The sequence below is a fragment of the Cryptomeria japonica genome, chromosome 8 (assembly GCF_030272615.1).
Source record: "Cryptomeria japonica chromosome 8, Sugi_1.0, whole genome shotgun sequence".
NCBI classification, from domain to species: Eukaryota; Viridiplantae; Streptophyta; class Pinopsida; order Cupressales; family Cupressaceae; genus Cryptomeria; species Cryptomeria japonica.
The window spans coordinates 201541819-201613907 of record NC_081412.1 but is presented as its reverse complement, the minus strand read 5'-3'; positions in this window follow the sequence as shown (position 1 = coordinate 201613907).

The following is a 72089-nucleotide window of genomic DNA, read 5'->3' as shown; positions in this document are numbered from 1 at the left end:
TGATCACACACGATGACATGTTTGGTACATGTTATAGTACCATTTTGTAGTCAATATAATTCACTTATTTAGATTACTTTGCAAACTGATCTTTTTGCTCTGTGATCTTTTGCACCAACTTTTCAATTCAAAAATTTCCTTCTCAACATGACTCACAGTAAGCATAAGGCTTACTAGCCTAACATAGTCATGCTCTCTTTTCTCTTCACATGTTACTTCTTTTATCTTGATATTAGATTGATAAGATTACAAAGTCCTTGGGGGCTTGGTGTGTCTTGCCTCTTTAATATCTTGATGAATTCTGTTAAATGCTACTTTGTACTTTACCTAGATTATGAATGTAGGCTCATATTCCCACTAAAGTGGGGGCTAAATGTGGCAGCAAAAATTGCATCCCTATAGAATTTCATCCTCACCTAGGCCTCACTTTTATGTTTCGACCTTTCATGCCTTGACTTCACTTTGATTCTATTCACACAAATCCAAAATCAGCATCTTCAACACCTTTGTGGAGCTTTGTCCAAATTTTTGTCTTTCTTGGCAAGATCAGGATGTTGTAGGTGCCATGGTCCTTCCAAAAGGGAACCAAATTTGGACCTCACAATGGTCATATTTTGGAGGTAGGAAAACATTCTCTGTGTTGGCTTGCTTCAAAATTTCAAATATTTTTTGTGTGGTTAGGTATGAAACTAGGCCTAACCCCCTCATTTGGAGATCTCTCAAGTTGGAATTCAATTGCACTCTAACAAATTCAAGTGAGCAAGAAATCAAGCATCATCAAGGCAGTGAATGGGAGGTAAAGTTTAGATTTCAAGCATTCATGATGGCATCTGTGATCAAGTCATTATGAAGACATTCTACATGACATTATCAACCTTTGCATGAAGACTTCAAAGCAAGATTCATCGAGGTATCAAGTTCCAATTCAAGCATTTCAACTCATATTTAGTCTTTCCCTAAAAAAGAAAGCTTTCCAATTTAGTCAATTCCATTTCAAGTTGAATTTCAATTTCAATTCAAAGGTTAGTTCCAAACCCAAGGTTTGACCTAGCCAAGCTCCTATCAACAACACCATTTCCCTTCTTTATGTGTGCAAGTGACAAATTTAGGAGCTATGGATGAAGATTTTGATAGAGAATTCGACAATGATTAGATCCAATTTTTGCTAGAGTGAAAAGTGGAGTGCCAGGTCGCCCATAGCCACATGGTCTAGCAAATTTTGACGAACTTCTGGGAATAGATTTTGAGTGACATTATGATTTGAAAGTTTATTATTTTGTCCACACTTGATAGTTGGAGGATCAAGACTTCCAGATCCACTCAATCCTGTACTTTTAGGCTGAATTTATTGATATAGGTGCCTCTCTATTCCTTCTAATCATATTTAGCTCCATGTCTGGATATTGTCTCTATAGCTTGTTGTTTATGTTATTTAATGTCAAATTCTCATAAATCACCCTAGATCTAGCCTTCAAATTACATATCAATTGCATCTTCAACTCAATAAAAAAGGAGTACAATCCAATTGGTATTCAACCCTCTTCTTGATGGAATTGAGGTTAGATCTGTTGAATTAAAATCTTCTTTAAATGTTTTTGGTGCAAATAAGTGGATCTCCTAGTTTACACATCTTAACTTGTGAAACCCTATTTTCTCATCCAACACAATTTTATTTATTGTAGCAACAACCCCAATTCTTTTCCTTTATTTCTTGATCAATATCTTTTTGACTTATCCTACTAGTGACAATTATTTTAATTATCAATCATGAACAATGACCATGACCATTAGTAGATAACATCGTGAGTGAAATACTTTGCTACATGAATGTAGGAACTCTTGTGATTAAATCTATTGCATTGTTATGCTTTTATACATGTAAAAGGTGCTAGTCAAATTTTAACAAAGATTAACAACCCAAAAAATGTGGGTAATAACAATCTAGCCCCTTGAATGCACAAAACATCTATTACAATGTATTTATAATGTATAAAGGATAATGATGTCCTGGTGCATTCAAGGGGTTGGATAGTCATTTCTAAAAATGCGACCCATATTGACAAGCTAGAGATATAAATGTATTGTTCTAGTTAAAAAGACGATCGCATATGCCCTTTAGGGTCAATGTCACCATGATTCATCCCTTCGAACTATCCTTTATGGTTAATGTCATCATGATTCACTCCTTCACCCCTTTCAACTACCATTTCACTTTTCTTTTGAAGCTATCCTAGAAGATGTTGAAGACATAGTGTTATTAAAGTGATACATGTTTCTATAAAAGTATAAAATGTTATTGCTAAAGTGACAATGCTATATGAAATAGGCTACTACTAAACTGGACTAAAGTACTATTGAGGTAATAGAGTATTTTTGAAGTGAATAGGCTACTACTAATGTTGAAATAGGTTGTTAATGAATTGAAAGGTTACTATTGAAGTAAACAAGTTGTTAGCAAAGAAAACTAGACTATATTAAAGTTGAAATAAGCTACTACGAATTATGTAAATGTGTTTATTATTGCACTATTAAATTTGGTTGCGGTGATATTTTGATCTCTTTGACTCATCCATTTGTGTCATTACTTGAAATAGATACTCTTGAAACTAATATAATCTTAGCCATCTTTTATTTATTTTCAATGTTATAAATTTTTTTATACTTGGATGTTTCAACATCATATTTGTTAGAATGATTTTTTATGATTATAATGATCATGAAATTAACATGAATAGTAGAGCCACTCTCTTAAAAATATGTATAGACCTTAACATATTCCTTAATTAAATTGAAGTGTATTGGACGAGACATCTTTCACATCTTAAAACTTTTGGTTAGGTCATATCATATCCTCCTCTACCAAGTTTGGTTTTTCACTTGCATCTCTCTTGTGGATCTTTGTCTACTAAAATAAAATCTCCTCCTCCAACTTCTGTTTTCCCGTTGTTTCTCTCTCTCTCTCTCTTCTCTTATGAATTTTGATCCACCTCCTACCCCACTCTACGAAAATTCTCTCATTGCTTCGCTTACTACTTCCACTTAGGTAGCTCCCTAGGCACTCTTTTCTTCCACCTCACTTGTTGGTAATATACTCTTTCCTTTTGGCTTAACAACTCACTAGTTCCTATTTAGTCATGAATATCATCTTTCATCATTCACTTGTAGTAAGTTTTCCACATATACCTACCTAATCCCATTGATTATCTTCCTTCTCTTTTGCATCCTACATACCAACAATCTCATTGCACCTTTAGACTTGTAAATTGCTTATCAATGGTCCCATCTTGATGAACTTATTGTATATTAATCTTTTTTGTTGTAATTCTTTTACTATCCTCAAATGCAAAAACCTTTACATATAAAACTCCGATCTATATATAAATCATGGACACCAGCCATATCATCTTCTTTAAGGGTGCACCCATCATCTTCTTATTCATGTATGACAAGCTTCATACTTGTTTTCTCATTGACTCACCTATACACAAATTGATATAAAATAACATTATGGAAATCAAGAATTCCCAGAGATATCTTTGATGAATTCTTTTCCCTTTAGTCCACTACATTGTTATTCTAGTTCAACTCATATCTTGGTCATTCATATAATCTTTCCTTTGGTTTTAACAATTCAATAGTTCCTTTTCTACTTCTTCATGGCTACTATTGATGTGGTTTGTAGTTATACACAACACAAAAAAATTCTCTACAATCAAAATCCTATCTCTATTGAAAGACTTCGATGAATATAATTTATAATCCCAAGTTTTTGATTGTTGGGTCTTGATATACTAGGGTTACTTAGAGTTCGTTGTAGACTATATTAGACTTGGACTAATATAATTTATAATCTTAAGGCTTTGATCATTTTTCTTGAAACTATTTGCTTATTTTTAGGAATTTACAAGTTTACAAGATTTATGAACAAAGATATAAATATTTGTAAAGGTTAGGGATAACTTTATTTATTTATTTTGAAACTACTCTAAAGAAATAAAAAAATATTAAGGGGAAGAGGGAGAAAGGGTAAAAAAATTATATTGTCAGTTGTTGAGCACAAATATCTTTCAAGATCTACAAATTGAGACTTAAATTGCTTTGAATTTCAGTAGTAATGTTTATAACTATGTACAAAATAACGCAAATCTTCAAAAGAAAACTTATCATTGAAAGAAATGACTCAAATGTACCCAAAATTCATGAAAAAATGAGAAGTTATAATCATGTATAACTTGCAATTTAAAATAACCTTCAACTAACCTCAAATTTACAAAGCTTTATACCAATGATCTCAAGTAGATAGAAGTTAACTATTCTAGCAATTGTCAACAATTTTTGGTCTCCTAAAAAGAATAACTTTGGACCTTTTATATCAGATGGATTTGGTAGAGGTATGAGTAGGCCAACTATCACTGGAGGTATATCCTTTTTTCTTTGTGCCATTTGCCAAAAGCTATAAAAAATATATTCTCGGCTAAATTCTAGGGAAACATTTCATTGATATTTATACCTCTTGTATATTTTTGTTACTACTACTATTTTTGTATTTCTATCTTTGGTTATCCTATGGTAATATTTTTACCAATTTTGTTTTCTTCATTACCCTATGCAACACCTCTTTATTCAGGTTGTGAATGTGATCATTTAATGCATTGGAAAAAACTTCTTAAAATTTACCTATGATAAGACCATCATCTTCCATGTTGTCCATATTTGATGCAGCCATAAGTAGTAAACCCTCGAAAGAGAACTAATCGACTTATGCAGCAAGAGTAACACAACGAATGCAACAAGAAAACATAGCAAGATTACAAAAACATCATATTATTGTCTTAGAACCTCTAGCAACCAAACGGTTATCAACATACAATCATCATAGAACATCCGGTAGTCAACCGGTTACATGCAGGCTACAAGCCAGATATAATCCATCTGGGACTCTCAGAATCAACCGGATCACTAATCACTAATCTCAATCCTTATTCTAATTTCTACTTCCTCTGTCTTCCAAATGATTACATAATACCCTATATATACCCTCCGGAACATATCCGGGTTAGCCACAAAAGATTACATTTACCAATGCAAGAAAATGAAATGTGTAACTAGGTCGACCCTAAGAATGAAAGAAAATCTTTCAGAAAATAACAACCAAGAAGTGCGGATCAACAGGAAGGTCGGCCACACACCAAAGAACATCGGACAAGACCCCAAATAGATCCACACGCCAAGAAACCGCTTTGGAAATGAAGGAAGACCAATCGATAAGCACAAGAACTATCTGGGAACCCAGAAACAGTCAACTGGGAGCGATAACTAGCCGGAAAAGAATCCAAATGGACTGAAAATCTGGAATTAAGCACATGAACCAACTTGGAAACCAAAAATATGATTTGCAATGAAAAGCAAGCAACTACTAACACCTACCGACAGGAACACATAAAATTGCACACTAAATTGAACAAGAACTAAACTGAATGGAAATATTTTTGGTTGATGCAAGATTGCTCATAGACCGGGGATGCTCCTGCATCAATATTATTGCCTTGACATATTACCTTAGTGTAAAAAAGGATGTTGAACACCTACATCATCACCTCTTCACTAAGGTCAGCATATACCCTCTCCTTCACATTGACTTTTCAGGATTCTTGATTGAAATTCATCATCTCCAAGTCAAGGTGAATAATTTGTTTACTAAGGATTTGGCCTAAGAAACCTAAAAAGTCAAGGTCAAGGTGAATTCTATCAACATGCAAGAATTAATTAATGAACTAGATAAAAAATGTTCTTTGAGTTTGGGTTCAAATGGGACTTACTTGCTTGCAACATGAATATTCATCTCATAATTTACATGAAGGGAGCTTCATGTGAACTAATTGTGATAGCCTTAAAGATCTAGTTCATATACAAAACTTCAACGGTGACAATATCAAAAGGAAGATGATTTTAATATAACATTCAAGGGTGTTGCATTAGGGTTTGAGAAGAATAACACCAACAAGACAAAGTGATGATGCCATCATTGTGCAATTGCAAGCATTCCATCTTGAACTTACTAGGATATTTAGATCTTGTCAGAGAATTGAATTTAGTATTCTTGTCCTTTTTCTTATCTTTTTCTTTTGATCTTTTGCGAATAAAAAGGGCCTTTGTATCCATCTCAAAATATTTCCTTTGCATCTCTTCAAATAGAAATGATGGAACAACCTCATCCATATTAAACTTGTTACTACTTCCTGTAGACACTTAAAATTAATATTTAATTAATTTTATCCCATCAACATAATTAATTAACTTAATTGTGTTTTCCTTATTCCTTTTAAAATTAAATAAATCCAATTTAATTAATTCTAGATCACTATTGTCCAATAATTAATTTATCAAATAAATTAATTATTCCCCTATTCTTCTAAAGTCCCCTCCAATAGTTATTTCCTCTAAACCCACTCAGTTATTAATTTTAATTAATTAACCTAGTCATGTGATTCCTACAAATCACTTTTTCTAATCCCACTCAACCTAATTAATCCTTCTAGAATCTCTCATAATCATGCTTATCATTATCCCTCAATTTTTAATTTTCACTCATGTCACATCAACATTGAGTCTCTCAAAGAAATTCAAATTTCTTTGAATCCCTCAATGCATCCTTATTTTGGAAATTTTAATTCCTCATGTTTGAAATTCAAATTTCTCCCCCTTTCCCCAAGGAATTTTATATTCTTGTTTATTTTCCCAAGGCACCCTTGATCCATGCCTTCTATCTCAAATCAATCTCAACCCTCCATAAGTAAATAAATCTTGGCCCTTCATTGGCCTCCTCCAATCCATAAGTTGGATGGTCATTTCCTCATAAGGGATCCACTTCTTCTCATAGCATCCTCATGTTGTCCATTTCTCCTCTCTCTTCCTCCTTTAATCTTCCAATTCAAATTCATCCCAAAATCATATCAAAATCCTACCAAAATCCTATCAAATCCAATCTATCTTGTTGAGCACTTGGAGAGCATTCCACATATCCATTAAGGACCACTCCACTCAAGTGAGGAAGGGGCACATTCTTCACTTCACCGAAGGTTCAATCCGAGGAACAAGAGAGCTCTCTTGCAAAGGTATAAAAATGTTATTTTTCATGCATTTTATTGAGTGTTTTATGTTTATTTGGATTTGAACTAACATCCTAACCTTGCAAAGAATTTCCCTTGCTTCACTTCCAATAACCATCACCAACTGATCCCACGAATCCAAGAAAGAACACAAAAAAAACATGCAATGGTTCTTCTCATCATTCTTTTTGTATATACTTAAGTTTTAGCTTAGAATTTAACCTACAACTCATTAGTCCATCATGCAAATATATGAAAGCTACATGAAATCAAGCTTCAACCAATGAAACGACATGAAATAAAGCAAATAAAATGATTATACCTTCATGGATTATGTCTCATTGTGTCCTAACCCCATTGTTCTTGGTGATAACTCAATGATGAACGAATAGTACCAAACCGGTACTGAGAGGGGGGGGGGTGAATCAGTACAGACAAAAACACACTCTTGAACCGGTTTGTCAGTAGACACTGTGCAATGACAGACAAACAGTAACACCGGTCCTAAAACAGAGTACAACTGGCAAAGCCCAGAATAACTGAGACAAGCATAAACCAGTTGACACTTATCTTCTCATACAATCTAACACTTCACTTCCATTTCACCCTAATGCATGAACAAGTAATCTACCATCAAAGATATACATATAAGCAACTAGATCAACATGATTTACCGCTTGACAGAAAACAACATAACATCACGTGAAGAAGACATCACACATGACACACTTATTTTTCACGTGGAAACCCAACTGGGAAAAACCACGGTGGGGATGAATACCCACAAGCTTGTTTTTGAACTCTTTAGAAGTCCACTCTGTTAGGAGCCTTGTCCGGTTAAAGACTGATACAATAGGTTCTGTTAGGAACCGATCCTGTTAGGGATCACCCGGTTAAGGGATGGCTAGAATACCCAGTTAAGGGTTAAACCCTGTTAAAGGTTACCTTGTTAGAGGATTTCAAGAACTCAATGGTTTTGAGTCATCCTGTTAAAGGATTTACAACAAGCCGGTGAAAGCTACCCTGTTAAGGGATTTCTCAACTGTTGAAGTGGTTAGAGATCAATAGGTATTACAATGACCTGGTAACAACACTCAATGCCAATGCAGATCCGCTTAAGCTCCTCTTCACCTTTTGCACTAACACTCTGCAGGTATCACTTCTCTCCTCTGGTCTGGCAAGAGTCACGTATCTCTTCTCTTGGATACACACACAACTTTTGCCAATAACCCTAGAAAGAATCACAACCTCGACCTTATAGGAAAACAGATAGGTCAGTAGCATAAACCCTAAACCCTAAACCTGTTAAGTTAAGGAATTCAAATGGTTCAATCCTGACCGTTGAACACACTGCATTAAATGCAACAGTTTGATCCAATCTCAAGACATTCTCCATCATCCATTTTCCACTGATTTCATGGCGGTTGATAACCCATCACACGTTATCACAGTTTATAGACTTTGCACGTTCCCGAGGTAGATAGGAACAATCTCCTTCTTGCAAGATCCTTCACACGCACAAGGCTTACGTGGAAACACGATCTATTCTTCATTACCATGCTAACTCATCACACAAAGTCATCGATTGAGCCACACAGTCTTGAAGCATTTCAACTGGAAACCCTGAAGTTGAGACTACCAACCGGTAGTCATACAATGCTTCCATGTGCCGATTCCCATAACCATATGCTAGTTCACCTTGAACAAACACACCGCTTCACTTTGGCACAAATGTCGGTTCACAATGTTATACAGGTTCTCTTTTCATCATATTGATATCAATGACAACACATAATGTCATTATGTCCTCATACCGGTTCACATAATGCCAACAATCTCCCCCTTTGGCATTGATGGTAATATACAAAGATATCTCTCTGCTTCACATCTTCTCCCCCAATTTCTGCAGATATCTTCTTCCCTTCACATCTTCTCCCCCTTTGACAACAATGCCAAAGTGGAGGCACAAGCATCCATGTTCCATTATGCTGCTCCCCCTGAGGAGTAGCATCCTTCAACACATCAATCCTAAAGAAAAATTTGACTATGCAATACTTGACTGATGTGGAGCATATACCTTTAGTTTACCTCCTGAAGGGGCAACACCCCTTATTCACCTCTTAAGTACATAAATGTAGCCTTTGGGAGAGGCTTGGTGAATATGTCTGCTAACTACTCCTGACTGGAAACATGTTCCAGTGCAATCTCTTTGTTATGAACCTTTTCCCTCAAGAAATGATACTTAAGCTCAAGTGCTTGGTCCGAGAATGTAAAATCGGATTCTTGGAGATATTAATTGCACTAGTATTGTCACAAAATGTACTTACCGGTTCAGATACAGGAACTTTGGAGCTATTTAATACATGCTTCATCCAAATTGTCTGAGTGCAGTTCATGAAAGCTACAACATACTCTGCTTCTGTTGTAGACTGAGAGACCCAACTCTGCTTCTTACTCATCCATGAGACCAGTCTACCAACGAGGTAGAATGCACCACCGGTTGTGCTTTTCTGGTCATCTACATTACCTGCCCAATCGACATCTGTGTATACTTTTAAGTTGAAATCCTTGCTATATGGATACCACAATCCATAATCAACAGTTCCCTTTAGATACCTAAGAATCCACTTGACTGCAACCAAGTGGGATTGTCTTGGGCTCTTCTAGAATTTTGATTAGTATTCCTTCTCATCAACCAATGTTGAGTCATCTTCTTTGGATAGTTTACAACCGGTCACCATCGGTGTACCAACCGGTTTGCTATCTTCCATGCCAAAGGTCTTCAACACCTCTTTGACATACTTGGACTGAGTGATAAAGATTCCATCTTTCATCTGTTGGATCTGCAGTCCAATGAAGAACTTAATCTCCCCTATGTGTGACATCTCAAATTCTTTCTTCATCTCATCTGCAAACTCATGACTCATCTTCTCATCTCCACCAAAGATAATGTCATCAACAAATACCTCATAGATCAAGATCTGATCTCCTTCAAACTTCAAGTAGATATTGCTATCTTCACTTGTTCTCTCAAATCCAATCTTCACAAGATGGGAATGCAGACGTTCATACCATGCTCTAGGTGCCTGCTTTAGACCATATAAGGCTTTATGTAGCCTACATACCATGTCACTATCTTTAGATAGGGCAAACCCATCTGGTTGCTCTATATACACCTCCTCTTCAAGTACACCATTTAGGAATGCAGATTTTACATCCATTTGATATACTTTGAAACCTTTAAAAGCTGCATATGCAAGAAGCATACAAACTCCTTCCAATCTGGCTACAGGAGCAAAGGTTTCTCCATAGTCTTCTCCTTCTTCTTGAGCATATCCTTTGCACACCAATCTAGATTTGTTCCTAATCACTGTGCCATCCTCATTCAGCTTATTTATGAAAACCCATTTGGTACCAATGACATTTTTATGCTCCGGTCTGGGTACCAAAGACCATTCACCATTTTTCTCTATCTGGTCAAGTTCCTCTTCCATTGCCTTGATCCAGTCTTCATCTTTATGTTCCTCTTTGAATGATTTAGGCTCAAATTTAGAGGTCATACATGAGTTTTCTTTGACCTTTCTTCTTGTAAGGATTCCTGCATCCTTATCTCCTATGATCTACTTAGGATCATGATTCAACTTGACATACCGAGGAATGGTCTTGATGGATTCCTTTTGCTTTTCTTCTTCATCCTCATCTCTATCAGTATCAACATCTACATCTGCCGATGTAGGAACACTGTTACTGGTACTTGGTTGACTGACAACCGATTCCAAGAAGATTGCAACTGGTTCATTTACCGCTTGCTCACTGCCGGTTTCCTTAGTTTTCTCAGAGGTTTCATCAACTCTTACATTGATGCTTTCCATAATTCTCCGAGTCCTATTTTTTGAAACACTTGAGAGCTTTGCTCTTGGTGGAATATCCTAAGAATATTCCCTCATCACATTTCACATCAAATTTTCTCTGGTGTTCACTCCTCTTGATGTAATATTTGCTACCAAACACTCTAAAGTAGCTAACCACAAGTGTCTTACCAGTCCAATACTCATAAGGAGTTTTATCCTTACCTTTCTTGATGAGTACCCGATTCATTGTGTAGACTGCAGTGCTCACCGCTTCTCTCCAGAAGGTGTGAGCTACCTTTCCTTGAATCAACATGGTTCTAGCTACTTCAACCACAATCCAGTTATTCCTCTTTGCTAGGCCATTTTGCTGTGGAGTCCGGGGGGTAGACAGTTGCCTCTTAATGCCATGTTCTTCACAGTACTTGTTGAATTCACCGGAAGTGAATTCCCCTCCTTGATCAGTTCTCAGGCACTTGATCCTTTTACCGCTTTCCTTCTCCACTAATGCTCTGAAAGCTTTTAACTTTACAAAGGCTTTAGACTTGTCTTTCAAGAATGTGACCCACATCATTATTGAGCAGTCATTAGTGAGAATCATGAAGTACCTATCACCCTGCACACTTCTAGTTTTCATAGGACCACACAAATCAGTATGCACAAGATCAAGCAAGTTGTCAGTAGTGAAAGATTTACCTTTAAAGGTTGAGGAAGACATTTTCCCCAATTGACACTCTCTGCACAAGGTGTTATCCGGTTTGCTTAGCACTGGCAACCCTCTAACTGACTTGATCTTACTAGCCTTCACAATGTTATCAAAGTTTACATGGCAGAGTCTCCTATGCCATATCCAGCTATCATCAAATTTAGCCATAAGACATGTACTTATATTTGCATTCAGCTCAAATAGGTTACCTTTGGTTTGCATGCTGGTGGCTACCAATTCACCATTCTTTCCTTTCATTCTGCACACTCCATTCTTGAATTATAGAGTGAGACCACTATCATTCAGTTGGGCAACACTCAGAAGATTGTGTCTAAGACCATCAACCCAATACACATTGCCAGCACTACACTTTCCATTCAGAGAGATGGACCCTTTGCCTTTGACCATGCATGGTGCATCATTGCCAAAGCGAACCACACCACCATCATACTCTTCCAAGGATAGAAACTTGCTCCGGTCACCAGTCATATGGTGAGAACAACCACTATCAATGATCCACTCATTGGAATTATCAAACTGGGAGACAAGAGCCTTCTTGTCTGACACATCTTCCTTGACAACAACAAACACAATATCTTCATTTTCTTCATCCTCTAATTCCTCATCTGTGACACCTTCATCAACTACCACAAAATAGTTTCTCTGGTTTCCTCCTTTGAGTTTCTTGAACCTTTCTAGTTTGTCCTTGTTGTCACCATTTGGACAGTTTACAACAATATGTCCTATTCGGTTACAAGAAATACATTTCAAAGGTAGCTTACCTTTGTATTTGCTTGTTCCTTTAGGAAGTTTCCTGGCAAGGAGAACTTCAAATGCCATCAGAATCTCCTCATCATCCATTTCTCTGCTCTGTCTTGGTTCACCACTAGTGCTAGCTTATTTTCCTTTTTTGAATGGTACAACAGAAGCTTTAAAAGCTGATTCAGTCTTTTGAACACTGCCATCAAAACTATTTAGCTCATAGGCTGTCAACTTTGCAATGATGGAGTCTAGGGATACCTTAGTCTTGTCTATTGATCTCAGCTCCTGAATAACAACAACCCTTATTGCATAGACCAACAATAGGGATCTCAGGACTTTGCTTACTATAGTGGAATCTTCCATTTTACCACCTACATTCTTGATATCACCAACAACGGTTTTGATTCTTATTCCATACTATTGAATGGTCTCACCTTCAACCATCTGCATGTCTTCAAACTTCCCTCTAAGGCTTTCTTCCTTAGCCTATTTTACATGCTCATCACCACCATAGATATTTTCAAGAGTATCCCATACTTCTTTGGGATTTACCTTATCTTGGACATCAATAAACTCAATGTCAGGTAAACTACTAATTAGGGCTTCAACGACTTGCCCATTCTCCTGCATCTCTCTCTTTTGGTCATTGGTGAGAGTACCGGTAAGGGCAACATAGGCATTCTCAACATAGCTCCAATGTTGAGCACCCATGCTTCTGATGTATATCTTCATTCTGTCTTTCCATATACTGAAAATTTCCTTGTTAAACTTTGGACCTTCCCTCTTCATCATTAGACTGAGATCTTTACCTCAAGCGGTTAAGCTTATAACACAAAGGACCTGGAGGACGCTCTGATACCAATTGATAACTCAATGATGAACGAATAGTACCAAACTAGTACTGAGATGAGAAGGGAGTGAATCAGTAAGACAAAAACACACTCTTGAACCGGTTTGTCAGCAGACACCATGCATTGACAAACAAACAGTAACACCGGTCCTAAAACATAGTACAACCGGCAAAGCCCAGAATAACTGAGACAAGCATAAACCGGTTGACACTTTTCTTCTCATACAATCTAACACTTCACTTCCATTTCACCCTAATACATGAACAAGTAATCTACCATCAAAGATATACATATAAGCAACTAGATCAACATGATTCACCGCTTGACAGAAAACAACATAACATCACATGAAGAAGACATCACACATGACACACTTATTTTTCACGTGGAAACCCAACTGGGAAAAACCACGGTGGGGATGAATACCCACAAGCTTGTTTTTGAACTCTTTAGAAGTTCGCTCTATTAGGAGCCTTGTCTGGTAAAAGACTGATACAATAGGTTTTGTTAGGAACCGATCCTGTTAGGGATCACCCATTTAAGGGATGGCTAGAATACCCGGTTAAGGGTTAAACCCTGTTAAAGGTTACCTTGTTAGAGGATTTCAAGAACTCAATGGTTTTGAGTCACCCTGTTAAAGGATTTACAACAAGTCGGTTAAAGCTACCCTGTTAAGGGATTTCTCAACTGTTGAAGTGGTTAGAGAACAACCCTAGAAAGAATCACAACATCGACCTTATAGGAAAACAAATAGGTCGATAGCATAAACCCTAAACCCTAAACCTGTTAGGTTAAGGAATTCAAACGGTTCAATTCTAACCGTTGAACACATTGCATTAAATGCAACAGTCTTGATCCAATCTCAAGACATTCTCCATCATCCATTTTCCATCGATTTCATGGCATTTGATAACCCATCACACGTTATCACCGTTTATAGACTTTGCACATTCCCGAGGTAGATAGGAACAATCTCCTTCATGCAAGATCCTTCACGCGCACAAGGCTTACGTGGCAACATGATCTATTCTTTGTGACCATGCTAACTCATCACACAAAGTCACCAGTTGAGCCACACATGCTTGAAGCACTTCAACCGAAAACCCTGAAGTTGAGACTACCAACCGATAGTCATACAATGCTTCCATGTGCCGGTTCCCATAACCATATGTCGGTTCACCTTGAACAAACACATCGCTTCACTTTGGCACAAATGCCGGTTCATAGTGTTATACCGGTTCTCTTCTCTTCATCATATTGACATCAATGACAACACATAATGTCATTATGTCCTCATACCGGTTCACATAATGCCAACACTTGGTTGCATAAAATTTTCTCTCAGACAAGCACTGGTAGCTTCCAAGATGGCAAGTGTGGAATTGACTGATAGATGATATGATATGCAAAAGCTATGCTATGAAAATGATTTATGCTAATTCGCTCAAAAACTCTAAAAATTCTTAGACAAATAAACTCACGGATGCAAAGATTAAGACTCCTAGTTACTATAAGATTAGCTATTAGTTTAAAAAATGGCTTAGGATACCTCTATTTATATATTTTTGAGTGAATAAGCTAGGTGGCAGAGATCAACGGTCCTGATTAAATTTGGCAATTTGGATGACTATGAGCAAGAGATTGAGATGTGAGAGATAAAGGTGGAAGATGTTCCTCCTACACCTATAGGATGGAGGAAGAAGTGGAAGGAGAAGTCAAGTGTCAGAAGGCTCACCTTGACTAAGGATGAAGACTGAGTGAATCTAGGATAGTTGGAGAAGGTTTAGTAATAAGAGGACAAGTGACCTCAACTCCCTCCAAAGATGTAGGAAGGTTGGAGAAAATATAGGGAAGTTGAGAAATGTGTGTACGTACACATTATTTGATTTATGATTTGGAAGTTGAAGATAAATGATGTATTAATATTTAAAAATATTATTATCTTTAGCCACATGATGGATGAGTTGGAAAAGGAGAAGATGATGTGAAGATGAGATGAATTGGAAAAGGAGAAGATGATGTGAAGATGAGATGAGTTGGAAAGGAGATTAAATAATTAAGAAATTATTTAATTGATGAGGCTATAGTATAGTAGATAGGAGATAACTTAAATATTAGATATTTAATTAATTGGTTTAGAAGAAAGGGATATAAATGAATGAATTAATTAAAAATGTTTTAATTTAATTAATTAATAGAAGAATATCAAATGAATAATATATATATATATTTTAAATTAACTATTTAATAGAAGAATAATCATTAAATAAATATAAAATATTTATTTAATTGCTCATAGTCAATTTTGTGTGTATACACTTGTCACAAACAAAATCCAACTATGCTACAAGAATGTTAAATAAATTCACGTGATCTACAAAAGATTCTACATATTTCATCTTCAAAGAATAAATTTTCTTTTATAGGAATAACTTGTTTACCAAGTATTTAGCCTGAGAAACATCTCCAAGTTTCTTCCATAAATTTTTAGCACTCTACTCTTTATGGACATTCAGGAGCATTGAATCAACTAAATAGAGTATTATTATACCCTTAGTCTTTCCATCCATTAGATCCTAGTCTTCTTGGGTCATGTTGGTTGGTTTTGATCTAGATATTGTAGCCTAAAAATCTTTATCCATAGGCATATATTCCATTGGTTTCCATAACTTGAAACTGTTGCCATTAAAATTTTCCAATTTGATGCTTCCGGATGTACTTTCCATATTTTTCTTGCATTAAGGTTACTTAATCTCCTTCTTCAAAAAACAAAATGAGTTTAACACAAAAAACCATTCAACCCACCAAAGGAAGAAAATATAGCCAGACTCTAATACCAACTAAAAGGAAGATGGGTAAGTAGAAATAACTCCCTTTGCTTATCTACAAAGGAGATGGTTGCCAAAAAATATTCTAAACCCTTAAACTAATATAGAAACAAACAAATATGTTGTCCTTATTTTCATTTTATGTGAAAATAGGACAACCCCTACAATTTTTTCATAATTCGCCCTCTTTTCCTTCATAGTCAAGAAAATGAGACATTTTGGTCGTCTCACTGGTCATCAAATATGTATTATTCGGTGTTGAAATTCCCTCATTGAGTTAAAATTTTGAAATTTTAACTTAAAATGTGAATTTCCCTGTTTTTATGCAAAATTGGGTTTTAACTCCGATTTTGCATCCATTTTGATTGTTTAGTGTGAAATCAGATTCTAATTCTGACTCTACACTTAGGAATCAATTTGAGCGCAAATCGGACCCATAAGTCTGATTTGCACTTTAAATATGCACACTTTCTAATTAATGTTTTAGAGTTTGTTTTAAATTGGGTTTCTCCACCCATTTATTTTCTAATTTGGCCTTAATCTTCTTATTATTTCTTTCTTGGTGGATTGGGGAGCTTGATTTCTCAAGCTTCTTTCATTATTCGTGGTATGTATCAATTTCTCAAGCTTTTTAATCATGCCCTAGTTTTTATGTGAAATCGAATTTGAAACCCGATACATATCGCAATATGCATAGAGTTACAAACCCGATTTCATGATTCATGATTAGTATTATGGTAAGCAACAAGACTGTATGTTTGTCACACACCATGATACATATTATGGTGTGTGGCGAGCACACACCCCCGCCGTTTTTTCCTTCCCCTTGTTTATTTCTTATTGCAGTGATGGTTGGGTGGGGATATTACCCCAACCCACACCACAGTCAATAACTATGGTGATGATCGAGGTCGTATCCCTGACCACCTCTTTTTTACTTCCTTTCTCTATAGTCGTGGTGGGCGTGTTTGCACCCTTGACACCCACCCACTTTGTGCAGTGATGGTGGTCAGGGTTACAAACCCCAACCACCATATGTTTTAGCCGGTGCTTTTTTGAAGTGTCATGTAGGGTTTAAACCCTGCCCGACACTGATTGTCCTTCCTTTTAGAAGTGTCTAGTGGGGTTTAAACCCCGCCCGACACCTTTTTGACTTGAATATTGTTTGTTGAATGTCAATCGGGGTTTAAATCCCTCTCGACACTCCTTTTAGTATTTCCTTTAAACAAAGTGCAAATCGGAGTTATAACTCTCTGATGTGCACTTTGCTCATTTTGGTTTTATAATGCATATCAGACTGACAACTCTGATTTTCACTATAATATGAGTTCTTCTTCAATGCATTTCAGAATTATAACTCCGATATACATTATCTTTTGACATTGCTTTTTATATCAAATGCAAATCAGAATTATAAGTCCGATATGCATTTGATCTTGATTTCACTTGTTTAAGTGCAAATCGGACTTTAATTCCGATTTGTATCCAAAAGACACACATACAAATTGATGATTTTTTGATCAATTTGTGATCAATCGATGAACTTTTCCTACCAAATGGAGATTTTTATGAAGGCTAATCATTTAAAATGATGATCTTTCTATGATGCAGTGCATCCATTTTAAATGTGAGGACCCTCATCGAGTAAGAAATCAATGAAGTTCAAAAAGCAAGAAATACATCAAGTGTTTCCTTCTTCTTCAGTGACATCAAACATTGACAATATCAGGGATATTGAGATCGGTCATGTAGATCTCGATGAATTCTTGAAGAGGGTGAAATCGCCACTAGTGTCCTATAGGATGGAGCTCACCATTAACAATGAAATTCATCTAGTGGCTGCTTTCCCCATGTTGGCTCAAAATATAGAGTTTGTATTGGCTCTTGCCAATATATATGATTCTACCACCAGATCAGTGAAGGATACAGATGGGAAGACACTCATCAAACTTGATGAGGATTTCTTTGATAAAATTTTTAAATGTTTTCTTATTGATCAATATGCAGATGTTGATATGCAATCCACGGTGGCATATTTTGATAAAAAATCAGAGAAATGTAAGAAGAATATGAATGAGAATTGGCTAAAAACACTTAGGCCTACAATTTCTAGATGGCCAGATGCTCTTCCACGCAGTGACTTCATTGAAGAAGTCAATGATCTCATTAATCTTCTCATTAGAGTAAAAGGCCTTCCAACTTTAAATAGATATCATAAATGGATGTATCAATACATTCATATCATCAAGAAAAATAAGAAGAAGATCTTTTGGGGCAAAAAAATTGCAAATGCCCTATGTGAATAGCTATGCATGGTGCCTACCACCTTGAAATTATATATGACTTCTTATCTTGTCTATGTGGTTGCCTCGATGAGGCATTTTCTAGGTCTATCAACTATAGGTGAAAGGACTCAAATTTCTGTTTACAAGTACTTCTCTCAGTTAACTCTTTGAAATTCCTGTTTACAAATTATTTCCAAATGAGGAAATGGGCTGATTTTATTCAATGGAGCATAACTCTCACCCATGATGTCAAATTTTGGACTTCTTATACTCGTTGGAAAGTTGATTATGAGAACTAAATTTTAGTATTGTTTTGGTCTCATGGTTTTCTAGTTTGATCAGTTTTTTGGGAGTTGGAAGCGTGATGTTCTCCTTTTCATAGTTTTGGTCATAACGTTTGCATACGAAATCAGATTTTGGATTTCGAATAGGCGTTGGAGAGCATGTTCAGTTGGCTACTTATTGGTGCTATTATTTTATCAGTTTGATGGGTATGGGGAGTTTTTTACTTGTTTGATCACTTGTAGGTTCTTGATATTCAGGATGTAAGTGTGAGTGCATTCGAACGAATCATGAGGCGAAACCTTGAGGGAGTAGATGTTTATATGAGATATTTATGATTCTACAACTGATTATAAGATTTGGTGCTCCTTGGTATAGGTTTACAAGTGTTTTTCAGAGTTGGAATTTGATGGTGACAGGTACACAAGTTGTTCTCAGTTTGAGGACATTGTTGGACATGGTTTGAGACTTGGTGTTTCATGTGGGTGATAGTTGAGTGCAGATGCAGTGATGGTTATGATTATGGTGTCATGGGTATGTAGGAAAATGTTTTGCATTGACACAACATAGTCATGTTTGTGGTGATTTGGTTTAATGTTAGGAGGTTGTTGTTTATCTCCTTGATGCTTATTTGGTTCCTTGACCATGGTACTTGGTTGTGGACATATTTGGAATATCAGATTGGATGTTGATTTGGTGTTTGAGTCATTGTGGTATACATGATTATTCTCTTTGATATCTCAATTTGCAGTTTACTAATGTGATAATGAGTTTACATATTTCAATGTTTCACCTACGAGTTATGTAATTGTGTGGGCTAGTCACCTATTTAGTTGCAGTGGGATGGATAGGATGTGGACTGTCTATATCCACCAAGTTTGATTCATTATGGTGCATACTTGTTAGTTGGCCTTATCTATGGTCATTAGTGCATTTATATGTTTGTTTTGAGATGAGAGGATGGATGATGTTTTTGGTACCTGGATAGTTGGATTTGAGACTTGTAGCATGTGGTTTATCACGGTGTCATGATAGCTTGGTTATTCAATAATAAAACAAAATACTCTTTATTCTTAAATAAACTCATAAGTCCTTTAATAAGTCTATTTACTTCCACTATTTCATCCTTAGCTCTAAATGATCATCCCAATGATATCATGTTAAACAACAAATTTCTATAAAGAGGTAAAGATTATATATTCAATAAGAATATGCAAGTAGTTTCTCAATCATATCTACATACAATACTTAGGCCTTTCCAATGCCTTAAGTTTAAAATACAAGAAAAATATAAAGGATGAGACGCGTCCATTGATCTACAATCCAAAGTTATCTTGAATGCAATCTTTAGAATGAAGAAGAAAACAAGATTCAGGTGTTTTTTCCACCCAATCTTGAAGCTTACACTTTCCCAGAATTCTTGGTCAATCAATAATACCCGACTTTGGACAAATTGTTTAGAAAAAAGAATTCGATAGACAAGATGGAATCTAGTGCGTGCCTAGAGTGATGCATGCATTTTCAATTTTCTAATTCCATTAGAAACAAGTAAGATCAATCAAGGATATGGTAGAGAGCGTAAATATATCCATCTATTTCAACGGTAAAAAAGTTACTCGACCGAGTATAATGTCATGCATAGCAATAAAATATAGTTTGGAAAAGCAAACTATTCTCCCTATAAGTCCACATTCAACACCCATCGCGAAAGGTAACTTTCCAAACACACAACCATATCTAGCTTTTCTAATATTCATATGAAATCAGAATAAATATATAGAAGACAATCTTTCTTTTCTCAACTCTAGCTTCCTATTTCTCGCATGTTAAAATTACAATATTTAAAGAAGACATTCTTTTTTTAAAAAGATATAGGAGAAACAATCTTTCGTTAAAAATATATAGAAGAAACAATCTTTCATTTACACCTAATTATATCTAATAAGAAAACAATCTTTCGCTTCTATCTTTTCATGTAAATCAAGGACAAGAGTTAAAAATAAGAAGGTGTAGCAATGTATGCATATTAGCATATAGACAAAAATAAAATTCAGAAACAAAAAATATGAGTACACATTCTTTTATCTATTTCTCATAAAATCCAAATAGCGTAATCATACATTAACTTGTATTCTCTTTTCTATGGTTTCAAATTTCCAAGTTTAGAATGCATAAGTTCTCTATCTTTCCACATGTTTTTGATTATCTACTTCCTTTCTTGAATAACATATTTAGTTCGATACAAGCATGTGTTTTCCATGATTTATGAATTCAACTAACTGAATTTAGTAATTTTCCATTAATGCATTAGATAATTATAATTCAAAATGCACATACCTATATGGCTTTTTCAAACGAAATTTCAAATAATCATCATGACTTCTATTGCATGGATCTAATTCAAAAGTTTATTTATTTTCTTCTCTAATGATGTAAAAACAAACAAATCTCAAGATGATTATGTTCTTATACTCTTAATTATATAATAAATTATTGCTTGTTAAAGATCCTACCTCTGAAATTTAAGCAAAGTCTAATATGATCAATCTAATTTTCTTCCAATTCTGTCTCCAATACTCTTAGATTTCCAATGCTTTTCTTCCTCGATGGTGTTCAATCCTTTGTGTTCTTTCCTCTCTATTCTCTAATATCCCTTCTCTATTCGCTATTCTCGATTATTTGTCGTATCATCACTATTCTCTACATATTTCTCACTATCTTTTCAATACTGTCCTCCTAGATTTCCAATTATCTATATTTATGCTAGTTGCGTGCTATATTTTTTGTTACCTTTTAGGCTTACATCCACTGCTATTATAGTTTTCCATGCCACCCACGCAACACATCTAACAGTTCACTTGGCCTGTGATTGTTCGACGTAGAGCTTGTTCTAACAGTATACACCACATAGTGTCCATGCTTAATGGCACAGTCCGTAAAATTTTCAAACACAATCGTGGTTGTTATTCCTTGTAAAGTTCATGTTCAACTTAAACACTATATGTATGTTTGGTTACAGAGTTGATATACTCATCGACTCCTATTTTCAAGGTATTTTGTTACGTGGGATAGTCCTTGTTTAAATACAATGTGTTTGTTATAATGCATAGTCGATATGCTTTGTTACTAATAATATGCTTTAATAAGTCCGCCACCATAATATATATATATATATATATATATATATATATATATATATATATATATATATAGATATATATATATAGATATATATATATAAATATATATATATATATATATGTATGTATGTATGTATGTATGTATATATATATATATGTATATGTATATGTATATGTATATGTATATACATAATATCAATTGATTATGTATATGTATATATATACATAATATTAAATGATTATGTATATGTATATATATACACAATATCAAATGATTATGTAAAAGTATTAAAAAAATTCATGAAGTAAGGTAATTTCATTTTCATAATAATTAGATATATAGATTATAATTATATACATATATACATGTATATGATCGAATTGATATTCGAATTCACACACACACACACACACACACACACATGTACTATTATCAAAGCACCAAAGTGAACACATAAGTACAATATTTCATCCAATTTAAACATATCTGCACACAAAGAATGTATAAATCTACGATCAATATTCATATTTAACCTAATGTTTGAATATAAGTCTTGCTTTGAAATAAAACATATCATTTCACAATCACTTATCAAAATTCGGATTTGATTTAATCACAAAATTAAATCATGCAACAGATACACGTATATATATTCTAACATGGTGTGTGAGATTCCATCTATTCTAGCTAAGTCCATGAGCTAAAACAACTCTACTTGAACCATGTTCTTGCCTTCATTCGCGTTCACCTGTTCCTGCATTCACTTGCACTCAATTGCTTATTAGCAATGACGATCCCCAGTTCCATAATAAAATAATATTGATCATTCAATTGCATGTAAATCATTTCATTGCATTTGAACTCCTATTTCATTATCATCGTATTTCACTAAAAATTCCATTTCCATTTCATTTCAATTTCATAAATGAAAAATAAGCATTATTTTCCTAATAAAATAATTATAGATAAATATGGTTCGTGAAAATGTTATTATGTCATGGTTTACTCTTGATTACCAGTTTAGAGTTTGGCATGATACATTTCTCTTGAGACCATGTTATGTTCACTTGGAGTATGTGATCTTCATGGTATTTGAGGATGTTGACATCTTGAGGGCTCAGGGAGTCCTTGGTTGATGTGTGGTTTATGATTTCATTTGATATGTTATCATGGTTGTTGTTATGCCATGATACACTTGATTGCACATTAGAGTTATGGCATGTTACAATTATTTGATATGTTCATATGGAGCATGTTATCTCCTTGGAGGGTATGGTTAGATCATGTTGTCATGTTTATGTTCCTGATTCTCGAGATTGGAGCTTTGACATTGATCTTGGTTGGTTCTCTTTGTATTGAGTGTATGATCATTTGCTTGATACTTCATGATGGTGTTATGTTGTATTTGGAGTCTAGCATGGATTGATCGGTTATAGCTTCTCATGGATACATGGAGATGTAGGTGATGCTAGTATTCTCTTATGATTAGAGATATGTGTTGGGATAGTTGGTTGTTTCAACATGAATTCCAAGGAGCATTAACCTAGTATAGACTTGAGAGGAGATTGTTCTTAGTTTGAGTCATGATGACTTGGATAGCTTGATGAGAATTCTCATTCCCCACTCTTGGTCTACTCGACGGTTTACTACTTGAGAGGTATTGCCCATTGTTTTCTTTTAGGTGTATTATGTTTATGCTTATCTTTCATAGATATGGGTCTTGAGCTATGGAGATGTTTAGTTCTAGAGGGTTCATTTGAGAGATGTATAACATTGGTTATCTCCTTGTGCATATGGTTTGATATTATGATATCATTTTGAGGATGTGAGGAGATGGTTTAGTGGGCTGATTTCCTTCATTGGGAATGATTTATTATGAGTTTGAGCTTCTTAGTTATGAGAGGCTTACCTCCATATTGGCATTACATGACACTTATGTTTGTTTAGTATAAGAGACTGAATGTGGTGTTGGGTGTTGTTTAGGCTTCACTTTTGGGGTGTTTTGGAGAGGATCATACTTGACATAGCGTTGATTATTTGAGGTGTTGGTAGAAGGACATGTTATGGTTTACTGATTATCTCTCTTCATTCTATGTATTCTCTCTTGTTTGGGAGGATGGTGACATATTGTGGGAGAGTATGCAACTGTTGAGTTGCATATGTGATCATTGTTATTGTTCTTGGTACTACATGTTTGGTTTACTTATCACACCTTGATATGAGCAGTTATTGGTAGACTTGGTGTGCTTGGAGCTTTATTTCAGATTTGGTATTACCCATGCAATGGGAGTTCCTGGATATGTATGTACTTCATTGATAGGTTTTGATACAGTGAGCTTGATTGCAGTTTATGGGTTGATATGATATTGGCATGAGTTTACTAATGTTGGTTATACCTAGGAGGTATGGATGGTTGGATGTGTTGGCATGTGTTGTGGATGTCATTTCTGATCATGTGGGTTTTTTACTTTATGATAGTAGCTTGGAGCTTTTGTTATCACATTGGATTTTATGCTTGTGTTCATGGATTGGTGCATCTTCACCTTGGCTTGTTCCTTTTCTTCCATAGTTGGCATGTTGGAGGATGAGAGGAGTTCTTGCTTGAGATGGTGGTCAATTGGTTTTATTGCAGGTATCTTGGTGGAGCATGAGAGCATGTTGGAGATTCATGTGGTTACATGTATGGCTATGATGATGTATCTCATTGATTGACCCTTATGCAATGTATATAAGTGGGAGAATGTTGGGAAAATAGGTGTTGTACACCTTGTATAATAATGTTGTAATTGTAATATTTATCTATTATGTGGTTTCCCATGGACATGTAATGTAATATTTATTCATTTGATGTTGCACATGGAAGTGTAACATGTAGAGATTATATGGGAATATTCTCGGGACCACTTGATGAGATGTATTGTAACATTGAGATTATTATATTGTAATAATTTAATATTGCAGAAAAATATTTAAAAAGTGAAAACTTAGTACCCAATATTAAATGTGGGGTCAAGGGGGTAGGTAAGCACATAGTTTTACTTTACCACTAGTTGTTTTTGTGTGAGATTGAGTCTATATAAGAAAGCACATGTTTAGTGGTTAAGGTAGGCTGGTGGTTTTGGGTTATCATTGTTTTGAGTCCTTTGGAGGTTTGCATTTGTGAAGCATGGAATGGGATGTGTGGATTCATGCTTGGACACATGCGAATGCATTGAAGGGCTTGATGATTCAGAGTTATTCATTTTAACTCTATGTTGCTTTATGGTTGATTAATACAATGGCCTATGGATGCTTTTGGAGGCTGGGTTTTTCCCTCTTGAGGTTTTTCCCAGGATATCTCTTGTGTTATCTTGTGGCTTGTCTATTTGATCTTTGCATTATGGTGATTCCATAAGCTTGTATGCATGCTTTTATCTCATGGTTTATGTAGGAAATGAGTTATTAGAATGTGGGTTTAAAGCATTATTTCCTAACAAAATAATAGGCTCAAGCACTATCACAACCTTGTTTAGGATAATATGGAAGATATTGATGCTTTCAATATTTTTGTGGTCCCAAGAGACTTCAATGATAGGGCAAATTCTTTGGCTACTTTTTCTACTCTCTTGATCCTGCACAAGGATTTGAATCAAGAAAGATATTCCATTGAATTGGTTTCAAGGCCAAGTGTTCCAGACAATTGGGATCACTAGCAGATTTTTAATGATGATAAGCATATCATTAATTTCCTTAAATTAAAGATGATTTCAACAACCTCTACTTCGAGGGTAGCAATTTCTCTTCTTTAGATTCAACTTCAAACAAAGAATCTGAACAAGATGAAGAAATTCTAAAATTGAAAAGTAATAAGATTCCCAAGGGTCTCATCTCACTTGAGAAATTACAGTTTGATAAGCATGATAAGTATGTCAAGTGGCAACAACAAGTGTCATCAGATGATGCCATGGGATTTAAGAAATATAACATCGAATTAGAAAGTGATCCAAAATTTGTAAATATTGGTAACAGTTGTACTTTAGCTGAAAGGGAGCAATTTATTCAATTGTTATGTTAGTACTTTGATGTACTCGCTTACTCTTATGATGATTTGAAGTACTTCAAGCCAAAGGAAGTGCAACATGATATTCTACTTAAAGTCATTGTAACTCCTTTTAGGCAAAAGCAATGGCAATACAACCCAAAGATTTTAGGTACCATCCTTTCTGAGATACAAAAGATGCTAAATGCTAGAATAATCTTTCCTATTCATCATTCAACTTGGGTTGCTAATAATGTTCCAGTAAGAAAGAAGAATGGGGAAATTCACATTTGTGTGGATTTTTGTAATCTCAATCAATCTCCTTTAAAGGATAATTATCCTTTACTGGTGATGGATCAAGTTCTACAGAGAGTCACTGGTTCACAAATGTTCTCTGTGCTTGATGGATTCTTGAGCTATAATCAAATTGAATTCAATGAGGATGATCAACATAAGTATGCCTTCGCATATCCTTGGGGTACCTTTGATTATCGAAGGATGCCTTTTGGTTTGATTAATGCAGGTGCAAATTTTCAAAGGGCCATGAACATGGCATCCTGAGGTATCATTGGGAGATATGTCATTGTTTATCTTGATGATCTAAAGATTTTCTCAAAAGATCATAATAATCATCTCTTCCATTTGGAAGATGTTTTAAGAAGATGTCGTGAACATGGGATATCTTTGAATCCCAAGAAGTCAATTTTTAGTGTTTCTGAAGGTAAGAATCTTGGTCACATTGCATCTAAAGAGGGGATCAAGATTGATCCTGAAAGGGTTAAATATATTCAAATTTTGGACCTACCAATCAGTAAAACAATGGTCCATTCATTCTTTGGGAAGGTAAATTTTCTCCGAAGGTTCATTCTAGATTTTGCTGAGAGGACACGTCACATAGTGGATATGATAAAAGGAAAAATGGTTTTCCGATGGAGTGCTAAAGGTAAAAATGCTTTCAATAAAATCAAAGAAGCTATTTCCCATGCTCCAGTTCCGGTTTGTCCAAACTACACTCGGGATTTCATCATATATAGCTATGATTTAGAGCATACTATGTCTACTATTCTAATATAGAAAAATCAAGAGGGGATAGAATCTCCTATGGCTTTCATGAGTTTTCCTCTGAAATCTCATGATTTGAAGTAATCCCAAATGGGAAAACATGCTTATGTTGTGGTTAAAGTAGTTAAGTATTTTGGATCTTACATCTTGAATTCACATACCCTTGTTTTGGTTCTTGACACTGCAGTAAAGTCAATTCTTACTCAACAAGAGTTTGGTACCAAAAGAGGCAATTGGATTTGCCAAAATTCAAGAATATTATCTTGAGATTAAGCCTACAAAGCTTGTTTGTGGGAAAGGTTTGTGTCATCTTATGGATGAGAATGATTCATCCTATACAGGTAAGGAATCAGATGAAATTTTAGAATCTTTACCAATAGTGTTTTTTGTCAACATTACAAAAGAGTGGTATTCTAATATCGCTCATTATCTTACTTACGGTGAATGCCCTTCATTTTTGAGTTACAAGGAAAAAAGAAATGTCAAACTCAAAGCTAGAAACTTTGTCATTTGGGACAACTGTTTGTATAAAAAGAATATTGATGGTGTTTTCTTAAGATGTGTTGATAAAGCACAACAGGTGAAGTTACTAGAATCTTTTCATAACTTAGCTTGTGATCATCATTTCTATGCACCTATGACAACTCATAAAATTTTGAGAGCCAGATACTATTGGCCTTCACTTTTCAATGATGCATACAAGTGGTTACACAAATGTGATCTCAATAGTTTGTTGGGAAGCAAAAGATTGCAGCTCTTCCTCTCAAGCCTGTTGTTATTGATGAGCCTTTCAAACAATGGGGTATAGATTTCATTGGTGTAATTAATCTATCCTCCAGTGCAGGACATACTTATGTTCTTAAAGCTACAGATTATTTTACCAAGTGGGTTGAAGCTATTCTAGTAAGGCATGCTACTTCAGAGGTGGTATGTTGGTTCTTGAAACAAATTTTTTTGGTGTTCCCAATAAAATTGTGGCAGATAATACAGTTGTGTTTTTCTTATACGAAGTTACTCAATTTTTCTTTGAGTATGGGATCGTTCTTGCACATTCATCCGACTATTATCCTCAAGATAATGGTCAGGTGGAATCAAGTAACAAGATCCTGGTGAATATCACTAGGAAGCTTGTTGATGATAATCAGCGATTGTGGCATAAGGTTTTGTTTGATTCCTTGTGGGATGATCGTACTACTCCGAAGAGAGCTATTGGTATGTCTCCTTTTCAATTTCTATATGGTCTCAATGTTGAAATTCCCATTACTCTAGAATTACCTGCTATAAAGTTGGCAAAAGCAATTGAGGATGAGACTTATGTTGATGCCTTGGATAAAAGAATTATGTTTCTCACTCAATTGGAGGAACAATTCGCATGAGTTGTGGATCATCTTGTGGAACATCAAAAGCGAGTGAATACTATCTTTGATAAGAAGTCAAGATCAAGAAATTTCAAAGTTGGTGATCTCGTCCTTCTTTGGGATAAGAGGCATAAGCCAAAAGGAATGCACGGGAAGCTTGATTCCTTGTGGACTAGTCCTTTTACAATCATTCAGGTGTGAAAAGAATCGAGTTATCTTTTGGCATATCAAGATGGTACACCATTTTCTTTACCTCGTAATGGGCATCATCTCAAGTTGTTCGCTCAGTATAGTTCCAAAAACCTTTGTAAATAATTGTACAGTGGTTCTTTTTGGTCTTTTATTTTATCTTTTGTCTTTTCTTTTCTTTTTCTTTTTCTTTTAGTCGCTTAACTATGTGGCCCAATGAATTAGAGGAAGGCACTAGAGATCTGAGGTTCTACACCTTTGAAATATTTCTTGTGATTGATTAAGAAGATGTTTCCAGTCAAAGCTAGTTGTTGTCCTTATTTTTGTTCTGCATGAAAATGGGACAACCCCTATGAATTTTTCATAATTCGCCCTCTTTTCCTTCATAGTCAAGAAAATGAGACATTTTGGTCATCTCACTAGTTAGTGAATATGTATTATTCGGTGTTGAAATTCTCTCATTGAGTTAAAATATTGAAATTTTAACTTAAAAAGTGAACTTCCCTATTTTGATGCAAAATCGGGTTTTGACTTCGATTTTGCATTCATTTTGATTGTTTACTGTAAAATCGGATTCTAAGTCCAACTCTACACTTAGCAATCAATTCGAGCACAAATTGGATCCATAAGTCCGATTTGCACTTTAAATATGCACGATTTCTAATTAATGTTTTAGAGTTTGTTTTAAATTGGGTTTCTCCACCCATTTATTTTCTAATTTGGCCTTGGTCTTCTTATTATCGCTTTCTTGGTGGATTGGGGAGGTTGATTTCTCAAGCTTCTTTCATTATTCATCGTGTGTATCGATTTCTCAAGCTTTTTGCTTTTGTTTTAATCACGCCCTAGTTTTTATGTGAAATCGAATTTGAAACCCGATACATATCGCAATATGTATTGGGTTTCAAATTCGATTTCATGATTCATGAGGAGTATTATGGTAAGCGACGAGATTGTATGTCTATCATACACCATGATACATATTATGGTGTGTGGTGAGCACTTACCCTCGTTGCTTTTTCCTTCCCCTTGTTTATTGCTTATTGTAGTGATGATTGGGTAGGGATATTACCCTGACCCACACCACAGTCAATAACCGTGGTGGTGATCGGGGTCGTATCCCCGAACACCTCTTTTTTACTTTCTTTCTTTGCAATCGTGGTTGGTGGGTTTTCACCCTCGACACCCACTACTCTATGTAGTGATGGTGGTCGGGGTTACAAACCTGACCATCATATGTTTTAGCCAGTGATTTTTTGAAGTTTCATGCGGGGTTTAAACCCCACCCGACATTGATTTTGATTGCCCTTCCTTTTAGAAGTGTCAAGCAGGGTTTAAACCCCCCATGACACCTATTTGACTTGAATATTGTTTGTTGAATGTCAGTCGGGGTTTAAACCCCGCCTGCCACCCCTTTTAGTATTTTCTTTAAACAAAGCGCAAATCAGAGTTATAACTTTGATATGCACTTTGCTCATTTTGGTTTTATAATGCATATCGGACTTATAACTCTGATTCGCACTATAATAGGAGTTCTTCTTATATTCGACATACATTATCTTTTGATATTTCTTTTTATATCAAATGCAAATCAGACTTATAAGTCTGATATACATTTGGTCTTGATTCCACTTGTTTAAGTGCAAAGTCCGATTTGCATCCAAAGCACACATACAAATTGATGATTTGATGAACTTTTCCTACCAAATGAATATTTTTATAAAGGATAATCATTTCAAATGATGATATTTCCATGATGCAGTGCATCCATTGCAAATCTCAGGACCCTGATCGAGTAAGAAATAAATGAAGTTCAAAAAGAAAGAAAGAAATCCAGTGTTTCCTTCTTCTTCGATGAGATCAAACATTGACAATATCAGGGATACCGAGATCGGTCATGTAGATCTCGATGAATTATTGAAGGGTAAAATTGCCACCGGTGTTCTACAGGATGGATCCCACCATTAACAGTGAAATTCATCTAGTGGCTGCTTTCTCCATGTTAGCTCAAAATAGAGAGTTTGTATTGGCTCTTGCCAATAGATATGATTCTACCACCAGATCAATGAAGGATATAGATGGGAAGACACTCATCAAACTTGATGAGGATTTCTTTGATACAATTTTCAAATGTTCTCCTATTGATCAATATGCAGATATTGATATGCAATTAGCGGTGGCATATTTTGATAAAAATTCAGAGAAATGTAGGAAGAATATGAATGAGAATTAGTTAAAACAACCTAGGCCTACAATTTTTAGATGGCCAAAAGCTCTTCCACACAGTGACTTAATTGAAGAAGTCAATGATCTCATTACTCTTCTCAGTAGAGTAAAAGGCCTTCCAACTTCAAATGCATATCATAAATGGATGTATTAGTACATTCATATCATCGACCAAAATAAGAAGATCTTCTGGGGAAAACAAATTGCATATACCCTATGTGAACAACTGACCAAGGTGCCTACCACCTTGAAATTCGATATGACTTCTTATCTTGTCTATGTAGTTGCTTCAATGAGGCATTTTCCATGTCTATCAACTACAGGTAACGTGACTCAAATTCCTATTTACAAGTACTTCTCTTAGTTAACTCTCTTGGAGATTTTACATCATTTTAGGAGGGTAAATGATGCTTTCTTTGCTCACAACATGTGTTTACTTGACAAGGAGCTCCAAAATAAAAGAGTGTCAAATGAAGCATGGAAGGTGGTGAGCAAGTATGGTTGCACTTTCCTTCAATTTCCCACCTTCACATATATCAGGATTGGATGTTTTGATAGAGAACCATTAACGCTCCCGAGATATCCATCTAATAAGATTATTCTTATGGAGATGGCTCGCCAAATGATTTCTATCCTTGAGAGTCAATCTGGAGCTCATAAGATAGGTCTTAAGTTCTCCATTGCCATAGGAAGACACTCTATCAATTCCATCTACAAGGCCCATGCCATGGAGGAGGAGATGAGAAGAGTGACTATGACATTCTTCAAACCCAGAAAGTTCTTTGATTATAGGGCTATGAAGAATAAGATTAAAAAGAACTATACTCATATCCGTTAAATTGAGGATGTGTGGGTAGATTGCAAGACTGAAGAAGACATGTGGAAAATGGACTACTGTCGTTTGATAATAGAACAGATTGAAAACTTTGATCTTGATGATGTTCTTGGAGATCTTGAAGGAGATGGTGACATTCTCATTCCTGCATATGAAAGAAACAAAGTTGTTGGATTACCTTTGCTTCTCATATAATGGTCCCAAAAGGAGAACACTTCTATAAGGGCCAGGTTCTAGAAAATTCTTGATAATACTACTTTTTGGTTAAACCTACTTGGCGTACAGATGAAGCCTTTCCAAACTGAATCATTTGAAGAGGATGTTGCAGGCCCCAAAGGGAAAACTTTTGAGTTAAGAACCAAAAACAAACAGGAACCCATAACTCCTAAGGGTCCTAAATTTAAGTTCATTGTTGGAAAAGGTAAAGATCGAGGTGAGTCTTCATAAAAAATATACTCAAGCTCGTGATGAAGTTGAGGAAGAAGAAGAAGTAAATGAAGATGAACAACTTCAAGAAGAAGATGAACCGAAGAATGAACAAGAACAAGAGGAAGGAGAATTTGATGAGGAAGGATTGCCTGAAATCCCAAGTACTTCACATTCTCAAGAAACACATGAAGGAGTTCTTCTTACATCATTTGATATCACAAGTATTACTTTAGTCTTAGTTAGTAATGTTGTTATTTTGGAGTCTATTGTGTAATTTTCATCCCAAGCTCTAGAAGTACTTATCATTCCTTCCACCTCCACAAGTGAATCAACCCTAGATACACCTCATGAAAATGTTGATACCGTGTTCTTTCTTAATATGTCTGAGGTTATTTCTTCCATGTTGGAAGATTTTGAGAATTTCATGTCAGAAACCTAGGTTCCTCCTTGGGTTTCTACTATTTCAAACACACCTATCATTATTACTTTCTCTTCACCCATTGTTACTACTAGTGTTCAAACACATGAATTGGCTACACAAATTCTTACTTCTAGAGTGGATGAGGATGCTTCCTTACCACCATGGATAGTATGTAACACTCCCAAGAGGAAGAAGCAAGCCATATCTCCGGATAATTTTGATTTTAATCAGTTGGTGCATGTCAAACCCAAGGGTAAGAAGAAGGCTAGAACTCTATCTAGGGTAAATGTAGATGAATAAAAGAACAAATAGGTGGAGATGTTTATTCCTCCTTCAAATACAAATCTTGAAAGATTACAACCTATTGATTACATCATTAGGAGGAGAAAAAGTCATAGGAGCAGCAGAGGCCCACCTCGAGGCAGATCCACGACGCAGAGGAGAAGTCGAGCAGTGCCTCCAAGCATCGTCTCTCTCGCTTGAGGAGTGGTGAGGAGCCTGGTACCACGGGGTCTGAGAGCAGTGGGCAGAGGAATTGTGACTGCGGTGGCGGCCACGAGGTAGAGTGTGGTCGATAGAGACAGAATCCGATGGCACTCTGGCAACCGCACAAGGGGTGTTGCCCCAATGCTGGAGGAGCTCCTGAAGAAGTCCCACCTCCAGAGCCACCTTGTCAGATTGTACTTGAATCTGCATTAATACATTATTACAAATGCAAGATTTAGCATTAAGCGAGACATTAATATCCAAAAAGCTGTGAGTAAAAATAACTGCATTTCTGTCCTTCGAAATAGTGAATAGGATCTCCATTTTCAAAGGATGCCATATCTGGGAAAATTTAAAGGGGATTCTAGGTGAATCGCTCAAAAGAGCCATATGCCAGGAAAATGCTTCAGGCTGAAAATGCCAAAAGAAATCATGAATCCAACTCCAATACTATTGAGATATTCTATAGAACCAAAAAATATGCATAAAATTTTCTGGGTGAGCACAAAAAGGGCATTGAGGATCAGGAACCCCCAAATGCTTAAGTATGGAACCCAAAGGCAATGCTTGTAATATCACACACCAAGCAAAGTGTGCAATCTTGGGTTCAGTGGTGGCAAACCAGACAATAAGAAACTTGAATCTCCAGGAAGTTTGAGAAGACTGCAAGTGCCACCACTGATTGAGAATATGGACCATAAGCAAATGAGGAACCAACCAGAGATAACCCATTTTGGGTTTGTAGTTGGTGAAAGGAATCCAAGGATACCATTTCCAATCTTTCCACCAAGGTTTGATAGACCGAATGCCAAGCTTATGTAGAAAATTTGAGGGTAAGGTCGAGACCATAAGGTCATAAGTCTGTCGATCTGGCTGAGATAGACGAAACTTGACCTGGAGGTCCTCCCATGACCAGAGGCTCATAGAAGCTCTGGAGAACAGATCCTTAGGTGTTCTAATGCCACATTTGTAAAAACGCAGAGCACTAACACCCTGGATTTTGGCCAATGGTAACCCTTGCACCTGAAAAAGAGTTGACCTTTAGAGGTTGTGTTGATTCATGGATAACCCATCCTGAAAACCATCACTGGCCCATCGAAGCCAAGGCTTGATAGCTTCCCAAGCATTGCAGATACTTTTAACCACAAAAGTACCTTGGATCTGAACAAGGTCTTTCATAATGAGTAGGGTTTGAAAGCCAATCCCCTTTCGAGCTAGCATGTTGGTAGGAAAGCCTAAAGAAATGAAATGCTGAAGAAGAATTTTCCAGGCCTCATTGCTAGATAAGGCTCTGATAATCCATTTAGCACATAAGGAAAGCCCTTGTTTCTAGGTAGAAATAAGGCCAAGCCCTTCAGATTCCTTGGGAAGACAACATTATTCCCAAGAAACCCTATGAAATCCTTGATGGTCAGACCCAGAGGCACAAAGAAAGGCTTGCAAAAAGTCTTTCCAACTTCATGTAAGAGGCCTTGGAAGTAGCCCAACATGAGGAATAGTATACATGGGTGGCAACCAACACCTTGGATCAAATTTGGAATTTACTAGCCAAAGAGAGAGGCTTGGTGATCCAGTACGCTAACTTTTTCCCAATCCTGGCTAAAACCTCATTCCAAAGATCCACAGGCAAAGCTTGGAAGGCAAAAGGAATGCCCAAAAAGTGACCAATTTTGCCATGATGAATTCATTTCCATTCATATTGGAGAATCCAAGTCGGTGCGAGCAGAAAAGACTGCCTATAACATTGCGTCTTGTACCATTGAATGGACGGACCAAAAGCCAAGCAAAAGGTATTCAGACAATGAAGAGTGGCCTGCACATTGTCTTCTTCCTCAATGAGAGTGAGAAAGGAATAGTCCGTAAAGTGGCCATTGATAAGTTGAGAAGGTGACTCGGGCAGGGAGATACCACAGACACGCCCAACAGAGATAGCATTAGCAAGTAAGTAACCAAACCCTTATGCTGCAGGAACATATAAAGCAGGAGCTAGAGGACATCCCTAGAGAATGGATCTGAAAAGGCCAAAAGCCTCAGACTACTGGCCATTAATGGTGATACAGGTCGAGGCATCTTTGAATAACCTCTGGATAGACTGGATGAATCAGGGACCAAAGCCAGGGGATTTGAGCATAGCCAGGATAAAAGGCCACTCAATGCAATCATACGCCTTTGCGAAGTCAATCTTAAAAAATATTACTCCTTGTTTAGAGCGTCTGGCCCAGTCCATCCCTTCCCAAATGGTAATAATATTGTCCATAATAAACCTAGACTTGATAAATCCAATCTTCTCCAGACGAACAACAAGAGGCAGGAGGGCGAATCTTGAGACCCAAGGATTTGACAATGATCTTATACAAGACATTGAGCAAGGTAATAGGCCTCCAATTGCAAATTTCCTCTAGATCCCTAACCTTAGGGATAGATTTGATGTTGCCTCGGTTAATCATTTTTCCCAGGGATTGGGAATGAAAAGCTTCCAGATAGACCTTATGGAGGTCAGGACCAATACAAGGCCAAAGAGATTTGTAGAATTCACTGGGGAAGCCATCACAGCCAGGGGCTTTATCATCTGCCATAGAAAAAGCAGCTTCCTTGAGATCATCAATGGTCAGTAAGAGATCACAAAAGGCTTGTTGAGACTCAAAGAGTCATTTGGGAACAACAGCTAAGAAGTCTTGCAAAGCTTGGGCTCTCGCCGAAGAGTCTCCCTGCGCTGTGAACACCTTCTCATAATGGCAGACAAAGGCTTGCAAAATGTTTGGTGGCTTGGTGAGAAGAGCCTACCCCTCTTTTATTTTCTTGATCCCTATAGAGGTATGACGAGCACACAAAGCCAGGAAAAATTCCTTAGAGGCCCTATCGCCCACCTTGAGCCAGTGTAACCTGGCTTTGATTTGAGCTCCTCTAGCAGAGTGGCTATCTGCAACTTGTTTTTGATTGTGGAGCTGGGCTAAACGAAGTTGTAGGTTAGAATCATAAGGATTCAAGGCCAAATCTTTTGTGGCAGCACAAAGAGCTTTGGTGGTCACATCATATGACCACCTGCGGTACATGGCAAGTTGTCTACCATAAATGTAGAGAAACCTCGTAGAGCGAGTGATGTCGTCATGCCACCACACAATCCAACCAGTGTGATGATGGGGCCTTGGGTCTAAATTCCAAACCCTTTGGATGTGGGCCATCTTGGTTTGATGATGAATGAGAGACATGTTGAGGTAGAACTGCATTTTGGAAGGACCTTGCCTGGCTGGCTACCATTCAATGCTAAACTTTATGGGGAAGTGATCGGACAATGTCACATCAAGAAGAGGAGTGACAGGAAGATCATGATCTTCAGAAAAGGAAAAAAATATTGCGCAGTTATCATAGCATGATCAAGCCTTTTAATAATTTTGTCAGAGCCAGCTCTGAAATTAGACCAAGTGTTCTAGACCCCACCAGGGCGGCGACAGTTGGTGTTGGGGTTGAAAAGACCCAATTTATTGTGCATATAGTACCAGGATTCCCGCTCACCGGCTGTCCAGCAAAAAGACAAAATTTCATCCTTACCGAACACCACCTCAACCATATTGAAGTCCCCACACATGACCCAAGTTGCAGGTGGCAGATTGTCCGCAATCCAGCACCAGAGGTATGATTTGTCAACCGCATCATTGGGAGCATAAACATTAATGATCCCAACATAATGATTATCAATTGACAACAAAACCCAGACGACACGTTGCATGGGATCAAAACCATGAGAAATAACTGTAGAGAGCCAACGAGGTGAAATGAGTGTAACAACTCCACCTCGACCAACTTAATGCTGAGAGGAAAAAGCAAGGCTATCCGGCCAAATAACACGACATGCAATATTGAGCATGAAATCAACGATTTTGACTTCTTGGAGGCAAATAACATCCAGGCCTACAACACGTTGACGAGCATCTCAAACAAAATACTTTCTGGTGAGGTTTGTGAGACCTTGAACATTCCATGAGATGTAATTCATGACAAAACTTGCATACCTTCCTTGTCCCCAAGAGAGGAGAATCTATTACGCAAAAAATCTAGGTCCCCACCAGAGATAACTCATCATTTTTCTGAACCACCATCTAGAATCTCAACACACCTAGAAGGGCTACGAGAGCAATGTAGAGAGTGTGAAGCATAAATCGTAGACGCAGCCTGAGGAGTGCGCACCCAAGGTGGGTGAGTGACACCCTCAGAAGAGTCCTTCTCCTGTTGGTTAGGGTTTGAAACCAAAGTAGAAACCGCCTGGGAAGACGGTGTTTGCGTAGGAGGTTCTGTTGTTAGTTGAGAACTGGAACCAACAAGAGTTTTTTGGGCCAAAGCCGTAGAGTTTTTACCTTTACAAACTACAGTGGTCCATTCATCCTTCTTAGCTCCCTCCACAGGTTGAGAGTGGGACTCCTTAATAGGGGTTTTATTTTTGGAGTAGCCAATGGACAATCTCTGATCTTGTGTTTCACTGACTAACACTGATAACAAGTGTTAGGTAGGTTCAAATAAAGCACCTTCTCAGTGAAGGTATTTCCTCCCACTTGGATATCAATAGTTTCTTTCAGGTCATGAGAAAGGTCGACCTCAACACAAACCCTCTTTTGAGGGTGAGCATTAAAAAAATGGTCTGGCTCAAGGCAACCCACTTTGCCAACAGACTGAGCAATGGTTTGCATGAAAGGCTAACAAGGAAAAGGAAGATCGAGGAACTCAATCTGGACTAGTACCCGCAATTTCTTGTCATCTGAGACAGAAAAGTAGCGAGACCAGTGCTAAAAAAATAGGAGGGAAGACCGAACGGTCCAAGGCCCGTGGGAGAGGATAGCATCAACATGGGAAGGGTTTGAAAAGAGAAACAAAAAAAATCCCTTCGTGAGAATTTGGACGCCATCAAGCCGGACTCCATGAGGAGACCAGGCTTTGGCGACCCAATCACGAAGCATGCTTTCAAGAGGGATCCTACCCATAAAATATCCTATCAAAGTACATTTTTCAAGCCATTCACAAGCATTATCAAAATCCCAAACATGAAGTACAACATCAGGCGAGGACATGCCTCGTGAAACACTTTCAGAACAAATTTGCGAGGGTGCTTGTTCTGAGTTGCCACGAGGGTTTGTTGCAGCAACTCTAGCACCAACATCAACTGCTGAGCTAAAGTTGGTCGGAGCCATAATAAATGCAAAAATCCCGCAGTAAATGCAGTCTAAAGAAAGCAATACCTAATACACAACCTCAAACCCTAGCAAAGCTCATTCCTAACTCATTTTCAATTTTGCAAATTTGATGAAATAAGAAGAAATATTTTTGGCATCCAAAATTTGTGCTGGATTCATTTGTGTTTATGGTGAGAGTGTTCTTATGTCATTTTCATTATAAAGTCTTATTTACTCAAGTGAAGGTGTGTTGAGATAATATTATTAAAGTGTAGAGGGAATTGTTAATTTGTGAACTTTGTGTCACATCTTGACTATTGTTGTTAAAATTGGGAATTGGTGATCGTATTATCATTTTTAAGACTTTGTGCTTCATTTTGATATTTCAAGTAAAATTAATTGATACTTATATATTAAGGTTTCACTTTGAAGAATTTGTGCTTGATTGTGTTATCTTGGAAAAGGAAACAGTAACTTAAAGACTTTGAACTTCACATTACTACTTCACAAAAGCATTATCAAAGGTGATGGTAGGAATCATTTTAAAGACTTTGAGCTTTATTTTAATTTTCTTAGTTAATTCTTTGGGTTACAGAAGAAATTACAAATAAAATTCAATAGGACAACAATGAATTTAAGACTTTGAGCTTAAGCACTCTTTGCAATCCCAATTAAGCAACGAAGGACTTTGCGCCTTTATGGACACTTTGCTTCTATATTGATCTATATTATATTGTTATTTCTTTCCAAATTAATTTGTAACAAAGAAATTGTAAGAATTTTTTCTACTATATATTGTAAATTCTTTCCTGAAAAGAGAGGAAAAGAATAACATTTGTCTTGAAAAAAGAGGATAAGATGATGTACTGGTGCAGGAGCACCTAGGACTTAGGCTAGTAGTGATTTCTTAATTTTGGCTTGTACTGACCCTAGCCAAGTTATTTAGTGAATAAGGACTCCAGGAGGGTCCAATAGTTAGTGTTTAGAGTCAATGTAGGCCTAGGTTGAGTTCATTCTTCTTAGGTTTGCATTGTGTGCTAAATAGTGGTTTGAGTAGGTAGTTGACCTTCTTGATGGTCAAAAGTGTCAAAACTTGGTATAGGAATTAGGGAGGGTTAAATTAGTCTTGGAAATGTTTTAAAAGTCATGTGTGATGACTTAGAATAGGCCTCATAGGTTGAGAAAGCCAAAAAGTGAAAAAGTAGAAAGTTGCAAAATGTTGTCATGACAACTTTTGAAAGTTGTTATGACAACTTTTGTCCTGAATTGGTTAGTGATGGAGTTAGGGATTGTCCAACACCATAGAAATACTCCACACATGGTAAATTATATAAGAACTCTCTCTTGCATGGTTACCAAGGTTGGAGAATGTGTTTTGTAAGCTCAACAATCTGAAACTACTCATTTTCAGACTAGTTGGCAACATTTTGGTTTGTTTTTACTCATTTTGTAAATGCAAATGGATTGAATCCATTGATACAGAAATGGATTGAGTTTCTTTAGTGTGTTACAGTGTTGTTGGTTCCATTTGAATCTTTGTAATTAGTTTGTATTGGTGTTTTCTTGCTTTGGTTTGCAAACAACCAATTTTGGCTTGTATATAGCAGTTCTATGTAAAATGGTTGCCCCATGAATTCCACACGTGATACCATCACGGCCTGTTGGGACATGAAGGTAAACCACTTTTATAGTGTACATATGTAGGGACAAGTACTGGAGATGAGGTTCAATATGACTATCACCTTGTTCTAGGCGAGTCCAGGAGCAACCCGGCTAGAGGAAACATGGTGATATTGATGTGCAAAGTGCAAGGGTGAATGCCAAACCACCATCTAAGATTTTGGAGGGGTCCATGAAGTTGGGACAGAGTTTCCAATGCAAGGAGAAGCCTTGAAAAAGTCATTTTATGTCCAAACACCAACTTGACCAGTCATTGCCGGCTAGAAGGCCTAGAAACCCTTCAAAACCCTCATTTTGGGGTTAGCATATTGTACGGTGGAGTAAGGAGCCAAAACCACAAAAATAGCTTGGGGTTAGGTGAATAATTGAAGAAAAACCAAACTTTCTAGGGGGTCTTTTGAACCATTTTCTCTCAAGCCCTAGAAAACCGGACTTAGGAGGCCTAATAGGGCTAATTCCTTGTAGCCCTTTTTCTAGGCAAAATATTGAAATCAGTAAGAAATCTAATGATTGCGAACCTCAAATGGACCCAAAAGGAACTAAAAACATGATAGTAGCCACCTCCACACCTTTGCATCAACTCACAACAGTAGGAGGTCAATTTGATAAGTTGAAGCCAAGAAAGCCATATTGAGCACATGGGAAGCACTGTGAATTGGTAGGGTTCCTAGCCAAAACACTTGAAGCAAACACCTTGGAATGATTAAGAAACAAGACCTAGAAGAGATTGAGAAGGACTTGGAGGTCTAGAATGCAATTAGGCCTGGAGAGTTGGTGGAATTGAGCAACACCAAATAGGTGAAGTGTTGAGCAAACTAGGTGAACCCCATCAAATTGATATCAGAGCCTATAAGATTTGGGCTAGGTGACTAGATGTCCTCAGTGGAATCTATAGGAGATAAAAGCATGGTGACCAATGCAGAGTTGGCAAAGAAAGTGGATGATCAGGAGGAAGAGAATAGACTCTTGAAGGAGAAGTTGCTAGAATTGGAGAGTAAGCTTGGTGAGGTAGAAACCAAGGCAGATGAAGTGTTGGTAAAGGTGGAAGGAGAAGAAGGGAAGGGTAAAGAAGTGTCAGAGATTGAAAAAGTACCTGAACCTGATCCCATCCTAGAACAAGAACCTTTCCTAAAGGCATTGAAGGCCTTGAGTGGTAAATCACTGAAAGGATTGCCATTGTTCACTGGTAAGATGGAGGCAGAAGTGGTCCTAGAATGGATAGAAGGCATGGAGAAAAATTTTGAATGTGAAGGCATAACTGAAGCCCAGAGAGTCAAGGTAGCCAATTCAAGGATGAGAGGAGCTTCTCTCACATGGTGGAAATTTGTGCAAGATGAGAGGAAGAAAATGGGCAAAGCACCCATCTCTTCTTGGAAAGGGATGTTAGTCAAGATCAAAGAAGTCTATCTCCCTGATGACTATGAAGTGCAAATTCATAGGAAGAGGCAAAACTTAAGACAAAAAGACCTTGATGTCAGTAGCTATACGGAGGAGTTTCACAAACTTAGCCTTAGATCTCATGCGGTGGAAGAAGAGAGTCTCAAGGTTGCTAGGTACCTAAATGGTCTACAGTGGAACATCCAAGAAGAAATCAGTTTAATGAGCCCAAAAAAAGTCGATCAAACATATCAACTTGCCCTTAAAGTAGAGGAAAAACTAAAAAGAAGACATGACTCAAGCAACAATAGGGGTAGGGGTAGAGGAAAAGACAATAGAGGCCATAGGGGAGGCTATGGAGGAAGAAGTTCTGAAGAAAGAACACAAGGAGAGTCTAAACTCACTGAGTAGCAAGAGAGTGGCACTAGTAAAGGAGGATTCAATAGAGGAAGGGGGTCCTACAGTGGTTTCAGAGGAAGATCTAGTGGTCAAGGTAGAGGTTCCTCATATTTTGCAACAACGAAGTGTTACCATTGCTACCAACTTGGTCATCCAACATATAGGTGTCCAAAGAAGGGAACATCATCACATGGTAGTGAAAGAAGAGTGAACTGTCTTCAAGAAGAGTCTTCAAGCAGTAAGACTTCAGAGGTTGCCTTAGAGTCAGAGGTAGGTGACAACTTGATGATAAGGAAAACTTTGATCAAAGAACCAGTCAGAGAAGAGCCAAGCCAAAGAAGGTTCTTATTTAGGATCAAATGCAAGATAATTGGCAAAGTTTGCAAAGTGATCATTGATTCAGGGTCTATAGACAACATTGTGTTAGAAGAGGTAGTGAGTAAGCTCAAATTGCAAAGGATACCTCATAACAACCCTTATAGAGTCACTTGGTTGAACAAAGGCCAACATGTCCTAGTCAATGAGCAAGCATGGGTGGATTTTACCATTGGGATGTATAAGGACAAGGTGATATGTGATGTCCTACCCATGGACGCATGCAACCTTCTATTAGGAAGACCATGGAAATTTGATAGACACGTTATTCATGATGGAGCCAAGAATGCACATTCATTCAAGAAAGAGGGAGTCACATTCAAGATTCAGTCTATCCTTGAGGAAAGTAAAAAGAGGGCAGCAGGTCCTAATGTTCTTTTGGTGAGTGAAAATAGTTCTTGAAGACACTTGAGGAAGGTGAAGGTATAGGGTTTGCACTAGTAATGAAGCCCAAAGAGGAAGATAAGAAAGAGCAGCCAGATTTGCCAATAGAGGTTCAAGATTTGTTGAAGAAATTCAAAGGCATAGTAAGTGATGGATAGCCAGCCACATTACCTCCTAAAAGGACCATAAGCCATCAAATAGACTTCATTCCCGGAGCATCCTTACCTAACAAGGTAGCTTATAAAATGACTCCCCAACAAAATGTTGAGATTTCCAAGCAAATCCAAGAGCTCTTAGACCAAGGCCTAATTAGGAAAAGCATTAGCCCTTGTGTTGTCCCTACCGTGTTAGCCCCAAAGAAAGGTGGTACTTGGAGATTATGTATTGATTCTAGAGCTATAAATAGGATCACCATCAGATATAGGTTCCCTATTCCTAGAATAGAAGACCTAATGGATTGTTTAGGGGAAGCCAAGTACTTTACCAAGATTGACCTTAAAAGTGGATATCACCAAATTAGGATTAAGGAGGGTGATAAATGGAAAACTGCCTTTAAGACAACAGAGGGTCTCTATGAGTGGCTTGTAATGCCATTTGGCTTATCTAATGCTCCAAGAAACTTCATGAGACTCATGAATGAGGTGATGAAGGACTTCATAGGTAAATTTGTGGTGGTATACCTAGATGATATTCTCATTTTTAGTAAGGATAGGGCAGATCATATTAATCATTTGCGAGATGTATTACAAAGATTGTATGATGAAAAGCTAACCATGAACTTGGATAAGTGTGAATTTGTCAAGTAGGAGTTGTTTTACCTTGGGTTTGTTTTGTCTCAAGGAAACCTTAAGATGGATCCCAACAAGGTTGAATCCATAATAAATTGGCCTACTCTTAAGTCAACAACAGAGGTGAGAAGCTTCCATGGACTAGCTCAGTACTACAGGAAGTTCATTAGGCAATTCAAGGCAATATGTGCACCAATGTTAGACACCATTAGAGGTGGAATGAAGGCAAAGTTTTAGTGGAGTGAACAAGAAAACAAAGGTTTTAAAACCTTGAAGGAGAAGATAGCTACTCAATCGGTGCTAGTGTTGCCTAGTTTTGAGAAACTTTTCATAGTGGAATGTGATGCAAGCAATGTTGCAGTAGGTGTTGTCCTAAGCCAAGAAGAAAGACTAGTAGCCTTCCATAGTGAGAAGCTAAGTGATTCCAAGAGGAAATACTCCTCTTATGATCTTGAGTTATATGCTTTAGTGCAGGCTTTGAGGAAATGGAGACACTATCTCCTTCCTAAGGAATTTTTAGTCTATACGGACAACCAGGAATCGAGTTTCCTAAACTCACAAGATAAATTCAGTCATAAACACATGAATTGGGTGGAGTACATGCAAGCATACACATTCACAATTAAGCACAAGAAAGGACAGTTAAACTAGGTAGCTAATGCATTAACTAGGAGACTTTTGACAGTCCAAGAAATTCAATTGAGAAGCATAGGTGTTGACAGTTTTAGAGACTTATACTCAAAGGATGAAGAATTCTCAAATGCCTACAAGGTGTGTAAGGAGTATCAAAATCACTTCCATAGTGAGCATTCTGATTTTACTTTACAAAATGGACTATTGTTTAGCGGTGGGCAGCTTTGTGTGCCTAGAGGCTCAATGAGAGAAAACCTCATACAAGAGAAGCATAATGGCAGCCTTAGTGGACATTTTGGAGTCAATAAGACTTGAGAGTTGGTTCAGAGGCATAACTATTGGCCAAGGATGAATCAAGATGTGAAAAAGTATGTGGAGACTTGCATAGTTTGCCAAAAGGCCAAAGGTACTTCTTCAAATGTCGGTTTATACCAACCTCTTCCCATACCAAATAGACCTTGGGAATGCATTAGTATGAACTTTGTAGTAGGTTTACCAAGGACAAAGCAGGGATGTGACAACATTTATGTCATTGTGGATAGAATTAGCAAAATGGCTCACTTTGTGCCTTGCAAGACTACTCATGATGCATGCCAAATAGCTCATTTATTCTTCAAAGAGGTAGTAAGGATACATGGTTTACACATGAGAATTGTTTCAGATAGAGACTCAAAGTTCATGAGTCATTTTTGGAAGACACTTTGGCAAAAGCTTGGCACCAACCTCTCTTTTGGATCAGCCTACCATCCTCAAATAGATGGGTAGACCGAAGTGGTGAATAGAAGCTTGGGAAACTTATTAAGGTGCCTTACTAAGGAATATGGCTAGACATGGGATCAAGTACTCTCACAAGCTGAATATGCATATAATGACACCATGAATAGGACTACCGAAAAGAGCCCTTTTGAAGTGGTCTATGGTGTGCACCCAAGAGGTATTTTGGAGTTGAGAGACTTAGGTAGTGCAAAAGCAAGAAGTAGATATGCAGAAGACTTTTCTCAATCAATGATGGAAGTCCATGACTCAGTCAAGCAAGCCTTGATGGAGAACACAAGCAAACTCAAACAAAAAGTTGATGAAAGAAGGAGGAACTCCAATTTAAAGTGGGAGATCTTGTCATGGTGCACCTAAACAAAGAAAGGCTACAACAAGGAGTGCCTAAAAAGTTGCAAATGAGAAGGCTAGGTCCATGTGCCATTCTAGCCAAGTATGGAGAAAATGCATACAAGATGGACCTACCTAGTGACATAGGATTGTCATCGGTTTTCAACATAGCAGACTTAGTTGCCTACAAGGGACCAATTAAAGGTTCAGTTTTCTATCACTTAGAGGTATCAGATGATGTGAACAACCTTTAGTTACCAGTCAAACCAAATCCAAAGGCCGCGAAGGTGTTGAGTTCAAGGATCGCCAAGAAGACAAGGCATCAAGCCTATTCGGAGCACCTAATCAAATGGTAGGGTATGGATGATTCTGAAGCTACATGGTTTCTTGAGACAGAGTTTAAGAAGCTAGGAATTGATCAGAATCTAATTCCCAAGGAGGTGACATGATTTTCTTTTTTGGGGGAGAATGGTGCATTTGCACCTAGGACTTAGGCTAGTAGTGATTTCTCAATTTTGGCTTGTACTGACCCTAGCCAAGTCAGTTAGTGAATAAGGACTCCAGGAGGGTCCAAGAGTTAGTTTTTAGAGTCAATTTAGGCCTAGGTTGAGTTCATTCTTCTTAGGTTTGCATTTTGTGCTAAATAGTGGTTTGAGTAGGTAGTTGACCTTCTTGATGGTCAAAAGTGTCAAAACTTGGTATAGGCATTAGGGAGGGTTAAATTAGTCTTGGACATGTTTTAAAAGTCATGTGTGATGACTTATAATAGGCCTCATAGGTTGAGATGGCCAAAAAGTGAAAAAGTGCAAAGTTGCAAAAAGTTGTCATGACAACTTTTGAAAGTGAAAGTTGTCATGACAACTTTTGAAAGTTGTCATGAAAACTTTTATCCTGAATTGGTTAGCGATGAAGTTAGGGATTTTCCAAAACCCTAGAAAGACTCCACATGTGGGAAATTCTATAATAAACCTCTCTTTCATGGTTACCAAGGTTGGAGAATGTGTTTTGTAAGCTCAACAATCTGAAACTACTCATTTTTCAGACTAGTTGGCAACATTTTGGCTTGTTTTTACTCATTTTGTAAATGCAAATGGATTGAATCCATTGATACAAAAATGGATTGAGTTTCTTTAGTGTGTTTCAGTGTTCTTGGTTCCATTTCAAGATTTGTAATTAGTTTGTATTGGTGTTTTCTTGCTTTGGTTTGCAAACAACCAATTTTGGCTTGTATATAGCAGTTCTTGTAAAATGGTTGCCCCATGAATTCAACATGTGCTACCATCATGGCCTATTGGGAAATGGAGGGAAACCACTTTTATAGTGTACATATGCAGGTACAACTACTGGAGATGAGTTTCAATATGACTGTCACCTTGTTCTAGGCGAGTCCATGAGCAACTCGGCTAGAGGAAACAGGGTGAAATTGACGTGCAAAGTGCAGGGGTGAATGCCAAACCACCATATAGGATTTTTGAGGGTTCCATGAAGTTGGGAAAGAGTTTCCAATGTAAGGATAATCCTTGACAAATCCATTTTATATCCAAACACCAACTTGACCAGTCACTGTCAGCTAGAAGGCCTAGAAACCCTTCAAAACCCTCATTTTGGGGTTAGCATATTATACGGTGGAGTAAGGAGCCAAAACCAAAAAAATAACTTGGGGTTAGGTGAATAAATGAAGAAAAATGAAACTTTCTAGGGGGTCTTTTGGACCGTTTTCTCTCAAGCCCTAGAAAACCGGATTTAGGAGGCCTAATAGGGCTAATTCCTTGTAGCCCTTTTTCTAGGCAAAATATTGAAATCGGTAAGAAAGCTAATGATTGCAAACCTCAAATGGACCCAAAAGGAATTAAAAACATGTTATTAGCCACCTCCACACCTTTGCATCAAATCACAATAGTAGGAGGTCAATTTTGACAAGTTGAAGCCATGAAAGCTATATTGAGCACATGGGAAGCACTGTGAATTGGTAGGGTTCCTAGCCAGAACACTTGAAGAAAACACCTTGGAATGATTAAGAAGAAAGCCCTAGAATATATTGAGAAGGAATTGGTGGTCTAGCATGCAATTAGGCCTCGAGAGTTGGTGGAATTGAGCAACACCTACTAGGTGAAGTGTTGAGCAAACTAGGTGATCCCCATCATGTACTACCCATGTTAGAATAGGAGTTAGAAATTTGTACCTTATTTTATTAGAATAGAGTAGTGAATCATAGGGGGAGCCTTCCCCTAATAATTAGGAGATATATAATCTTGTGTTGTTGTGGTTGAAACCACAATTTTGTAAACTCTTCTCGAGTCGACAAAATTTTCAACAAACAAAATGCACACTCAAGATTAATTAAACAAATAAGCTATGCACACCATAGCACTATGATTTACTTGGTAAAAACTGTATGAGAAAAAAACCAGCCTCCAAATGATTAGCTCAATTATATTATCAACAAAAAATCAGTTACAATGCAATGCATAGAGCCAATTCTCCTGAGGAGCTCTCACACAACACAAGAATTTGATATAATTCCAGTAGCATAACAACATCTACAAAATAATTAACATGTTATACAAAATTATTTAAGGAAAAAAGTATTTATAAATCTCAACACGTGAAGAGTACGTACCCATGGTTTCAAAAACCATCTCTAACACTTAGGTGGATACTATTGTCCAAAATAGCAAGTTATCACAAATAGGACTAGTTAGACAACAATTTCCCAAAACAACACCTACCTCTTTACCATTGGTCAACATACCATATGAAACGTACCTTTCTCTTAAAAACTAATAATTCCAAGAAAATATGTTTCCCTTTGCACATAGTCCCCAATAAGAAATGAACCCATACACTATCATAACTTGTAAATTAGAAACTTACATAATTAACTCTTACAACTGTCATAGAACTAACATAGCAACTTATGACACTTTTCACCTTAAATTTAGTACCTCCAAAAGTGAGCATCCAACTTCCCAATAATAGATTGTGCGATAACATCACCTACCATGTAGGATACCATCTTACCAAGAGGACCCACAAAATGATTGACAACTTAGGATAAATAAAGTATGCACCAACTATTAAATAAATGAATACTAGAACTAAATTTTGAGACACCTTAATCCTAACATTTATGGAAGAAAGAAAAATAATGATAGTGGACTACATAGAGATATTGACCACGAAAGAACTCTTTTGGAAATAAAAGGCAAGGTAAACATGGCTTTAAGTGGGGGATTTAACCATAAAAAAATAATAATCATAATTCAGTTTCAACAGGAAGAATAAAAAATAGAATATGCGATATTTAGGATGAGAATGTAAAGATGGTAAATAAAAGGGAGGAGAATGAAGTGAGTCTTGTGCACATATTCCAATCACTATTGACACTCGAGAGATCGACAAATAGGCCAATAACAAAATAAATACTGGACGACATTCCTCAACAAGTCATAGAAGAGGACAATACAATGCTAACCATGACCTTCATGGAAACCAAAATTAGGGATCCTGCACTCCATATTCACCTAGACAAGGCCTTGATATTGGATAGATTCCTTGTAGTATTTTATTAAAAATGTTGGCACATAATATAGAAAGGGTAATGGAAATAATGAAGGAGATTAGACTAAAGAACCATTTCATCAGATATATTAACAACACCATCTTAGCGTTTATTCCAAAGAAGATGGAGTGTACATCATAGTTGAACTTTAGACCAATATCTAAATAGGAAATACAATATAAAATATTATATGGAAGTCATTATAAAATAGGTTTAAGAAGTTATTAAATCATGTCATACAAGAAGAGTGGAATAGCTTCACTCTAAGGATAGAAATTGCAAATAGTATAATACTAGTAAATGAAATGATTCACTCAATTTATAGTACGAAGAAAAAGAGTTTGATGATCAAGTTAGATATTTAAAAGGTATATGATAGGATGAGTTGGAAATTTACATTGATAGTACGAAGAAAAAGAGTTTGATGATCAACTATTTTGAATTTTGAAATAGTTGGAATGGGTCTTTCAATGCATCTATATAGTTCACTTTTCAATCTAGATGAACAAATTTTATCTATTTGGATTTTTTGAAGCTTCAAATGGTTTGTAATAGGGATACCCACTATTTTCATTTTTATTTGTATTGATGGCAATAGTGTTGGGTAGACTAATTAAACATCACTATATACTAGGGTGGTGGAATGGTGTATAGGTGGCTAAAAATATATAACCAATGATACATATTTAATTCATAGATGATACAAATGTATTTGGAGAATTTAGTATGTGGGAAGTAAAATAAATTAAGGACACATTAGATACTTATGACTACTGCTTGATTCAAATTCTGAATAGAGGAAATATAATAAAATTTACTTCTTCAACATAAAGAAGGCGTGGTAGAGAAGAATTTCCAATTTGATAGGATTGAAAATTGAGACGATACCATCAAAATATTTTGGGGCCTCAATTTTTAATGGCACAACTAAATTTTTCCTGTGGATGCATGTTATATAAAATTGTAGGAACAAAGCTTCATTGTGGAGGGTTAGGTGGCTTACATCAGTAGTGTGCATCACAACGATCAAGGTCATGTTGGCTAAAATTCCAATCTACATAATTTACTACTTACAATTAACAATGAAATCCTCCTCATCCATGGAAGGAATTATGAAGAAGTTTTTGTAGGAGGGGTCAAATGAAGATAAATGGATTCCACTAGTTCATTGAAACAAGGTGTGCAAATCCACTAAATGTGGAGGAGCCGAGATAATACATATTTGGATCTAAAAAATAATAATTAAGGGTGAAATTGGTGTTGAAGATGTATGCTTATCTAAGAAAATTTATTGCAACATTTTACAAAACAAATACTTGGACAATGAAGACCCAAGTAGAATCCTAACAATTGAAAATTGGACCAATGATCATCATAGATCAATTGACATGGAAGATAAAAAAGAGGAAATATGATTTCTAGAAAGATTCACGAGAGGGACATACACCTTTGATTGAGGTCAATGAACTCAAATATTTCCAAGAAATTTTAGAAATATGCATGAGATCAAAATTTGTAGACCATTTTAGATTGAGAGACTATTCTCAAGAAAGAACTATGAATGGATAGATGTAACAATACTACCATTCATTGAGGTTGTGAAGCAAGTACTACAAGAAGAACTAAATAAAAATAAACTCATATTGAATTCCAAGGAGGATAGGATTGTGTGCTTCAGGAAAAAAATGGGACAATATTTGACAAAAATAGGCTATCTCCTACAACATGCACACCAAAAAGATGGAGATTGGCCCAAAATATTGTGTTGGGGCATATCAGTGCTTAAAAAGGTGTTCTCTTTCACATGGATAGTACTACATAAGAGGATTCTTGATAGGAGACTACCATAGTGTAGGCATCATTGGTCCAAGTTGATGCTCAATGTGTAAACAAAATGAGGAAACTTTGAATCACCTACTCTTAAATTATCAATTCACATAATAGCATTGATATTGGTTACAACTAAAATTGAGATGGAATGACCTAAGACATGAGGATGTAATGGAATTATTAAAGAGTTGGCCTTGTCTTTAAAACAATGCACTATGAGAAGGAATATGGATATTTGCCCCATCAATGGCGATGTGGTAAATTTGGAAGAACATAATAGATACATCTTTAATGATACAAAATGTATGGTAGAACAAGTAACTCAAAAAATAGAAAGAGGAATATTTGAAGTGAAAAATAAAAAATTCAAGGAGGGGAAAGGGACTACACTTACCAATTGAGATAATGAGGTATCTAAAGAAGATTTTGGGAGATCTTAGAATACTTGAACAAACAAACTAAGCGACAAATATAAAAAATACTAAAAAATAAGAAAAAGGGTTTGTCCCATCGAGAGGGAGACTAAAATTAAATGTTGATGGGGCATCAATAGGCAACCTCAACAATATACAGGTAGAGTGTTTGGTTCAAGATGATAGAGAAATGTTAATTTGGGCCTTGTCCAAAAACATTAGGGTTGCAACAAACAATAAATTTGAGATGGAAGCTTTGGCTAAAGGACTATGGGTGTGTAGAACAATGGGGATTATATAGAGTGATAGAAAAGGAGATACTATGATTTATATTAATTAGTAAAGAAGTGGGGGATTATCAAATAGAAACTCTAGCATTGGGTAGATAAGATATGGGAGAGTTTGGACATATTATATGACTTCTCAATTAGACATGTGTATAGAGAGGCTAAAAAAGTGGTAAATCTACTGGCTAATGGGTGTTAAACAATGTTTCTCAAAATTATTAGAGAACAACCCATCCTCGTGGGAAGGACTCATGAAAAAATTGATTGATGAAAGGGTCATGGGTGTAGAGGAAGATTATTGTTCACCAGTTTTGCAAGGGAAATGTCAATTGTAAAGATGCCAAGATATCTTGTTTGGGTCAATTGGCATCGAGATGAAAGAGAAAATTGGAGGCAGAATATGTACTTATGATTGACATTGGAATTATTTATTTTTAAAGGGGGATGTAGGATAAGGATTGGTTGATATTCATTAGGTTATCACAAGTTTGGAAGTTGGGACAAACCTTTCTTGAGGGAAAGGCTTGAATTATATAAGAAATAAACTATGAGTTGGTAGGCACAAAGTGGTCAAGAAGAAAATTTTCAAGATTGAATGAAATTGTGTGAAAGAGGACAAAGAGATTCAAGTGAGGAGGAATTTCAATGTGAGAGAAAAGGAGACAAAGAATGCAATAATAAAAATTATAGGAGTGAGAAAATGGGAAAATGAGCACCTTCATGATGGATGTGATTATGAATATTTTTTCATTAATGTGGTGCATTTAATGGGGATGCAGATGTGGGGTAGAGTGGTGGCTCATGGATTGGCACCTCCAACACGTAAGGAAACTATTGACAAGGCTATTGCAATAATAGTCAAGGAGCCCCAATTTGGGATGATAGTAGGTATTTTTAATGTGACATAGTGAAGAACAAGGTATCAACACAAGCATTGATTTTGTTTAGAGAGGGATTGAGAAGGGAAAACATGGAGACTTTTAGTTACTATGTAAGCAACTATGGGGACCTTTTCTCCCCACCACAAATCGAAAGGATTAAATAAGTAATTGAGAGCATGATGTACTTGATGCAAGTGAGGGACCCATGAAAATATGATTCTACGATAACTATGTAATTTTCTTTTGAATTAATAGAAAGGGAGTTGCCCCATGGTAATGTTGATCAATAATAAATAAATACAAATATGAATATATAAAGGTACAAATGCAAATACAACTAGCAATTAAACTTTGGTGTGCAATGGGTACTGTATACAGTGAAAATGGATACAACAATAATATTGAAAGACTCAATAGATTCAACCACAAAAACCTTAGCCTAACAACAACAAAGATCCACCATAACATGTGAAGATTACCTAAGACAATGCAAATCAAATGAAATCACAAAGATTATACCATCACATGTCCAATAGGGTTTGGAACTCCATTCTTCCTATCTCCATTGATCTTGCTTGATATATTTGCTCTCAGATTTTATGTGCACAAGAGCTCAACAAAGAATGGAAATGTGGTTGCAAGTAGGATCGCATATGAAAGTGCAAAAGGCGTAGTGTAGTCGAGTGTGCAATTGAGTTAGGGTTTGATAATGAAGGAAGCATCTCCTTATATAGAAGACACTATATGAAATGGAGGGATAAGATTGAGAGGTGTAAAAGATAAATGGTCGGCTATGATTAGAGGGTAGGTAAAGAAAATAACAAAATAATGAGAGGGTAGGTAGTGTATGAATTAAGAGATGAATGACATGTGTCATAGGTAGAAAAGGCTAATGAATTAATTAAATAAATAAAGATTCATTTAATTAATAGAGGAAGTGGGATCAAATTAAATAAATAAAAGTATCTATTTAATTTAGGAAAAGAATAATTTAAATAAATAAATGTATTTATTTAAATGAGAATTAAGGCTAGAAGAGGATAAATGAATTAATTAAATAAATAAAGATTTATTTAATTAATAGAAGAATTAGGCTAAAATAATTAAATAAATAAAATATTTATTTAATTAGACATGACAATTTTAGGTGTCTACATTTTGCCCCTCTTTGAGACAATGTAGCTTGTCGCGTTGTTTCAAAGAAGATAATATAAACTGATACAAAGTTGCCCCAAGATGGGAATGATATGCCCCCTCGAGAGATTGGATGAAAATGTCTGAAAAGATCGCAGACAATCTCTTGATAAGAAAGAAAGCCTAGAATGGACTGTCTGGATAGGATAGAGTGACAGAGTCACGGGATAAAGAAGACTGGTTCGGGAGATGAGGGCTAGGGCTAGGGCTAGGGCAGTCTATAAAATAGCCCATGAGGGGAATACATCCTCATTGTCATCCACACATTCAAGAGATCAGAGTGCAAAGAGAGAATAGAGAAACAACAGTCAGCAGCGATGGCATTGGTGCATAGATTCAATCGCGTTCGCCGATTTCAGAGGCCAGCAGACACAGGAGAGCCGATGAGGACCACAAAATCTCCTTGTACTTTGTCACATTAATTTTTGTCATTAATGCATCTTAGGTAGTGCAATAAATGCGCTTTAGGATAATGTCAAAAAAATGTCAAAAACATGTAGGCGCGTCTGCGTTGGTGCCAGGTGCGTCTATGTTGGGAAAAGCATTTGTGCTAGATGTGAGCGCATCTGCGTTGTGCAAGCGCATTTGTGAAATGTAGGCACATCTGTGCAGGACAGGCACATCTGTGCAGAACAGAGGCACGTCTATGTATTTTAGGCGCGTTTGAGCAGTCTTTAAGCGCGTTTATGTCATGAAGGCGTGTTTATGTCTTCAAGGTCAAATTGGCAATTCTGTGATGAACATATGCTGTCGATTGGATAATCTGCTGAGAGGATACACTCAAGCAAGTCCTCTTGGTAAGACTAGGATAGCAGATAGGGCTAGGATTGACAATTCTGTGATAGAACATATGTTGCCAATTAGGAAACTACTCAAGAGGATACACTCAAGTATAGCCCTAGGATAGGATAGATCGAGACACTTTGTGATGAACAGTGAGTACCAAGACATAGTACTTTGTGATGAACAATGAGTACTAAAAGAGTAGCACTTTGTGATGAACATGGAGTGCAAATATGAGCAACACTTTGTGATGAATAGGGAGTGCAAAGACACGTAGTACTTTGTGATGAACGGCGAATACCACTAGGATAAATAGCAACACTTTGTGATGAACAATGAATATCACTAGGATAGAGTATCATAAGCACTTAGGATAATAAGAAGCATTTTGTGATGAACAAGGAATGCTACTATGATTGACATGATTGATTTGCTTGACTACAGGAGGACCTACCTATGCTGGAGTCACGGGAGAGATTCCCCTCGACTCAGATTTTGCGAGCAGAGTTGACAATTGAGGAGAGAGCAACAGTTCAGGCTATGGACCTGCGACATATTTTGTATGTACCTGAGTTTCAGGCGGACATGGGATTGCTGACTGCGTTGGTTGAGAGGTGGCATTCAGAGACATGCACTTTTCATTTTCCTATGGGTGAGATGACAGTCACGTTAGAGGATGTATACAGGATATTGTGGATACCGATCGATGGGGAGTTGATACCCTACGAGTGTTCCGAGATCCAGGACTGGAGATGAGGGCTAGACACATGGCATGGGACATGATGACAGTGATAGGACTGGCACTACCAGCAGTGCTAGGAGGAGTGATCAGTGGGTTCTTGTGTTCAGACAGGGCGACATGAGGGTTGGCTGTGGGCTGGGGGAGCACCTTGGAGACACTGGTTACACAACATACCAGATATGCCTAGGGACCATGCGTGCTGGCACACTTATACTATGAGCTTCATCAGTTTGTTTATCATGGATCCATAGGATTGGGCTGCAGAGTTAGATTGTTGCAGGTTTGGGCATATGAGCATATGCCAGTCATAAGCAAAATCAGTACATATTGTTTGAAAAGTCTTAACATGTGTTAGAGGATCTCCTTTACCATTATAAAGTTCCAAATGCGGGATTTCAACATGTTTAGGAGGGATAGCTCGAACAATGTCAAGAGAAAGTGGGCTCGCAACATCAAATGTGGGCACACTAAACTTAGATTGATTCATAGAGGCAATTTGTTGCTGTAAAGAAGAGACAGTTTGTGCAAGATTGTTAATGGTCGCTTCAGTCGAAGAATTCATATTAGATGTGTTAGATTGAGATGGAGGTGTTATGTTATTGAAAGAAGGTAAAGAGTAAGGTGGCGAGACATTATGATAATTAGTCATAGGAGAGGATTGGAAAGGAGGAACACTACAAGGAGGAATGGAATGGTTAAATGAATTGCCCCCTTGCGTCATGTTCATTTGTGGAGATATAATAGGAACACTCATTGAAGGAATGAATGAAGAAGTCAGATTGAATGAAGGAAGAGGGTTAATTGAAGAGGAAGGATTGCCCCCATGACTGGTGATCATAGGCGGAATGTCTTGTATAGAAGTAGTCATTATGTTTGATGTAAAGGTAGGTACGCTAGCAATAGGAGTTGTCAAAGGAATAGAATGATTGACTTGTGTAGGAGGTTGTGTATAACCCAAATTTTCAGCACAACTCTTCATAGGCATCACATTCGAATCCACAATGTGTGCAATACCACGCAAAATATCAATTCCATTCTTATCACTTTGAAGCATATGTTTTAGATCCTCAATTAAAGGAAGAGCTTGACTATCGGGGTATTCTTGAGACATCCATTGTCGAAAATCGTCAAATTGGTTATCCAATTTCGAAAGTTGTTCTTCATAAACCTCATGGAGAGCTTCTTCATCATTAGGAGGATTAGAGGAATTACCCATGTCCTCATTAAAAAGGCTATTCAAATTAGGTTCCATCTCCTCGGTAATTAAACCTTGGAAAGACTTAATTCTAAGGCTTCGTCTAACGGGAATAGTGTAAGTAGGGCTTATTGTTGTAAAACTCATGCACTAGAGAGGGAGAGAAGATTTTGAATTTTAGAGGTAGCAAATTTCAGTAAAATCAGCCAATCTCCTAGATTTAAGCTGTTAAATGCAATCAGGACAATCTCCCGAAATTTCGGAAAAAATGTCTGGGACCGTGGCGAACGGAGTGCACACGGTCCTCGCAACTTTTTTCGAAATTTGCAAGGATGAAAGTTATGATGATTTTAAAGCTAATCTGAAAAAATTGAGTGATTTTACGATCTGTAGATAGGCCAAATTAAAGTTTCAATCTCAAAATTGAACCCTACCAAGATTGTCGAAAAATGCAAAATTTGAATTTTGAAAAAGAGAAGGAAACTGAAATTTTGAATTTTATGATTTTAGAGGGAATACCAAAAGCAATGCAAGTTTTGAAATTTAGAAGTTGACTCAATTTCACACAAAATTCAATTTTGAAAGCGGAAATCAAAGTTGGTGTAATTAAGCACTTAATTTCAAAAGTCACAAATTGCAAGAATTTGAATAAAGCACTGAAATTTCGAATGAATGCCAACACACTTTTCAGATTTAGGATAGTAAGAAACACAATTTTGACATGAATTTCAGTTTTGAAAATTTTTGAATGTTTAGAAGCCTTAATCCAAGCAACCACAAGACCAACTTTGACTTTAATTTTGAAAGTGTTATAATTGATAAAATCAGCGAAAATTCTGGATTTTAGCAGGAAAATATAGTAAGATTTAGCTCCCGAAATTTCGGAAAAAATGTCGGGGACGATGGCGCTCGGAGTGCACACGGTCCTCGCAACTTTTTTCCAAATTTTCAGGGATGAAAGATATTATGATTTTATTGCGGAATCCAAAGTTACAGCTGATTTGGAAATGTTTTGATCAGTGAAATTGTCGGACAAAGGTTGAATCAAGAGGGTTTTAAAAATTAGGGTTTTGACACTTAACCACTTAACTTTCAGAATTAAAGCACAAATATGGATTGACAATTTGCAATAGAAGGGTAGATCTGAAACAAGCATTAACATTTAGACATTTCGCAAGTTCAATTACTAAAAAGAAAATTTAGGGTTTTCATGCAATCAACCTCTAAAATTTGCAAAAGATCAAACATGGAAATGTAATTAAGGAAGCAAATTTTTCAGATCTAACCATGAATAATCAGAAAGGATGTTCACGTCGGGTTCACCAAAATGTAAAGCGGAAAAATCGCGAACCCTAGTTGCTCTCCCCTCTTCCAACTCCAAGGAGAGAGAAGGGAGGTCACTAGGGTTGACATTTTTCACTTAGAGGAGACTTTACATTCAAAAGAGGGGTTGAAACCCACAAGATCCAATCTCACACAATGCAAGATTGGATTCTAGATGAGTTTCAAGGGTTAAGACAGCAAGGCTACCCTCTTTTGTAAAGATTGTGGATAGAATGATTAAGCTAGGAATGCATAGAAAGTGAGAAAGATTCACTTATAAACTGAGATAGGGATATAGGATGAAGCTGCGGACCTGGAATTAGCAGTAAAATGTCGAGACGGCGCTGTCCTGCAAATTTGAGCAAAAGTTGACGGGACGATGGCGCCCGGCGTGCACACGGTCCTCCGAAAAATCCGCGAAATGAAGGGGGATCTGTTCGTCTCTGCACAAGGATTCCAGATCTTCAATTTCAGCCGCGTACCTGCAACCTACACACAGAAAAGCAAAGACGATTAGGGGGTTAGGGATTAGGGGTTTGCCCTTAGGTCAAACCCCGGTTTTGGAATTAACCAAGAAATGAGAAATGTTGTAAATGTAAATGATTGTAATGTAAAACAAGTACTAGTACCTTGTTGTAAGGATGTTTGTATCCTTATATGCGAAGGTATAGATGTTGTATGTTGTATGTTGTATGTTGTAGTATGTGATCTCCTCTTCAATGGTTGAATCCTTGTCTTGAATGCAACACTTAGCCTTGAATGGAGACTTAGAATGATCAATTGCTTGAAGGAATGCTTGAATGCTTGAATGCTTGAATGCTTGAATGTTTGAATATCGTTTCCACGCCTTTTTTCTGTCCTCTTAAAATGAGAGAGGAAAAGTAGTTTATATACTTGCCAATTAGGGTTGATAGACTGATTTTCCCGACCTTAGGCCGACTAGGAAATGTTATTTTCCATTTTGCAAACAAAAAGACCTGAAGTCCCATAGGAGACCGGGCCCAAAATAGGGCCAGGGACCAGGGCGCTGGGCGCTCTGGTCCCACCTCCCGGGACAGCAGGGTGCAAGGAAGGATCAGGCAGGGTGCTGGAAAAATGCAGTTTTTGATGTCGTGGACAAGTTTCGGGGTCTCCATTCAGGTTTAGTGTTGCGTCGCCGTCGTGAAGACCCAAATGCGGTCGAAATTGCAAGTGTCACAATTTTAGGACACTATAGGTATGCAGGCAGTTTAGCAGGATCCAGCGGATGCCACGGGGTTCTGGTATGTATGCGCGGACAGTACGAGACCAAGCACACTTTGGGCCACTATTATCATATGATCAGGCCATGATGCAGCTGGTAGAGATGGTGCCCATGCCATGGGATATGTGGCCTGAGATTGAGGATGCAGGGATGGATGCAGAGTATATTGCATATTGGGCAGAGCATCCATTTCCACGCCTGATAGATCTAGGTGAGCAGATAGATGGAGATGGCGGAGGGGATGAGGATGATGATGGAGATGGTGGAGCTAGAGGCCGATGGAGGAGGCGAGGTGCAGTTGGAGAGAGGAGAGTGGCTCCACGGAGAGAGGGTGGGGAGAAGAGATAGACTTGGGTGGTGAGGGGTCGCGGTGGATTGCCATTACATGTGCCAGCAGTACAAGGTCCTAGACAGGTGCAGGGACAGGGACAAAGGCAGGTGCAGGTACAGGCACAGGCACAGGCACTAGTACAGGGGGAGTCATAGGCATAGGGGGCTGAGGAGGAGGAGGATGAGCTATTTGAGCTGAAGGAGATATGCTAGGGACAGGCGGATGGATCTGGAGAAGGAGACAGCTAGGATCAAAAAATAGCTAAGGGATATTGAGCAGGAGTGAGATCAGACTATCTAGTGCTATACTGAGGCTGAGATAGCACTAAGGGCTGGGAGGCAAGTGATAGAGGATACAGGGGCTAGATACGCCCATGTTCTATTTGCAGGGGAGGAGATAGGCTATTGGCAAGACCTATACTACGGGGCAATGCCACCAGAGTAGTGGGCTAGGAGCTTCTGCAGACCATCACGGACAACGACGGCCACTGGAGGGAGTCACAGGAGACAGACATCTAGTGGTGGGGTCATGGGTCCTCCACCACCACCAGATAGAGGGGACAGGAGAGATGATCCTGGGGCGGGTCCTCTCAGGGGTCAGACTCCGTTGAGGCCAGGCGGCTCCGAGGGAGGGAGTTCATCATAGCCGTAGAGGGCTCCCTATGTATCAATTTTTTGTACCATTTTGTATTATCATGTAGACACCTTCGGGTGATTGTAGCCATATGATTTTGACATCATTGTATCATGACACTTATGATTATATATATATGAGATGCATTCTTGCAGCAGCTATATGCATGTGTACCTATGTGATGAGATGTTTCATGATGTATGTTGCTATGTGATGCTTAAGATATGTTTTATGATGATGATTATGATATGGATGCAAATATGTACATGATGAAATGCAATATTTTTGTTCTTTTATGTTTTTTATGTTATGCAAATGCAAATGTGAATGTATGAAATACAAATGGATATGACGATGCAAATAACTATTTACATGATGAGAATGTAAAATGTGCTAACATGTGTTGCGTGCAGGATGTGATGCAATTGTGATATCTATATGTATGTATGAAATGCTTATATGTGGTAATGCAGGTGCAACTACATGAAATGCAAATATTTTTGGTGTGTCATTATACTTAGTCATGTGATAGCAGGCTACACAAACTCAAGAAGGACTATGGAGGTCAATCAAGAAGGGGGGATGGAAGGTAGAAGATATGAAGATGAAAGAGCTTCTTGTGCATTATCATCATTGAGCTTTATTATGGTAAAATAGGTTATGACAATTGAGGCATATGTTCAACCCAAAAAGTCATTGTACCTATTTGCATGGAGATAAGACAGTCACAAACAAGGAATGCCTCAGTTCATACTAGACTCACAATGTCCTCATATCCTTGGACAAGTCATAGCATTACTAAGAGACAATTCAAAGACAGCAAAAGAAAATAGGTGACGATACCCCATCCTTGCCTTTCTAGTCAAAGACATCCTGGAGATAGAATCTCTAGTCAAAGACATCCCGGAAAAGCTAAAAGACATGTCACCAAAAGATAAAATCAAAAGAAAACCAAGACTTGACACCAACATTCACTGTAGTCCTTAAGTTTAGTGTCTCTTGTCACTTGTATAAGTCTTATTTGATTGCGGTCACAATGTTTACTTTCACAAAAAGGATAGATAGCACTGAACCATAATGTTGTCTGAGTCTATTGAAAGATTTGATTTGTTGAAGCCCATTTTTGCTGCTGTGTCTCATCTGAAATTGACTAAATCCATAAAACTGATACTTTATTGTGGAGAAGACGGAACTTTATTGCGGATTGGCGATGCTAGTGTTGTTTTATTGTGGATTGTGCATGGATAGACTGAAGAAAACTGTACTCTTCAAAACACATGATGCTCTCAGTTCCACACTCATTACTAGACTTAGGATTTGCCTTAGCCACAGATAGGAGTTAATTTATTATGGATGGAAAGGGGTGAAAAGGACTGTTTATTATGAATGGTGAACCAATCTTGGGTAGATCAATAACAAGCCATGATGGGAATGGGTAAGTTTATTATGAATGAATAGGTCGTGAGTGTGTGCAAAGTGAAAGGATGAAAGTGAATCTTGAAGGAGGGAGGAGCAATGTCTCTACACATGGTGTTGATGACCCAGTTTTCACCATGGTACTTGCCCAGGGCGCCACCAAAGTGGTTTTCACCATTGGACGAATGTTTTTTTCTTTTCTTTTAGATTTTTCAAATTTTTTTTTGTGTCACAAAGCGCCTGTTTTCCAGGTTTTCACCAAGTAACAATTTTTTATTTTTATGATTTTTTGGTATTTTTTGAATTTTTTTTATTTTTTAGTATTTTCGAATTAGGATATGTTGAAGAGCTATGTGTAAAACCTGTGAAGGTGCATGTTGTTGATAGGATCCTCCAAAGGTTCTCCCTCTGGAGTTGAAAGCTGATATGCATTGGATCCACAGGCTATTGTAATGATGTAAGGACCAAGCCAATTTGGTTCAAACTTGCCCTTCTTCTCTTTGTCTTGCTGATTTTTAGGATTCTCCTTGAGAACTAAGTCACCCACCTCAAATGTACGAGGCTTTATCTTATGATTGTAGTTGTATCATTCCTTGACTGAATGATGTATAGCTCGAGTGACTGTCTTCCTTGATGAAGGAACTAAGATAGAATTACTAGTGTGTGGACTACGTAGGCCCATATGTGTGTCACCTGAAGAAGTTTGGACATCCCTGACAACAAAGTCCCTCGAGGAAGCTCCATTAAAGGTCCATGATGTATCGCCAGAAGGGAAAGGATGTGTGGAACAAGTGGATGAGTTATGAAGGCTTGTGATTGTGAAAAGAAGTGAAAGTATCATGACATGATAGAGACTTAGGATCAACAAGTATGCTTTTTGACTTGAAATTTTAGAACTTTTGCCCCCAGTTATTTTGATATTAGGGGAGATCATCTCTTGCTCTTTTTCTTTCATAGGATTTTTATCCTTGACTTTGATTTTTGCAGAGTCAAATAGCTTTTGATTTTGGTTTGGACTAAAGGGCTTCTCTTTATTTTTGACTTTTATATTTTTTTGTTCACAGCTTGATTTTTGATCCCCAATTAGTAAGGGATTTTGTGATTCTTGTTGATCCAAGTTTGAGAGAGAAGTGGAAATGGAATGAGTGGATGAAATGGTAGAGATATGTGAGTTCTCAAGAGGGTTGGCGATACGCTCAATAGATTCTTCGCTGGAACCACTCTTAGGAATATTGATATCAAGAGTTTCTTGCACCACTAGAGGAGATTTGTATTTAGACTTAGTAGCCACAACACTAGGTGGTTCACACCCAATTCCATGCAAATTGTGTATAGATTGTTCCTGTAGACTGAATACCTTAGGAGATAGTGGGAGTTGATCAATATGGAAGATATACTCACCATATCCCATGTCTTTAAACTTGAACTTTTCTTTGAGCTCTATTTGTTTTGATGCCGAAGGTTTCAACGATTCTGGATCCACATATGTTGAGGAAGGAATAGCTTGTCAATTGACTAGGATTGTTATTTCTGATCTAGGTCGCATATTGTTGCAATATATGAATGGATTTGGATCAGCTTTGACGTTCACTTCAACTCCTTTGTGTGGAAACTTGATACATCGATGATATGTAGATGGTACTGCGCTCATCTCATGAATCCATGGACGTCCTAGCAATATGTTGTATGTGAGATCTAGGTCTAGGACTTGACAATCCACATCTTTTGTAACTGGCCCAACTCTGAGAGGCAAGGTGATTGTTCCCTTGGATGAATGCTCTTCATCATCATATGCCTTGATGGTAATTTTGTTTGTAGAATTCACAGCTTTATCTGAATATCCCAATTGTTTAATCGTGCTCAATGTGCAAATGTTTAGACCTGCTCCTCCATCTATTTGGACTCGTTTTATTCGATGTTTGTGTATGAAGGCTTCAATGTGTAATGGTGCATTATGTGGTTGACTTACAGAGGCGTCATTGGCTTCTATGAATGTAAGGGAGTGTGGAATATAAAGGTATCCCACCATGGCTTGAAACTTATCCATGTTCAGATCAGTAGGGACAATAGTGTCTCTCAAGATTTTGTCAAGGATAGCTTTATGCACGAGGGATATGCGTAAGAGCTCAAGGATTGAGATAAGCGCGAGTGTCTTCCCTAACTGTTCTACAAGGTCATACTTAGGTTTGGTTGATGAGGAAGTGGTGTTTTTAGTTGGAGCACCTTGCAAAGTGAATTTACCTTGACGAGTTGTAACATTACATTTAGAGGTAGGTTCGGAAGAAGATCCAATGCCTTTTAGGACAATCTTGGGTCTATGGGTAGAATTCTCAGGCGTTTTGTCCTTGATGATAATGGTAGAGACATAATTGTCCATCGAAATGTGATTGACAGTTGAATCATAGTTATAGGATGCTCTGGTATAGTTGGTCTGGTCATCTATGGCTTTAGCTTTTCCCTTGTCATGTTTTGGGAATGGTTCTTTAAACATTTCATGTTCTTGATTGGATGAGTGTCCTTCAATCTCAATGTCACCTCTATCAACGAGAGCTTGTATGATGTTCTTCAGTCAATGGCAGTTTCCTATTTTATGACTTTTGCTTTTATGAAATTCACAATATTCATCATCATTCCACCAATTTGGTTTGACCTTTGGCTCATATGGAGGCAAATCTGGAATTGTTATGATTTTGTTTGCCACTAGCTTTTTGAAAACTGATTCTAGTGGTTCTCCCAATGGAGTGTACTTCTTTCATGATTTGGAAGTTGTTTGAGTATTCACCTGATTGTTTGTAGAGCTTGATCCGGAAAAACTAATTTTGGGTCGTATTGTATTGGCATCAACAACACCATCATTGACTGTGTTCTTGTTTTTATTCCAAAATCTTGGCTTATCTTTTCCTTTAAAGTCCTCTTTGTTTTCTTTGAATATCTTAATGACTCCTTGTTCAATTAGGACCTTCTCTATCGCTAAGCCTTTTTCAATGACGTCCTTGAAGGTGGACAAACAAGCTTTTCTCAAATCATAACCAATGTCTTTGTTAACATTCTGGGTGAACATCTCTACCATTCGTTTTTGTGGAATTTCACAAGAGCATCTACTGGCTAGATTTCTCCATCTTTGTAAAAATGATGAAAAAGACTCTCCATCCCTTTGTTTGGTATTGCACAAAGTAGTGACTGATCTGTCTGTCTCTATGTTGTATGAGAAATGTTGGATAAATGCCTCTGCTAAGTCACCCCATGACTTAATTCCAGGTGGGAGTTGGGAGAACCATTCCATAGCTTGATCACCTAAGCTCTGTGGGAATAATCTCATCAAATATGTCTCTTCTGCTACTACCTCAATGCAAGCTGTGAAAAATTATCTTATATGTGCCTTAGGATCCCCTTTTCCTCTATACTTATCAAACTTAGTTGTGACAAAGTGTGTAGGAAATGGAGGCATTGGAATGATTTTGTCAAATGGATAGAGACATATGTCTCTCATTGTGTAAGTTGGCTTCGGTGTATTTATGTCCTCCATTTTCTTTTCTAAGTCCTTGATTTGTTGTTCCAAATTTTTCTTAGGTGGAGACCGATTTCTTGGACCATACCCCATGTCTGAGCCACCGGGTGGAGGAGGAGCATGTTGCATATATGGATGATATTGATCATACACATGTTTATATGGAGGAGGTCTATACTGATGCTACATATATGGACCACTTGGTATAGAGTCATGGTGAGGAATGAAATATCTGCTTTGTCCTTGTATACCATACTCTATAGGAATGTCATGAGTTTGTTCTAGTGTGTTGCCCCCAAATTTGACGTGGGGTTTCCTTGTGTCCAAATTTTGAGCATGCTTTTGAATATCCAATTGCTTTGGTGGTTGGTCCTTAGCATTGGTATGTGATTGAGTATATTTTTCTGCATAAGACCTCCATAATGGTCTGCGAAGTTGATTATCATATGCTTGACCATGTGTATGTGGGACCTCAGGTTTTTGAAACAAAGATGATGGTGATTCAGGCACCATATGTGGTCCTCTATTGCCTCCACTATTAGGCCTCCTTTGATCCATGTTGGAGTGAGTTTGTTGCAAATGTCAATTTTCCATTATCTGAGACATGTCAAAATCATGAGGGATCTTGGCTCCACTTTGTGCCATCACTTGTAAGAAGTATTGTCTATCTCTCCTCATTATTTCCTCAACCAATCTATTGAAACGGGGATCCATAATGGAGTCTTCAACTTCTGCTGAATGCACGGAAAAGTTGTCCATATTGTCATTGTGTGTATCATTGTTGTTTGTAGTGTCCATGTTCTCAACATTTGGAATGTTTCTATAAGCATCCATGTCAGGTAATGTGGTATGATCAGAATTGAAAAAGATATCATTGTCATACTCATAGGAACTCATGTTTGCGGACTCTTGAGCCTCTTTAGTTTCTCTGCTAGATTTTTGGGAACGGGTTTCAACCATGAACTAGGTATTGACCAAGATATGTGAGACTAGATGAAAATGGAAATATATGAAAGACCAAGAGTTGGATGGAATGTAAATGAATCTAAGGTTTACTTGCAATGTCCAAAGTGTAAGTCCAAGTATGTATGTAGTAGAGTAGGTGTGGCTTCGAAAGAGAGGATAGTTTCTCTTGATGAGGTAAGTTGACCTTGACTCTAAGTAAGACCAAATGAGACCCAAAGGTGATAGACCTTGATGAGGGACTACTTAGCAAAATGTTGTTGTAGGTAATGTGTTGACAAAGTATGGTGAGGACTAGCAAGTGACCTTTTGACTCAAGTTTAGACAAATGTGAATGTAATGTAAGGTGTAAAGAAACGATGGACTTTGTGAGACCCAAAGACAGGTTGAATTCTAGATGAAAACCTGAAGAGATAGCTTAGGAAGCTCAATAAGTCTGAAACTGACCGTTCCTTGTTTGTTGGATTATGAAAGTTTTCAATTCTGAACACATACATTCTTGTATACTTCATAGAGGTGCTTAAAGGACACAGACGCTATTCTATCAGACACAAACGCGCTTAAATGACACAGACATTGTTCTGTCAGACACAGATGCGTTTCTGAGATGCTGTAAATGCAATGTTTCTCAAAAGACATAGATACATTTCTGCCCTTCACATACGCATTTATATGACACAGACGCAGTTCTATTAGACACAGACGTGTTTCTGCAAACTTTGTGCAATTTTTCCAATCTGTGAAGTTGTTTTGTTGTAACCAAATCTGAATGTTTGACTGTTTTTCATGACAAGAGAACACAATGTTGATGAGGACTCAATGTTTACAAGTGTTTAGACTCAAAATGACTCAAAGAAAAGTGTGTTGTTTGATGTAAAATTGTTTTGCATACACTTGAAGACACAAAAGACACAATGTTTTGGTGTTTGGTCTTGAATGTTTGATTGTTTAAAATAAGTCAAGCACAATTCTTATGGTTGGCCAAGACAATAGTTGTTGATCCCACATGGGGTTTCCCCCGAGGCTATGCTATTCAAAGTGGATACTTAGATGCTTGACTCTACTGGCTCCACCCTCAGCACTCACTTCTTGAGGCAGCCAAGCATCAGTCCCCACGAAAACTCCCCGTGGTGAACTTTGTATCTCTACTAAGAACCGTATGTCTGTGGGTCGCTCCAGAGGTCCGACCTCCTGACCCAACAACTAGAAGGATTTTGGCTTCTAAAACAAAAAGGTACTAGTAAGGGCATCTGCTCGTGTGGCCATGCATGCGGCAGTTTTAGCTCTGTAAATACATAAGGCTCCCAGCCGATAGGGGTTATGCCCTACAACTGATCAAATAAATTTGATCAAACGGGTTTATGGGGAGACATAGTGTCGGTATGAACTAATCAACACACGTTATCAATAGTTTTCACCATGGATACAGTTGTTTATAGTGGTTCAGAAGAGGTGGGCTTTCCTCACTACCACTTGGGTCATTCTCTCCTCACTAGTAGTCCTAATGACCACACGGGTAGACAGACCCTCTAAAGATTAAACAAAAAGAGCCTATTGCTCAAGACACAAAAGACAATGGTTCAATTTTAGTGCACCAATTGAAGTGTTTGCTAATCTATGAAAACAAGGCACACAATGAAAGATCAAAAACCCTTGCTAAGATCTTGCAACAAAGATTTGTTACTAGTTTTGCAATAATACCCCTCCTGCAAGCACACAAGTTAGGTAAATTTTAGATCCAAAAGACTTTGTGAAATAGGGGCCTTGAACAATGCGATTTTTTTTTACCAATTCAAAGATCTGATTCGTCATAAAAAAAGACCACCTGTTAAATTTCAAGAAATTTCCAGAAATGTAAGAAAATCCAAAAAATTTGCTAATTTGCTCCAAAAATTAATTTTTTATGAAAAATCATACAAAATTCATATAAAATGCAAATTGATCCAAAAAATCTGAAATTTTTACTGGACAGTCCTAATGGTCTTCCAAACTTGCATAAAAAAATTCATGGAACAAATCCGAACAGTTTGTGAGATATGAGCAAAATAATGAAAAACCCTAATTTTCAAAGATCTGATTTTTGAGGAATGATTTTGTATCAAATTTAAAATAACAAAAAATAGAGTCTGTGTATAATTATGAGAGATTTCCAAAAATGTAAGAAAATCTTAAAAATTCGCTCATTTGCTCTCAAAATTAATTTTTCAAGAAAATACATAAAAAATTCATAGAAATTCCCAATATGCTCCAAAAAATCTAACTTTTTTATTGCCAATCTTTGAGAATGTTATTGACCTGCAAAAAAAATTTAATGCCAAAATTCAAAGTCGTTTGTGAGATCTGATCAAAATGAAAAACCCTAATTTTTAAAGATCTAATTTTTTAGGAATGTTTTGCATCAAAATTAAAATCATAAAGAACATATCCTGTGTATAATTATGAGATATTTCCAAAAAATGTAAGAAAATCCGAAAAATTTGCTCATTTGCTCTCAAAATTAATTTTTTATGAAAATTCATAAAAAATTCATAGAAAATTAAAATATGCTCCAATAGATCTAAATTTTTCTTTGAGAGCTCTTGATACTGTCTTCAACTTGCAAAAAAAATTTGGTGCAAAACGTCCAAGTCATTTGTGAGATATGATCTAATCTCTCCAAGATCTTGATTTTGTGTCCAAAACCCTAGCTACACAAGGTTATTCTCCAAATTGTTTTACAAAATAACAATATATGGTTAGGAAAACCCGCAAAAAATATAGATCTAACAAAAATCCATGTCCCATCAGGCGTGCCAAAATGTATATGGTGAAAGTGGATAACAACAATGTTGAAAGACTAAATTAATTCAACCACAAAACCCTAGCCTAACAACAACAAAGATCCACCATAACATATGAAGATTACCTAAGACGATGCAAATCAAATGAAATCACAAAGATTATACCATCACATGTCCAATATGGTTTGGATCTCCATTCTTCCTATCTCCATTGATCTTGCTTGATATATTTGCTCTCAGATTTTATGTGTGCACAAGAGCTCAACAAAGAACGGAAATGTGGTTGCAAGTAGGTTTGGTCGCATATGAAAGTGCAAAAGGCATAGTGTAGTCGAGTGCACAATTGAGTTAGGGTTTGATAATGAAGGAAGCATCTTCTTATATAGAAGACACTATATGAAATGGAGGGATAAGATTGAGAGGTGTAAAAGATAAATGGTCGGCTATGATTAGAGGGTAGGTAAAGAAAATAACAAAATAATGAGAGGGTAGGTAGTGTATGAATTAAGAGATGAATGACATGTGTCATAGGTAGAAAAGGCTAATGAATTAATTAAATAAATAAAGATTCATTTAATTAATAGAGGAAGTGGGATCAAATTAAATAAATAAAAGTATCTATTTAATTTAGGAAAAGGATAATTTAAATAAATAAATGTATTTATTTAAATGAGAAATAAGGCTAGAAGAGGATAAATGAATTAATTAAATAAATAAAGATTTATTTAATTAAAAGAAGAATTAGGCTAAAATAATTAAATAAATAAAGATATTTATTTAATTAGACATGACAATTTTAGGTGTCTATAGGTACATCGACGATTTTTTTGATAAATTAGAAATTGTATGGGAAACTTATTGTATTTGAAGTGAAGAGTAGTAGAATGTGAGTATGTTATATATATGTTCTTATAAAACTTATAAGTGGAACATTTGGGGTAAAAAAATGAAGATGTAGAATTTATATATTGCAAAAAGAAAGATAAGTTGATATAACTTTTTTTTCTTTCTATAATTTTATATGTGTGTGTGTATGTATATGTATATGTATATGTATATGTACACATACATACATACATGTGTGTGTGTGTATGTATGTATGTATGTGTGTGTGTGTATGCATGTATGTATGTACATTGTCCCTTGTTGCATAAGTGAAATTAGCAAACTGTAGAAATTTAGATTGTTTGTATAAGTTGAGCTTGTTAAAAAATATATGTTATAACGAAACATGCAACCAATTAATTGCATAAATGATATAGTTGCACAAAATATAAAAATAAATTATAGAGAATTGAAGTTTTAAAAGAAAAAGAAACATTAATTTATTCAATAATAAATTTAAGAGAATTTAAAAATAGATCATTAGTCATTTTTTCATTATTTATTTCCATTACAAGGTATGTTGAGGATCAGAGGAATGTGATCTATCTGCAAATGATAGTCTTGTAACTATTTGAAAGATTGTTACAACGAAAGAAGAGATGGATCAAACTGAGAAAAATCAAACATGGGAATTAGTTAACAGACTAGAAGGCAAGGACTGAAAAATCGTCATTCACGTGAACACCACAAACTATAAGAAATATGGGGGAAGGAAGCGGCAATAGGGGAATTCAAAATTCAATCTCTCTGCAAGGCGGGAACCCTGGTTCCAATGATGGGAGTGGCCAGAATGTATCTGGTCCCATAGGGGAGAAGGATAAGCTTCCAGACTCTCTAGAAGCTGCTGCTATTCAACAAACTGGCAGTTCCTTGCCAGAAAAGACTGAGGGTCCCTCTAGGCCCTTGGGGGAAGGGAACTGCGGGGGGCCCATTCCATGTGATGGCTCCGGGGTGAGAGGAATAGAAAATAAAAAATGGTCTTCTCTATTTAGAACTAGACCAACTGGCAAATCCTCACTCCCTCCTGTCAAGAATTTATCTGATCCTTTTGAAGGTAAGTTCGCTATCTCTATTCCCGATCTGGTTTTGGATCACAACATTAATAGTATGTCGAACTCTTTGGTAGGAAAATTCATGGGGCCGCGTCCTAATATTGAAATTGTTAAGGACGTATGTCAAACGAAAATGGGCCCTTAAGGGTAATGTTGAAATTTCGGCCCTTCCCAAAGGCCTTTTGTCCTTTTCTTTTTCGTGCGAAGAAGATAAGCTCTTGATTCTTTGCGGAAGTCCCTGGATGGTTGGAAAGACAGCTTTGGTCCTCTGTAAATGGCAACCGAATCTGAATATGAAAGACTCTCTTCTATCACAAGTTCCTGTCTGGGTTAAGTTGCCAGGCCTGCCTCTGGAATATTAGGCTGAAAGTATCTTCTCTGGAATTGCAAACTCTTTTGGTGAACTGCTTTCTATAGACCCAATTATAGCCTCTAAAAGGAGACTCACTCATGCTAGGTTTTGCATAGGGGTAGCCCATGATGCAGATATGTCGGATCAGATAGATCTAGTTTCAAAGCTGGGAACATGGAAGCAACATATTGAATATGAATCTATTCCCTTTGCATGCTTCCATTGTAAAAAAGCGGGGCACTGGGCGAAGTCATGTCCCACCAAACCCAAGGCAGAATCCAGGCAACCCAAGCCCTCCTCTGAGAACCAAAGGGCCCCAGATAAAAAGGTTTGGCAAGTGAAAAGATTAGACAGAAAAGATGAAATCCCCAATCACCCCTTGGGGGAGAAGACGAAAGTGGCCTCTATCTCCAGGCCTTCTATGTAGGAAGCTTAGAGAAATGATCCAGACAAAGCCAACCTCTCGATCACTTCTCAAGCAGAGGAGCAGAAAGACCAGACTAACCACCCTAACAACATTTCAGAAGTGGTGGTTGACACCTGTGAAGGAAATGAGCTGCAAGAGGAAAATTATCAACCAGAGGAAGGGGAAATCACTATTTCCCAAGAAGAAAATATTGATTCCTCTTCGCTCATGCCTAGCTTCAAAATCCAAGAAGCTCAAAAATGTGCAATTTTGGGCCTTAACCTCTCGGATTCAGTCTGGAGCTCAAAATCAGCCAACAATGATCTTAATGACTCAAATACTTCTAGATCTCCTAAATGGGGAAATGAAGAAGAAATCTCTAAAATATTAACCAACCCAATAGTGGATCTTGAGATAAATGCCGAATGGAAAATACCAAAGCAAAGGAATAAGAAAGGATCAACTCCATCAACTTCTCTCATAAGAAAATCCAGCAGAATTGCTCAAGTGGATGTCGGGTATACCTCCTCCCCAGGTCGTCCCTCTAACCACATAGTCAGAATTAAGGAGGCCAGCAAGAACATTGCAGATGGAACCCAGAAGACTCTTAAGGAGTTAGGAATTGGTAAGTACCTATGAAGATTATTTCTTGGAATATTAGGGGACCTAATAACCCCCATAAGCAAGACATTATTAGGAATATAATAAGGGAAAGTAAACCTGATATCTTTCTAATTCAAGAAACCAAAATGAGTAAAGAGAAAGTTGAATCTTTGAATTTTTTCAAAAACGGAAAAGTCAGTGGTGGAAGTTCTGAAGGTGCTTCAGGAGGCATTGCTACCATCTGGAATCTCAATTCTGTCAAAGGGCAAATTATCATCCAGGACAATAATTTCTCATGTATCAAATTCGAGCATCTGAAAGATGGTACTACTTGGGTCCTTACTAACATCTATGCTCCCAACACCTTAAAGGCTAGAAATTCCTTCCGGAAAAATCTTATTCAAGCTAGGGACAACTTTAGGAATCTTAGTTGGTTGGTTATGGGAGATTTTAACACTCCTTTGAGAGAAGAGGAAAAATATGGAGGAAGCACCCCCCAGTTGGAAAGCAGATTGGCCCTTATGGACTTCATAAATTCTCAGGCCCTCAATGATTTGGAAATTCAAGGATGTAATTATACTTGGACTAACAGGAGAACTGGTACTGACCTCATCCAAGTCCACCTAGATAGGACTCTCATTTCTGATGATTGGTTTAGTCATTATTTCTGTTCTCTATCGGCCCACATTCGGATTGGCTCGGATCATTTTCCCTTTACCTTTAATCTTTGTGATTTCATTTGATTTGCATTGTCTTAGGTAATCTTCATATGTTATGGTGGATCTTTGTTGTTGTTAGGCTAGGGTTTTGTGGTTGAATTCATTTAGTCTTTCAATATTATTGTTGTTTCCATTTTCACCGTATACATTTTGGCACGCTCGGTGGGACTCTTGTCCCTTTTGCATTTAACATCTTTTGTTGTAGATTTTTTTTGTTTTGAAGTTGCAGATCTGACATTTCCGACAATATTTT